Below are 72,089 nucleotides of genomic sequence, written 5' to 3' on the forward strand. Positions count from 1 at the left end.
GCATGTGTTGCGGGCTATAAACTTCAGGCTCTTACTGAAATCACCTCGATATACAAATTGAAGCTAGAACTTTGAGAAATGCACAATTCAATTATACGATCTAGATTTTAGGTACAACTTATGTTTATACATCTAATGTACATGCACTGTATTAATAACTTTTTATTAGTTGTGAAAATGAGAACAAGTAATCATCATATGATGAAAATATTTGAATCTTGAGCAATCCTAAAAATCCCCAATAAAGAATGTGAGAATAAACAGTGGCGGGGCTATGCAGCTGTCACCCCCTAGCCTTAGGATAAATAAGAAGAAAGTAATTTTATTTGCCCCCTCCCCCCCTCCCCCGCGCGCGCCTAACATACATACTTGGCATTTTGCCCCCCTAACTTCCATGTCTAGACGATTGTAGTTAGAGAAGGGGCAACAAATGATGTTTAACAATGATTTTTTTAACTTCAGTCAATGGAAAATTTTAACTCCAACAAGATTTAATCTAAGTGTTGGCATCGCGTGCACTACAATGCATGCTATTTATATCACCATGTCTACTTTTTTACTTTCCTTTCATATTTACAATAATCATAGATTTCTTGAAGGTGAAGGAACGGAGGGATAGGCAATGTCTTAACATATTGTTTCTTAACATATCATTTTCTAAATACAATACAATCCACATGTCCTTTAGAAAAATATGATTTAGCTTATCATGCTAATACAATTTGACAACCGATGTGCTACAGACGTCCAAAAAATCATATACCTTCTTCGCATTTAGGTCCTAAGGACCTCTCTGAATTACAATGTTACGAGCTCTGTTCAAGAATCCATCTAATTAACCAATTAACTTGCCATTTAATCCCTATTTGTAGGATTATCGAGTAACCTATAAACTGATCCCTATGCCTAGCCAATTGAGAAGCTACCAGTTAATGTTTCCTCAACATTGGCTACGAGAGATTGATTCAACCTCCATAAGTTTGTTGAAAATGGACAACACATCATTATTTTTATTATGAACAGAGTTAGCTAATTCATCTCTATATGAACTCAAGATTCAACTTTTATACACTTCTAGAACCACGAGAATTTTCCTATGGATTCTACCCTTCTAGCATCTAGGCGTTGCTTTTTTATGGTAATACGTGTCTCATTTGTAAAATAAAGATCAAGTTATAAGGCACGTAAACAACGACCTTATAGGATTGAAAAGATAGGATAATCCTACGCGAAATACCAACGCATGTCCCTCTCTTTCGACACCAGCGAAGCGGCCACCATAGGAAAAGGAGACAGATCACCTCTTCACCCGAGCTCGACGCGGCTTCATCGTTGATCTGCAGCTTTACTGACCTCCAAAGTAATTTTCCAAAAGCAAAATCTTTATTGTTGAAAGAATCAAACCAGGACAACATGTCCCAAAATATGCCATCGAACTCCAAATCTGACACCCCCACATGACAACGACGTTGGAGGAGGAAACCAGAACTGTCAGCCTTCAACCACAAACCCATCACAAGATGCACCATCTTCGAGCTGTCACGTGCATAGACAACCTCCTGCACGTACTCCTGGACGACAAAATCTCCCTGCTCCATCATGATGTCGGAAACAATGCCACAACAACGAAGACAGAGGTGAAGGAGAGACACACCTCAAGGAGTCACCGTCACCGCCTCGTCGATACCATCCATAAACCCTAACACCGCCGATCTGAAGGATCGACACACACGATGTCATCAACTCCGAGACACCGCCATGAAGGGCACGTCGATGTTGGAGTGGAGTTGAGGCGGATTTATTCATCCGGGCGCCGTTCCTACCACCCCAACGACGCACCACGACCTGTAAATCCAAATCCTAACTACACATCAAAGAAACGGGGTCCCCTCCCTCCTGCCACTAGAGCAACAGCCGAAGGGAGAGAGGACGTGTGCCCTAGACGTTTGAGATCGGTGAAAGAATATCGCCTGGCCGTGTTGACGGCTAGGTTAGGAAAAGCATGGAGTACAAAAAGGAGAGCGTCTAGACGTTGCTCCTTGAAGGTATTCATGTATGTAATAATACAATGTGGATTGTTCTTAAATTGTGTTAATATTGTCATTATCATTGTTCTTACTCCCTCCATCACGATTTAGAAGACGCGGTTGGTTTACATGCATTTTCAGAATAGAAAAGAATTAATGTGTGTGACATTTACTGCTTGATTAATTATGAGTACAAGTAGGCTGTATGCATAGTGGAAACACTAGATGTGCATGCAGGATGAAAAGGCTTACAAGGACTCCTCGTTTTAGTGGTTATGTGAGTTATTATGCATTATCTTCTCAAATAATTAGATGTCGTGTAATTATTGTGTGACCACTTGTAAAAAAATTATAACCAATTAAGATTCACTTTGATCTCACAGATCATTCATGCACGCCTTCTAAAATGTGACGAAGGAAATAAGCTTCCTCAACATACAAATTTAGTAATTTGTGCCCCGCCAATGACGCCATGTTATGTTAAGAACAATATATGAAATGTAAGCTATCGTTGTAGCGGCCAAGTTTGTGAAATATGGTTATGTCGATATCTTTCGGCAAGAGATAGCTTTAGACCAGCCGTATTTATTCATCAAAGGCTTAAATTCCCTTTTCAAAAAATTAAATAAATCAAAAAAGCTCACATAGGAGTTCCCACATCAAAAAAAAAAAAAAAAAAGGGGCTCACATAGGAGTGCGGCGGCGTTGCGCTAGGCTGCTAGCAGTATATGTACCACCAAGTACAACACCTCTCGCCTGTTCGGCCCAAATCCACTTCTCTCTCACACGCATACAACACACACACAAATCTCAAGCAAACCTCCACAATTCCGAGCCGAGAACCCGCGGCTGGGCTGGGGAAGAGAGAGTCTTTGGGAGGAGAAGAGGGCGCGATTTGGGGAGCGAGGGCGGATCGATGTCGGTGACGGGGACATCCGTGGCGGCGGCGGCGACCATGCTGGCCGCGGCGGCCGCCATCTTTATCACCTTCGTCGTCTGCTTCTACCTCTTCCTCTGCGCCAAGCGCTACCGGGGCGCCGCGCCCGCAATCGGCGGCGGCGGGGCGGACGGCGGGGGCCGGGGCCCGCGGTTCGTCTTCGGGGGCCCCTGCCACGGGACGGGCCTGGACGAGACGGCCATCGTGGCCCTGCCGCGGAGGGTGGTCGCCCAGGGGGACCCCGCGGCCGACTGCGCCGTCTGCATCACGGAGCTCGCCGCCGGGGAGGCCGCGCGCCTGCTGCCGCGGTGCGGCCACTCGTTCCACGTCGAGTGCGTCGACATGTGGCTCCGGTCGCACTCCACCTGCCCGCTCTGCCGGTGCGCGGTCGCCGACGAGGCGCCCACCGTGCAGCCCCCCGAGGCCGATCCGGAGTCGCCCATCTTCCCCACCAACGTGCTCTTCTTCGGCTCCCAGGACGCCGTGGCAACCGGCGGCCCGCCGCGGCAGCCGGTGCCGCCGCAGGCGCCTCAGCCCTCCCACGGCCCGATCGCCGGCGTCGCGGCCGTGGTCGAGGCGGCCAGAGTAGCGGCCCTCCGGCGGCTGCTCGGCTGCGGCGGCGCGACGCCCCAGCCACCACCACCACCACCACCACAAGCAGACCGCGACCTAGAGATGGGCCCCGCGGCAGCCGGCGGCGAGAGCAGCACGCCGCGGCCGGCGAAGCCACAGCCAGGTTCTTGATCGACGCCTCCGTCCGCCGCTCCTGCTCCCCTCCGCATCTCCTTGAGCCATTTTGAGGCACCAAAAAAGGAAGCAAATTGTACATATTTCCTACAGTGTATGATAGTACCACGATTGAGGAACTGTATAATCCTGATCCTGTGAACAAGATCTATGGACGCATCTCGGCGATTTGAAGCCGCCAAAATCCATGAGATCTGTGCTGTGCGGCACTGAGACTGAGACGAAGAAGCACTGTTAGTTTTGCAGATAATACATACACTTCATGTTTTTACCATTACTGCTACTGGTAGCGCTTTGTGATGATGGATGGCTGTCCATGTCGAGTAGTACTCGAGTGTACTGTGGAGGCACATGCGCTCATATGGGACACGTAGGCAGATGTTGACTAGAGAAGCAACTGGATCATGACGACAAGACAACAATAACAAATATCCGGGTGCACCGTATTTTCTTGTTTTTTTGCTTGAGCTGGAGTGCACTGTACGTTGTCTCAGTTCGAAGCTACTGGCCAAGCAATACCGATTCATTTGAAAATTGAACTGACCTATTTCTTTTTATCCTCAAATCAAATTACAAGAAAACGAGGACATGTAGAGAACACTTGCCTGATTTTTCCCTTTGCAATCAGTAATCTTTCCAGCTCTTCCTCTGCTCCCTTGCTCCTCCTTTCCTCGCCAGGTCTCGAGCTCCGACATTGTTTATCCGGAGTGGGACTGGAGGAGCATATACATTTTATTTTTTAAAATAAATCAGATGAAATTCATGCAAACACGGACGGATTTCATGCAAACACGACGGATTTCATTACATTTCAAACATCTAAAACAAAACAAAAAAATACCCGCTGCCCCTAAACCTATCCCATGACGGCGACGGGCAGCGTTCAAGCCCGTGTCGTCCTTCATTCGCCGTTTTCATAAACACCGGTGATAACACCGATAAAGTAAAGGTACGGTCTCCGGTGAGAAAGAATAGACACCATCGCCTTTCCTGGCCTACTCAGCCTCGGAGGAGCCCGTGACCTGTCTGTGGTCAATGGACGCGAGGTCCACGATGAAAATGGTGTCGTCGGCACTGTCTTCGTCCCACCGAGCCGGCTGATAGTTCGTCGGTGGCGCGTACCCACCGAGCCGGCTGATAGTTCGTCGACGGTGCAGCTGGCGTTGTTCTCCTTCGCGATCGCCTGCAGCTGCGCCTCCGCGGCAGCCGCTTCGTCACGAACGGCGGCTTGAGAACGGATCGCATCGTAGATGGCACGCTGCTCCACGACGAAGTTGGGGTTCATCGCGGCCATGACCACCATAGCATCCTCGCTCGCACGCTCGGCATAGATCTTGCCCTCCGCCATCCGGTGCTGCTCGAGGAGCAACAAGTTGTATCGTTGTTCCTCATGCGCCTGTTGGAACACCGACAAAGGCGTTGGCACAAACTGCACCTCTATCATGGCTGCGTTGAAGTGCGATTGCGGTGCACATGAGGCGTGGGATCTCGTGTGTAGTCGTCGGAGCACCATCCCCATCGTGATGTTGTCCTCGTCGTCGGAGCGTCGTCTCCATCGTGGTGTTGTCCTCGTCGTCGGAGACCTCGGGTGAGCTTGACGTCAAGCCGGCCTCGATCCGCCTGGCACGACGACTCTTCCAGTCGGTGGCAAGGGCGGTCACCCCGTGCTTCATCTTCGGCGACATGCTACCCCATAATGCTTTCCCGCTGGCGGTCATGGCGGATGTGGAGGAAAGGAGGAGGATGTGAAGCGGATGTGTTGTGCTATGGAGATAGCCAGGTGTGTCCGCCCTTAAATAGCGAATTTCGGTGAGGCCATGTGTCAATACGAGATGCCGAAGTGGGTTTCTCGCCCAGCGAGCTTGCTTAATGGCAGTATACGGACGAACGGGGTATTGAACGGGCATGGTAGATATATTTCCTGTCCCATCCAGTCACACGTCTCCGGCATTGAACACGCATGGACACTGGAGACACGTCGCAGGTGGTGCCCTTGGTCGGCGAGCCGCTTCAATGTCGGCGCCAATGAGAAGTCGTGTCCGCTCTTCAATGAGGAGTGGCCGCTCTACAACGGCATGAATGCGGGTATGTGGCACCGGGCAGGAAGCGCGCGCGAAAGGGGGGGTGGTGGGCTAGGGCGCTCAGAAGATCCAGACTCCCGCGAACTCCCCGCAAACCTCCCTCACATTTGTCTCCGATTTTTGATGGGCTAGGACGGTCAGAATCAGACGTTATATGACCGCGTTGGATGTCTTCCGTGATCCGCAAAGCACGGTCCAAACGGTTGTGGAAGGTTTGAAGTAGGTGTTGGAGCCGAGACTCACTTTCTCTTCTGCTTCGTTAACAGCTCGATCGTGTCGCCCTCGTCTCTACCCCGGAGCTTCCCACTACACTGCCTTCTCCCTGACGGGATCAACCAATCCTAAAGCTATCTTCGGTTTTCCGAGAAACAACAAATCCCTAAAAAAAAGTGGATTTCTGTTCATAAGAGCATGGTTAATAGTATAACCAGTTGCTGACTATAAGACATTGTCATGTCACCTATAATTCATTTTATAGCTAACATGTATAATAGTTGGTTAGAAGAGTGTAATATTTTTTTATTATATGGTCCACTTTTAATTCTTACAAAGTGCTTAGGAGCACGTGTTAGAGCTGACTCTTAACTAAGAGCACGCTTACCTTCTCTTTCCTCTTCTCTTTTCTCGAGCTAAACAAAAATATACTACTTTATTCCTTATAGCCAGCTGACTCGATTCTATTATACTTGATCTAATGCGAGATTTCTTTCCCATCCTCGTCTGAAATCGAATTGGTTTCTGTGATGAGCGTACTTTCGGCAACCAAAAGACACCAAATTTTATAGCAGGGGAAAGACTAGACTTTCCAACAAAAAGAAGCAGAAGAGATGATTCCAACATATTCAAGGTTAGTGCTCTGGTCATCTCATCAAGAAAACAAAACAGAAAGGGTTAGTAGTGCTTTGGTGGGCAACGACCGGATACGATCATGGCAGCAGGTAGTGTACCATGATGATTAACCAACGTATGAACACAAAGGAAAGAGGGTGGGTGGCCAAACAGCGGACCCAGGGCCAGGGGGAGGGGAGGGGCCGCCGGTCCGGTCCGGTTTCCCGCGCCACGGATAGGCACGGGCGTGCGTGTCAACCTCATCGCCATGATCGCAACGCTACAAAGACATCATCGTCCAACATGATAGACAGTGGCGCTAATAAAATGCCGTGGCCACCGGCACCACCATCCATCCGTTGACAGTCTCTCCTCTTCTCTCTGGATAATTGGATTACTGTTTCCCTGCTGCCTGGCCGCGTCGTCCCGTCCGGCGGCGAAATGATTCCCCGTTTTGTTTAATTATTAATCTGATTTCTATTTCTTTCTTTTTCTCTCTCTCTCTCGTCTTCAATCCTCTACAGGATTCTGACAGCCTGTGCGAGGTGTGTTGGTTTTCTAGTGGCGACCGAGCTGCTATCTTATCTTGGGTGTGTTAAGTCAGGCATGTCTCTTTCTTTGTTCGTCCGATATTATCCACATAATGGCACTCCTCTTAATCAAATGGTATTTTGACGTGCTGTCTTCTCTTGGTTGTTTTATTGAAAAGAATGGTATCCTTTGTATTTTCCTTTCTTAACCGGCGAGCTTAGTCAAGTGTGTCTCTTTCTTTTGTTCATAGGAGAAAATATCCACAGATTATCACCCTCTTAATTAATCAAAAGATACTCTGGGTTCGTTTTTATTAGATAAGACAAAAGATTTGCTGATTTCTTCAATTATAAATAAGATAATTACTCGATTAATCAATGAAATACCGGATGAAAACCGTTACGAATGCTCACAAATGCCTTCATGAATGATGACCATATAAGATACCAATGGCTGACATGGCTCCCAACATAGAGCACACAAAATTTACCGAGAAGAGGACTTGTTGAGATTGACTACAGCAGTCATCGTCATTGCCCCTCTTTGAGCCAACAACTTCGACTTCATTACTGACAATCACCAACGAAGCCCTTGCCGCAATAACCGCACTAAGCCAATGACCATCCATGCTAAACAGTCAGCCAAGCCACACCAAATGCCATGTAAGCTCCGAGTTTGACAAAAATCATTACAAAAGAGAGAAACATGGCATGCACCAGCCATGAGCCCCACGGAGAGCACCAACTGTCGACCATTGTCACAGCCTAGGGTCCTCCGAGGTAACTCCGGCTGCACGACAACATGGTGAGGTGGAAGAAACCTCTTGGACATGTCGGAAAGAACAGACTATCGAAGCTCTATCGCAACTCTGCTCAGCTCAAGACCGTTATCATCGTTGCCAACAATAATACCAATCCTACGGGTCTAGGCCAGCCACCCAAAGCAGGCCTCACCTTTCGCAACTTATCCAAGGTGATGCCTTCAAGAAGAAAGTGATGTCGGAGCGTTGTCATGGCCGACTCCACTAGGAGAGGTGGATTCGCTTTGAGCCTGTATTGGCAGATATAAACTCATAGCGACACCCCCAATAAGGAAAGCGGCACCTACCGCTGTCGTCGTCGTTGGCTCCGACCTAAAAGCTGGAGCCAGGCATTTTTATCCCGAGCCATGGATCTCCTCCACCACCTAGAAATATGTTAGAAGAACCCACCATCCCTGACTTAGGGAACCCTCCTAAGCATAGTCGTAACCGCCAAGCATATCGTGCGAAATCGACAAGCATATCCACCAAAGCTCCTACTGGCTCGCCAGATCCAGCCACGCCGTCATACATCACAAAACGTTGGCTACCTAGCCGTCATCTACTCATTAACCCCGACACTGACCGGCCGTGCAGTGAGCCCTTGTGATACATGCTAGTTTGTAGATGGTTTGGGTTTTTCCTGAAGAGGAAGGGATTGATGTAGTAAAGTAGCAACAAGTATTTTTATCAGTGAGAACTAAGATTTAGGAGAAGCATGCAATCAATCGTCGAGAGTTACTGCACAAACAAGAGCAAATACTTGCACCCAATGCGGGCAAGAGGGTTGTCAATCCCCTTGTACTCGTTAATTAAAAGGATTACATGTGGTAGTGGTAGATAGATAAAATGCAAAGTAAATAAAAGTTAAATAAAATGCATAAGTAAATGTATTTTTGGTAAGCATGTGGAATAGACCCCGGGGCAATAGTTTTCACTAGATGCATCTTTGTCAAGAACATAGCATGAGGTGGGTAAACAAATTAATATTCGGCAATTGGTAGAAACGCGCCTAGTTATGATGTTATTCATGGTATGATCATGTATATAGGCATCACATCTTTGACAAGTAGACCGAAATGATTCTGCATCTACTACTATTATTCTACTTCGAGAGCGCTTCTATGCTTGCCTCTCTAGGTATTAAGTTCAAATAAACAGAGTAATGCATTAAGCAAGATGACATGATGTAGGCAAAGTATGACAAGCAATATATTCAGAACCTGTCGTTTTATCCTTAGTAGCAACAATACAAATACGTGCTTCACTACCCCTTTTGTCACTAGGTGAGGACATTGAAGATTGAACCTACTACTATGCACCACTACCTTTGATGATCTACTCATCTACTTGGCCAAAGAAGACTCATAGATCGAAAAGCATACATAGCCATAACAACCATACTCCCTCCGTCCCAAAATAAGTGACTCAACTTTGTATTTAAATTTAGTATAAAGTTGAGTCACTTAATTCAATACGGAAAGAGTACATAGTAAGTCATAATAGAATTCATAGAAGACTCAATTACTTTCAATGAATAATCTAATCATAAGTTCATCGAATCTCAACAAACTGGTAGCAAGATAATTTGTAACGAGTAACTAGGGACAAAAGTAAATAAAGTGCAACAAGATAGCCCAATCCTTTTGAGTGCAAAGGAGAGGCGTGAACAAGTACTTATATTGATGCAAACGTTCTTCAGGACACACGGAAATTTCATCTAGTCACTTTCACCATGTTCTTTTGATTCCGCATTCATTACTTTGATGATTTGATATGTGAGTGGAACGGTGCTTGGGTGCTGTTCTTACTTGAACAAGCCTCCCACTTATGATTACCCCCTCTCGCAAGCATCCGCAAGTACGGAAAGAGATTTAAGACAAAGACTAACCATAGAAATAAACGTTTGGATCCAAATCAACCCCTTATGGAATAACTCATAAACTGAGGTTTAAGCTTTTGTCACTCTAGCAACCCATCATCTAATTACTACTCCACAATGAGTTCCCTTAGGCCCATAAATGGTGAAGTGTCATGCAGTCAACGTTCACATGACACCTCTAAGAGAATCACAACATACATATCATCAAAATATCAAACGAATACCAAATTCACATGATTACTTATGACAAGACTTCTCCCATGTCCTCAAGAACAAAAGTAACTACTCACTCATCATCATGTTGTTCAAGATCAGAGGGGTATTGAATAACATAAAGGATCTGCACATTTAGTATCTCAAGAGGCAAACCAACTAGCATCAACTACGATAAGTAATCAACACTACAAGCCAATCACATGTACCAATCCGAAGTTCTGACACAAAGATTGAATACAAGAGATAAACAAGGGTTTGAGATGAGATGGTTCTGTTGATGGTGATGATGAAGATTGGTCCTCCCGCGATTAGAGGGTTGTTGGTGATGACGAAGGCTTCGATCCCCCCCCCCCCGGAAGGAAAGTGTCCCGACGGAATCTGTCCGCCGGAGAGCAAAAGTGTGCCTGCTCTAGTTCTGCCTTATGGCGGCGGCGCCTCGTCCCGAAAGTCTCCCCATAAAAGTTTTAGCGTAAAATGACTTATATACCAGAAGGAGGAGGCCAGACGTGGGCCAGGGGCTCCACACAACATCAGGGCACGCCCTAGTGGGGGGGGGCTGGTGCTGTGTGGGCAGCTGGCTTGCCTCCACCAGTGGATATTTATCCCAATATTTTTTGGTATATTCCAAAATAATTCTCCGTGAAATTTCAGCCCATTTGGAGATGTGCTAAATAGGTATCTCTATTGTAGCTTTTTCAAGCCCTGAAATCGAGTTGTCGGCATTCTCCCTTCTTGTGTAAATCTTGCATATTAAGAGAGAAAAGGCATTAGAAATACTCAATGAAGTGTTATATAAATAAAAAACTTTACAAATAGCAGGGATAAAACATGATGCAAAGTGGACATATCACAAACACACTGCAAAGGAGGATCACATCGGATTGATCTCTGATGAGAACATGGTATTGAAGATCATAGAGAAAGAGAGAGAGCCATCTAACTATTAACTATGGGACCTGTATGCCTATGGAGAACTACTCATGCATCATCATGGATGCAAAAAAGCTTGATGTAGATGGCAACCGCGATCGATTCCCCCTCCTATAGAATACCGCCGGAGGCCTCCAAATGGGATCGTGACGGTAAAAGGTTTTCGAGGCTATCCCTGTTGGTTTTGGAATATTTGAGAATATATAGGGGTGGAATTAGGTCAGACGTAGTTGTGAGGGAGTTACGAGCTCAGGTGATGTGCCTAACCCCTCGGGCGCGCCCTATGAGCTCGTGGCTCTCTCGTAAGGTTGTTGGCCTCTTCCCAAGTCTTCTAAGGTCCCTTCACGTCCAAAAAAACACCGTAAAGTCGTATTGTGTTTGGAATTCATTTGGTATTGATTTTCTAAGAAGTAAAAAAACAAGCAAAAAACAGAAATTGGCGTTTAAAGCAAAAAATACAAATTTGCGTTGGGCATTAATAGGTTAGTTCTCAAAAATGATATAGACCGACCTTTAAAGTATATAAGATTGATACAAAAGTAGCATGGAACAAGCAAGAATTATAGATACGTTGGAGACGAATCAATATGCCACCCACATGTATGGCTCCGTTACACCCGTGCGAGTCGAAGAGTGCACACCGAGCGCCATCGAGGGGATGATCGGGGTGAAACCAAGTCCGACCACCATGCCACCGCCATGTCTGAAACGGTTGCCTGCGTCGTAGAGAATCCTAGGGTCGTCGCCCCCAAAAGTCGAGCATTGCCCGCGTCGTCAAAGGAGTAGATAACACCGCTGCCATCGTCTGTCGTGCGGGCTTCGCCCGATAACGAAGGAGGTGGAGGAGGAAAGGGGTAACAACAATGAATTTTTGGGCTTTGTTCGTATCAACTTGGAGGCAACGTGGGGGTGTAGAGATATTTTTCTAGTCACCTTGCCTATGTTTTTTTGTAGCAAACAAAAGCTTTCTGCATCAATGTATTAGAAGAGGTAGTAGAAAAGTCGAAAGTCCCCTTCTACACACGAGCTCAAATGACCTCGGGATGAACGATAACTTGAAAAACCATTTAAACAATGTTAAAAAACATCTAAATTTTATTACGACAAACTTTGATAAATGCTCTAAGAGCTTGCAAAATTTCATGATGAAATCACATTTGTGGAAGTTATGGCAAAAAGAAATGAATGCTCCAAAATGCTTTCGAAAGTAAAAAACTTTTACGGTACCTTTCTTTTGTCACAACCTCAAAAAATGTGATTTCATGACAAAAAATTGCAAGATCAAAGTTTTCCATAAAAAATCATTTAAAAAATGTTTTCTTAGGTGCAAAAGTATCACGTCTAAGAAAAGCGAATAATACAAGGGGGTCGGTGATACTTGGGAACTGCGTTGGGATTTTTCCTAAAAAGGAGGGGATGATGCAGTACAGTAAAGGTAAAGATTTTACTTAGTAAGAACCAAAGTTATCGAATCAATAGGAGGACCACACAATTTCATGTCTTCAACGCCTGTACACAAAAGAGCACGCACTTGCACCCAATGCACGCAAGAGGGTTATCAATCCTCTTGAACTTGTTACTTGCAAGCGATAAGTAGTGAAAGATAGATAATAAAAATATATTAAATATAAAAAGAACTACAAATAATAGAAGGCATCGAGGTATTTTTTATATTTTAGTATTATATTTGTGAGCAGACCCGGGGCCATAGTTTTCGCTAGAGGCTTCTGTTGAGCAATGTGGATAATCATGCAATATTTATTCACGGCAATGATCATGTATATAGGCATCACGTCCATAAGAAAGTAGACTGACTCGTAATTGCATCTATTACTATTACTCCACCATCGACCGTTATCCAGCATGCATCTAGAGTATTAAGTAAAAATAGAGTAATGCTTGAAGGATGATGACATGATGTAGAGAAAGTAAATCCAATTAATATGAATGAACCTCATCGTTTTACCCTTAGTGGCAACAATACAATATATGTCATGTCCGCTTCTTTCACTGGGATTAAGCACCGCAAGATTGAACCCACTACAACACACCTTTCTCACTAAAGATAAATCAATATAGTTGGCCAAACCAAACCGATACACCGCAAGATTAACCCACTACGACGCACCTCTCTGAGTGAAGGTAAATCATTCTAGTTGGTCAAACCAAACCGATTGATTGGAGAGATTTACGAAGCTATAACAATCATGCACATAAGAACTTAGGAAAGATTCAAATATTTAATCGTGAATAATCTGAACATAAACTCATAATTCATCGGATCCCAACAAACACACCGCAAAAGTGACTACATAAGATAGATCACTCCGGGAATCACGGTGATCTTGGCAACAAAAAAAATAGAGAGAGTTAGCCATCTAGGTACTATCTGCGGACCCGTAGGTTTGTGGTGAACTACTCACATATCACCATGTGAGCAACAAGGTTGATGTAGAGGTCCTCCATGATCGATCCCCCTCTGGCAGGACACCGGAAAAGGGCTTCACATGGGCACATGACGGAACAGAGACTTGCGGCGGCAGAAAAAGTGTTTCGGGAAGCTCTCTAGGATTTCTGGGATATATGAGAATTTATAGTGAAGAGAACGAGGCCTGGAGAGCCAGGAAGTGACTCCAAGCAATGAGGGCAGGACCATCCCCCTGGACGCGCCCTCATGGCTTGGGGGCACCCCGTGTGCCCTCCGGTGTCCCTTCAAAGATTCTAGGTCTTTATTTTGTCCAGGGAAAATCACCGAAACATTTCGAGGTATTTGGACTTTGTTTTGTATAGTATTCCTGAAAAGCGAAAAACATGCAGAAAACAACAACTGACACTTGGCACTCGGTTAATAGGTTAGTGCTCAAAAATAATATAATGAGTAAGTAAATGCCTAAAAAGCATCCTAGAATGATAATATAATAGCATGGAACAATCAAAAAATTATAGATATATTGGAGACGTATCAACCGATGCTACGAAGTGGCTCAGAAACAGCCTCGAGTTCGTGGCCAGGGAACAATGATTGCTGGTTCTAAAGAACAATGCATGGCATGGCTATGACCAACAAAGTGTTGGAGCTCGTTAGCTTAGTTGCGATACACAAATTCAATTATGTCATTTCTAGTCGGTTCCCTCTCCGATGTTAGAGAAGTAAAAAAGTTGACTTTATTCCTCTAACGCGCACCTAACTGAACCCCAATCATCGATAGTGGAGGAAAAATTATCCTTCGGACTATATCCCTAGGCTATATTTACTCCACTGCTCGAGGGTGGACTAAAAAAAATCTTCATTCCTATCTTCACTCTTCTGCCTCTCCTCCTCCCGCTCCTCGTCGTTCCCCGCCACCCCTCTCCTCTCAATAGCCGGACGTTGTGGCCGGAGGCCCCCGCCGTTGATCCGTAGTGCGGATCCACGCCGCCACGCGAGCCGCGCGTCCTCAAGCGACTACTTCTCAAGCCGCCGCCACCATGATGATGTCGCCTCTCTGACTCGCCTCTCTGCCTTCCCCGAACTCCTCGCACCACATCAATGGTAGAGGAAGTATCTCGACATCCGACAGCGAGGGTGGGGACATGGATGGCGTAGATCACTTATCGAGAGACCAACGGACGCCATTGGCTCGGCTCCTTCACACGCCCGAACTCGCCACCCTCGAGTATGACCGGTGGGAGTTCTAGCTGGACGGCTCCGCGACTTGCCTCAACTTCCCCTGAGGGACATCACTCGTCGAGTTCCAGCCGTCGTCCATGTTGGAATTATGCCCTAGAGGCAATAATAAATGTATGGTTATTATTATAATTCCTGTATCAAGATAATAGTTTATTATCCATGCTATAATTGTATTGAATGAAGACTCATTTACATGTGTGGATACATAGACAAAACACCGTCCCTAGCATGCCTCTAGTTGGCTAGCCAGTTGATCGATGATAGTCAGTGTCTTCTGATTATAAACAAGGTGTTGTTGCTTGATAACTGGATCACGTCATTGGGAGAATCACGTGATGGACTAGACCCAAACTAATAGACGTAGCATGTTGATCGTGTCATTTTGTTGCTACTGTTTTCTGCGTGTCAAGTATTTATTCCTATGACCATGAGATCATATAACTCACTGACACCGGAGGAATGCTTTGTGTGTATCAAACGTCGCAACGTAACTGGGTGACTATAAAGATGCTCTACAGGTATCTCCGAAGGTGTTAGTTGAGTTAGTATGGATCAAGACTGGGATTTGTCACTCCGTGTGACGGAGAGGTATCTCGGGGCCCACTCGGTAATACAACATCACACATAAGCCTTGCAAGCAATGTGACTTAGTGTAAGTTGCGGGATCTTGTATTACGGAACGATTAAAGAGACTTGCCGGTAAATGAGATTGAAATAGGTATGCGGATACTGACGATCGAATCTCGGGCAAGTAACATACCGAAGGACAAAGGGAATGACATACGGGATTATACGAATCCTTGGCACTGAGGTTCAAACGATAAGATCTTCGTAGAATATGTAGGATCCAATATGGGCATCCAGGTCCCGCTATTGGATATTGACCGAGGAGTCTCTCGGGTCATGTCTACATAGTTCTCGAACCCGCACGGTCTGCACACTTAAGGTTCGACATTGTTTTATGCGTATTTGAGTTATATGGTTGGTTATCGAATGTTGTTCGGAGTCCCGGATGAGATCACGGACGTCACGAGGGTTTCCGGAATGGTCCAGAAACGAAGATTGATATATAGGATGACCTCATTTGATTACCGGAAGGTTTTCGGAGTTACCGGGAATGTACCGGGAATGACGAATGGGTTCCGGGAGTTCACCGGGGGGGGGGGGCAACCCACCCCGGGGAAGCCCATAGGCTTTGGGGAGACACACCAGCCCTTAGTGGGCTGGTGGGACAGCCCCAAGGGGGCCTATGCGCCAAGAATAAAGAATCAAAGGAAAAGAAAGAAAAAAGAGGGAGGAAGTGGAAAGGGAGGGGGACTCCTCCCACCAAACCAAGTCAAACTCGGTTTGGGGGGGGAGTCCTCCCCCCCTTGGCTCGGCCGACCCCTTGAGGGTCCCTTGGACCCCAAGGCAAGGTCCCCCTCCCTCCTCCTATATATATGGAGCAATTAGGGCTGATTTGAGACGACTTTCTCACAGCTGCCCGACCACATACCTCCATAGTTTTTCCTCTAGATCGCGTTTCTGCGGAGCTCGGGCGGAGCCCTGCTGAGACAAGATCATCACCAACCTCCGGAGCGCCGTCACGCTGCCGGAGAACTCTTCTACCTCTCCGTCTCTCTTGCTGGATCAAGAAGGCCGAGATCATCGTCGAGCTGTACGTGTGCTGAACGCGGAGGTGCCGTCCGTTCGGTACTAGATCGTGGGACTGGTCGCGGGATTGTTCGCGGGGCGGATCGAGGGACGTGAGGACGTTCCACTACATCAACCGCGTTCTCTAACGCTTCTGCTGTACGATCTACAAGGGTACGTAGATCACTCACCCCCTCTCGTAGATGGACATCACCATGATAGGTCTTCGTGCGCATAGGAAATTTTTTGTTTCCCATGCGACGTTCCCCAACAGTCCATGGGAACGGTGAGTGTGTCAATGGCCAGGGAGAACCGGACGCGATGAAGCACCTCACAGGGGAAGCCGCCAATGAGGAGTACATGGTGGACCTCCGCCACCAGTACCCCGAGTTCGTGAAGATAGGTCGAAAGCGGTTTGTTGAAGCCATGGTGAAAACGCGCAGAGGGCGGGGGCAGGGGGCTTGCCATCCTCTTCGACGACGAGGAGCACGACAACGGCGATGAGGAGATCGACATTGAAGAATGGCGTCGCATCTACCCCGATTGCGGCGACGACGACACATGGTCGGACCTCATGATCAGTGGGATGATTCAGGCCAATTGGATAGCACTCTATAAGATTTATTAGAACCTATGTTTAGGTTTAGGTTGAGTTTAAGATGAAGTTTTAATTTAAGTCGAATCTATGTTGGACATTATGCTAATCTATGTTGAGTATATGTAGATTACTCAGTAAAATCAAATATTTGTTGAACTTTATGTCAAATTTCAGTTGTTTCAATCAAAGTTATGTTCAATTTGATGCAAATTTGGTTTTACTCCATTATTATAGGGGATTAGCTAGGTTCGGCCAAAATTAAGCAGAGTAAAAATACTGCATTAAAATTTTACTCCATGGGATCCTCCGTTATATATAGGTGATCGGTTAGCAATGCCCTTATATGGCAAATGTTCACAATAAACAACTTCTTCATTTTACAACCTCTGTTTGTAAATATATAAATCTCTAGAAGGGTATATATTTAGGAACGAAGGGAGTAGAACTTTGAAGACAACTTCGACCAAGAAGTAAGCATTGAAATAAACTCAAACAACATGCACTATGAGAATGATGAATATAAAGTCTTCTCTAAAACCTCTAAAGAAAAACACACTCAACATTGTCAACCGACAACAGCAACAACAACCACAAGAGACAAGATTTCAGCAAAAAGTTAACATAATTTTTGCCCCCTTCTGTATTTTGCAAACTTCTCTCAAACTGTTGAACCAAATAACATCAAATTTGACAAACAAGTAGATACACATGTTGTAGAGATATCCTCAAAAAATTGCTCAATCAGACATTTTTTGCCAACCAGTTATGTTAATCTCCCGAAACTACTCACTGTTGAAACTCAGCTGTCCAAACTGAAAACATATTCTCAAATATGATGCTCCACTTGACCCAGTCTTTATTCTTTAAACCAGCTAACCGGATCGAAAACTCAAAATAAGGTACGAGCTCATCAAGTTTGAGTCCAATCCAAACATGTTTGATCCTTCAATCGCGAGTTGAACACTGTTAGTCCGATGCAGCAAATCTGCACAGAACCTTCTCTTGTCCTTTTTTGAAACCTTGTCTTTAAGGCCGATTCATGAAAATAATAAGAAGAGAACTAACAGTTAATTAATGGAAATTCAAAGAAAACCATTACAACACGCCTTCAACAAGGCACCATCAACACACGCCGACCCCGGAGCTATGCACCAGGTGAGCTATCGGCTCCGTTACCCGAGCAACCCATTGCCGACACCCTACAATCAAAATTGGAACCATTGCTCAAGCATCCATGCCTATATCAAGGCCACAGACCAGGCAAGCTGCCTGCTCTACCGCCCGAGTAACCAGAGCCGATGCCCTACAACCATCTTTGGAGTCACCGCTCCGACGTGCAAACGGGAGCCCCACACGCTGACCCCCAAGGCCATGCACCACACAAGTCACCAGCTTCGTCACCTATAGCGGCCGTTTTTTCGAAAAAAGAATTTCCAAAAAACAGGCATTTGTGTCCACCAGTCCCAGGATTACTGTTAGCTGGTGGACACTTGCTTGACACAGAAATCCCAAGAAAAATACATAATTTGGGTTACAACCATGAAGGTCCACTCGGTTGAACAAAAGTCATAGGTTGACGGCGGAAGCGACTCGAGGAATCTCCAGTGCCCATTGGACTCTGTTCCCACAAGAACAGCTGAGCTGGATAAATTCCTGTCTCACAAGGCTGCTATCCTTGACTCCTAGATTCCGGGGCTGACGACATCATGTTCCTCTTCGAATGCAATCTGGCCAAGACAATAGCCAAGGACAAGTGAGTGAGTACTTGAAATGTACTCGCAAACATCAAGAAAACAGATAAGTTAAAGTAGGTGAGATGCATGCATAAATTATTAAATAACTCTGTCATGCCATAAGAATTATTCAGTGATGCATCTATGCAGATGAATCATTTTCCAATGGTGTATAAACAAGCAAGGAAAGGTAACAATCAATTATAAGCTTGTCGATCGGGCGTCTGAGGCGACATCTCGGAAGGACAAGTAACACAAGCCATAGTCGGACGTCTTAGCGACACCGCATAAAGGGACTTGTTAATGGAATATTACTAAACATGCCACAGTTGGGCATGTAGAGCGACACCATAAAAAGGGCTTATATGAAGATAACAAGAATAAGCAATGGCATGCATGCTACAGTCGTGCGTCTCGGAGACACCACATAAAGGGCTGATATGAAAGTAATAACAGTTGCCATAGTCAGCTGTCTAAGTGACACCACAGAAAGGGCATGATAAAATAAATACTCGCCACAATCGGGCGTCTCAGCGATGCCACAGAAAGGGCTTACATAATAACAACACCGAGTATTCACGAGGTAGAACCGTTCCAGGGATACTCTAACAAATCCATATGCCAAAAATGATTAGTCCACATGAGAAATTCATAATAATAATAATAATAATGGTTATCATCGTGGTTCATAGATATCATCCTGTTTCAATTTAATTCCTCTGAAGACCGACACTCAGACTGACCCTTGACCTGTCAACCAGTCGTCCGTGACCGCAGACACGTCTACTCAGATAGTTTTGACTCTGCAGAAGGTGTACTCTTTACCCACAACCCATGGGTTTCAATAGTCACGGGCTAATCCCATGTACAGTATTTTAGAAGTAACAGCCAGAACCGACACACACCCATTTTTACCCCCGCGTGGTCCGGAATCACCCGGACTATGCTGCCAGGGAAAAACCATAAGACAGAGAGACCAACATCCTCGAATAGCATGGGATCACATTTCAGATGAGGTAGGGAAAAAGAATTAATCCATTTGGAATTTTATTTAAAAAGATATGGCCAGTCAAAGCTTGGTCAAAGATGGATTTTAAAACAAATCAGAAAAAGAAAAGAAACAGCTCGTGGATGAATACGCTTTCCAAAATTGAAAACACATTCAAGGAAAGGCGCTTACTCGCAGGGAAGGTGCATCAGCAGGCCAGCGCCACGAGGAGCGACGGTTGTCTCACCGACAGGTGGGGCCACGTGTCGGGTTCGTCCCTCTCCTATCGCGCACGCTTGGGCAGAGACATCGACGAGTCCAGCGAGGCCCGCCGGTGCTAGGGACATCTCTCGCGGCGCTCATCACACCGACGCGTTCAATGGAAGGAGCCGCACCTCATGGGAGCGTAGAGGGTCGCCGGTGAGCTCTGCATTGAGCATGGCTGTGGCAATGGCGGGTGACGGCTTGGGTGGGAAGGAGGCTTCGCAGACAGAGGCTCCTAGGTGAAAACGACAGAGGGGATGCGCACTAGGGGTCACAGTGAGGCCAGCAGGGGCCAGGGTGGGACGGTTAGGGTTTGGGGCTGCTGGAATTTTGCTCACGGCTGGCGGCGACGCTACGGCCAGAGGCGAGCGAGGCGAGGGGCTCTGGCCAAATTGAGGCAAGGGGGAGAGAGTTGCGGGCTCACCGAGGCTACTGGGTTGCTCAAGGAGCTTGGGGGTTCCTTTTTTATAGCCGGCCCGAGGTGGTTCCCGCGGCGCCTGGGGATAAGAACCTCGTCGACAAGCGCTGGAACGATGCAGGGCGGCAGGAGCGGGCTGGCAGAGCTTGGAAGCATGAGGATGAGGGGTCCAAGGGCAGCTGGCACGTGGGGAGAGCTTTGGCGGCTCTGGCCACGGCAGGGGCAGATGCGGCCGACGGCTATCCACCAAGGGGCTTGCTACGGGGTGCCAGAGCGCGACCAGTGCCTCTACGGCTCGGGAGGGGACGGGGGCTAATGCCTACTACGCAACCTTCTCCTTGTAGACGTTGTTGTAGGACAGTAGCAATTTTCCCTCAAGTGGGTGACCTAAGGTTTATCAATCCGCGGGAGGCGTAGGATGAAGATGGTCTCTCTCAAGCAACCCTGCAACCAAATAACAAAGAGTCTCTTGTGTCCCCAACACACCTAATACAATGGAGTTGTATAGGTGCACTAGTTCGGCGAAGAGATGGTGATACAAGTGCAATATGGATGGTAGATATAGGTTTTTATAATCTGAAATTACAAAAACAGCAAGGTAACTAGTAACAAAAGTGAGCACGAACGGAATTGCAATGCGTGGAAACAAGGCCTAGGGTTCATACTTTCACTAGTGAAGTTCTCTCAACAATGATAACATAATTGGATCATATAACTAGCCCTCAACATGCAACAAAGATTCACTCCAAAGTCACTAATAGCGGAGAACAAACGAAGAGATTATTGTCGGGTACGAAACCACCACAAAGTAATTCCTTCTGATCGATCTATTCAAGAGTCCGTAGTAAAATAACACGAAGCTATTCTTTCCATTCGATCCATCATAGAGTTCGTACTAGAATAACACCTTAAGATACATATCAACCAAGACCCTAATGTCACTTAGATACTCCATTGTCACCTCAAGTATCCATGGGTATGATTATATGATATGCATCACATAATCTCAGAATCATCTATTCAACCAACACATAGAACTTCAAAGAGTGCCCCAAAGTTTCTACCAGAGAATCAAAACGTGTGCCAACCCCTGTGCATAGGTTCCCAATGTCAGGAACCCGCAAGTTTATCACCAAAACATACATCGAGTACTCACATGAATCCACGTGTGCCAACCCATATGCATAGGTTCCCAATTGTCACAAACCCGCAAGTTGATCACAACAGATAGACACGTGCAAGACATACATCAAGTGTTTTCAAAGACTCAATCCGATAAGATAACTCCAAAGGGGAAACTCAATTCATTACAAGAGGGAGAGGGGGGAGAACATCATAAGATCCAACTATAGTAGCAAAGCCCATGGTACATCGAGATCAAGACATCTCAAGAACACGAGAGAGAGAGATCAAACACATAGCTACTGGTACATACCCTCAGCCCCGAGGGAGAACTACTCCCTCCTCGTCATGGAGATCGCCGGGATGATGAAGATGGCCACCGGAGATGGATTCCCCCTCCGGCAGGGTGCCGGAACGGGCTCCAGATTGGTTTTTGGTGGCTACAGAGGCTTGCGGCGGTGGAACTCCCGATCTAGGTTTCTTTTTGGGAGTTTATGAATTTATAGGAATTTATGACGGTGGAATTGCGTCAGTTGGGCCTACGAGGAGGTCACAAGCCCGCACGGTGCGATCTGGGGGGTAGGCCGCACCCCATGGGCTTGTGACTCCCTCGTGGCACTTCTGGCCTTCTTCCAAAGCTTCGGGGGTCTCTTTTGGTCCAAAAAAATCATCGTAAAGTTTCATTCCATTTGGACTCCGTCTGAAAATGGGCCAAAAACAAAAAACAGAAACTGGCACTTGGCACTGAGTTAATAGGTTAGTCCCAAAAAAGATATAAAATAGCATATTCATGCATATAAAACATCCAAAGTTGACAAGATAATAGCATGGAACCATAAAAAATTATAGATACGTTGGAGACGTATCAGGGGCGCATCCCTACGGGCGAGGAACGGCCAGGCTATGTCGGTAGGTGGGAGACGGCGGCTCTACGCACTGGCATCAAATGGCGCGCACTATGGCCACGCTCACGAGACGTTCGACAAAATGTATGGCATTACTACAGGGCTCAAGCAGCTATGAGACTACACAGGGAAAGGCAATATGTCAAGTTAAAGCTGCTAGACAAGGTTTTAGGGTCAGGAGAGCAACTCAACAATGCAAAGTGAGAGCCATGCCAAAACTGGACATGCTTCACACGTGTTTGTTGTAATGGCAGAGGCATCTAAAATATTCTTTTGGCATCAAAACTTTCCAGAGTGATGTCTCTTTACACACTAAGAAAAATGGCGGGGTTAGATTTGAAAGAGAGAACAATTGTTTGAGAAAAACATTTCTGGTCATAAAGTTGAGGCTGTTAATTCATGTATCTAAATTCACCCAATGGGGCTAGAATCTTGGACTTAAGGGTTTGGTAGGGTGAACTACCAGCACTAAAAATCCCAAGGGCATTAGGGCAATTAAAAATAGGATTGTAGTTCAAAACATCAAAGTGGACCAGAATAGAAAATGGGTTGTTTTGCTAAATCTTTCCAAAACACATAGTTGGGTTTTTATATAAAAGTGTGTCTCATGCATCCCTTGACATCTCCAAATTTTCGTGGAATTTTTAAATGAATTTATAAAAGGGTTGCAGTGCAAAAGAGGTCCTTAAAGGAATTAAAATGCCATTTTTGAACGAGTGAAACTTGGAAAAATATTTATATAAAGGTCTTCATTGAATTTTTCAAAATAAAAGAAATGTTTTGATGCAAGCACTCAAGTCCCATCATAATTTTTGAAAACTTCTATTTGTAGGAGAACATTTATATTTTAGAGAAAAGAAGGGGTTCTGAAATCAACAAAAAAAATGCAAAAATTAAAAATTAAACAAACATAGCCAAATTTTAAATAAGGAATTAAAACGATCTTAATCAATGACTCTAGCACACAATGATCTCCAAAATGCTACTTAAAAGGAATTTTTTTTGGAAAGAGGCTTTGAAAAGAGCCATGAAGCAGTTTAATTTTTCAAAAAAATTATTGTAGACAATATTTTAATTTATAAAAATGTGATTAAATTTTTGGAACTCCGCCTATGTTGTCTCAGCATAGCCGGTCCCAAGCCTGGGTAAAGGAGGAGGGTTGTGATAGGTGTGGCAAGCCAACGTGAAAAACCTAGCCACTCTTATGGAGATGAAACCTAAAGGAAACTCGTTGGGGCGTAACCCTCTTAGCGACGCGCCACATCGGAACCCGGGTGTGGTGTCAAATGGGCAAGGGTCGGGCCGTCACCCCCTTGGTGGCGCGCCGTATCTTGATCTGGATACGGCGATAAGTGATCAAGGGTCGGGTCGCCGCATCCTTAGTGGCGCGCTGCACCGACGCCCCGGTGTAGTGAAAAATGAGCAAGGGTCTTCGCATTTGAGTCGACGAGTGTGGAGGGTAAGGAAGTTAGCCGAGCCTAGGAGGATACACTTAGGTAGCTGGAACATAGGGTCCCTGACGGGTAAGTTACGGGAGCTAGTTGATACGACGGTGAGGAGGCGTGTTGATGTCCTATGTGTCCAAGAGACCAAATGGAAGGGACAAAAGGCAAAGGAGGTGGAGGATACCGGCTTCAAGTTGTGGTACACGGGGACAACTTCAAACAAGAATGGAGTAGGCATCTTGGTCAACAAGAGCCTTAGGGATGGAGTTGTGGACGTTAAGAGGCAAGGGGACCGGATGATCCTTGTCAAGCTGGTAGTTGGGGACTTAGTCCTCAATGTTATCAGCGCGTATGCCCCGCAAGTAGGCCACAATGAGAGCACCAAGAGGGAGTTCTAGGAAGGCCTGGAGGACTTGGTTAGGAGGGTACCTATTGGTGAGAAGCTCTTCATAGGAGGGGACCTCAATGGCCATGTGGGTACATCTAACATAGGTTTTGAAAGGGTGCATGGGGGCTTTGGCTATGGCATCAGGAACCAAGAAGGAGAAGATGTCTTGAGCTTCTCTCTAGCCTACGACATGGTTGTATCTAACACCCTCTTTAGGAAGAGAGAATCCCATCTAGTGACGTTCAGTAGTGGTCTACACTCTAGCCAGATTGATTTTGTCCTCTCTAGAAGAGAAGACAGACGCGCTTGCATTGATTGTAAAGCGATACCTGGAGAGAGTGTTGTCCCTCAACATAAGCTTGTGGTTGCTGACTTCCCCTTTAGGATTCGTGTCCAACGGGATAAGCGCGCCAAAGTCGCTAGAACGAAGTGGTGGAAGCTCAAGGGGGAGGCATCCCAGGCTTTCAGGGAGAGGATCATTAAGGAGGGCCCTTGGGAGGAAGGAGGCGATGCAAACTTGATGTGGACGAGTATGGCGACCTTGTTGCGGAAGGTCGCTGTAGAGGAGTTTGGGGTGGCCAAGGGAAGTAGAAGGGAAGCTAAGGACACCTGGTGGTGGAACGATGAGGTTTAGAAGGTTATTAGGGAGAAGAAGGACTGTTTCAGATGCCTATATCTGGACAGGAGTGCAGCTAACATGGAGAAGTATAAGGTGGCGAAGAAGGCTGCAAAGCGGGCGGTGAGTGAAGCGAGAGGTCGGGCGTATGAGGACCTCTACCAACGTTTAAACACTAAGGAAGGCGAAAGGGACATCTATAAGATGGCCAAGATTAGGGAGAGGAAGACGAGGGATGTCCGCGAAGTCAAATGCATCAAATACGGAGATGATCAGCTTCTTGTGAAGGATGAGGCGATCAAGCGTAGATGACGGGAGTACTTTGACAACCTTTACAATGGAGAGGTTGACAACTCTACCATTGAGCTAGACGACTCCTTTGATGATACCAGCATGTGCTTTGTGCGACGTATCCAGGAGTGTAAGGTTAAGGAGGCGTTAAAAAGGATGAAAGTAGGCAAGGCGATGGGTCCTGATGGTATCCCCATCGAGGTGTGGAGAGGCTTGGAGACATAGCGATAGTATGGCTAACTAAGCTTTTCAACCTCATTTTTCGGTCAAACAAGATGCCCGAAGAATGGAGGCGGAGTATTTTAGTACCAATCTTTAAGAACAAGGGGGATGTTTAAAGTTGTACTAATTACCGCGGAATCAAGCTGATGAGCCATACTATGAAGCTATGGGAGAGAGTCATTGAACACCGCTTAAGAAGGTTGACAAGCGTGACCAAAAACCTATTTGGTTTCATGCCTGGGAGGTCTACCATGGAAGCCATCTTCTTGGTACGACAGCTGATGGAGAGATACATGGAGCAAAAGAAGGACCTTCATATGGTGTTCATTGATTTGGAGAAGGCCTATGATAAGATACCTCGGAATGTCATGTGGTGGGCCTTGGAGAAACACAAAGTCCCAATAAAGTACATTACCCTCATCAAGGATATGTATGATAATGTTGTGACAAGTGTTCGAACAAGTGATGGCGACACCGATGACTTTCCGATTAGAATAGGGCTACACCAAGGGTCAGCTTTGAGCCCTTATCTTTTTGATTTGGTGATGGATGAGGTCACAAGGGATAGACAAGGAGATATCCCATGGTGTATGCTCTTTGCGGATGATGTGGTGCTAGTCGATGATAGCCGAACGGGGGTTAATAGAAAGTTAGAGTTATGGAGGCGGACTCTAGAATCGAAAGGTTTTAGGCTTAGTAGAACTAAAACTGAATACATGAGGTGCAGTTTTAGTGCTACTAGGCACGAGGATGGAGAGGTTAGCCTTGGTGGGCAGGTGGTACCGGAGAGAGACACGTTTCGATATTTGAGGTCCATGTTGCAGAAGGATGGCGATATCGATGAAGACGTGGGCCACCCAATCAAGGCTGGGTGGATGAAGTGGCGCCAAGCTTCTGACGTACTCTGTGACAAGAGAGTGCCACAAAAGCTAAAAGGCAGGTTTTATAGGACAGCTATCCGACCTGCGATGTTGTATGGCGCGGAGTGTTGGCCAACCAAGAGACGACATATCCAACAGTTAGGTGTAGCGGAGATGCGCATGTTGAGATGGATATGTGGCCACACAAGGAAGGATCGGGTACGGAATGACGATATACGAGAGAGACTTGGGGTAGCACCGATTGAAGAGAAGCTGGTCCAGCATCGTCTCAGATGGTTTGGACATATTCAACGGAGGCCACCGGAAGCGCCAGTGCATAGCGGACGGATAAAGCGTGCTGAGAATGTTAAGAGGGGTCGTGGTAGACCAAACTTGACATGAGAGGAGTCCGTTAAGAGAGACCTGAAGGTTTGGAATATCGACAAAGACTTAGCCATGGACAGGGGTGCGTGGAAGTTAGCTATCCACGTTCCAGAGCCATGACTTGGCTTCGAGATCTTATGGGTTTCAACTCTAGCCTATCCCAACTTGTTTGGGACTGAAAGGCTTGGTTGTTGTTGTTGTTGTTGTTGTTGTTGTTTGATTAAATTTTTGGGATGTGACATCACTCGAGCAATTGAAGCCGACACCCAACAAGCACAGCCGGAGCCGCCGCTCCGACATTCACGCCAACCCCAAGGCCATTTGCCAACGACACCGTCACCCACGTGATCAATACCGACACACCTCCAGGACGACGAGCTCCGGAGCCGCCGCTCTGGCTTCCTGGAAACCCACAAAATGTCAAAACCATCTGAGACGATGTTGTGTATTCTTTTATGGTGTACTCTCTCTCACTCACAAAATGTCAACCAACCGCGGTAAATATAGTGGAGCGCGGTAGCTCGATGCTGCTCAGAAGGGAAATAAGTTCGGCACTCCATCCTGGCAACCCAACTCAACATGACAACATCCTACATTCCTACTCAAAGGAAACACCATCTTGGGGATCGCATGTTGGACTGGGAAGCAACGAAGCGGCAGAACAAAGACAGGGAGACGTAGCCAAATGATTACTTTTCCAGAGCCTTTTATAACCTCTCCCAAAAAAATTCAATATACACCATCCTCCATCCATCCCTACTCGAACGAGAACAGGCCATCATGTCCGGAGCATGGACACGACGAAATCTAGGCTCGTTTCCCCTCACCGGCAAGGCAATGGCCGGCCCGACGGAGCTCGTCACCAGAGCTGAGCCCTCTCCCTGATCATGTTGGAAATGGGGTGCCAGCCCGTGAGCCACGGCTTCTTGGCCGCCGGCGACGCGAAGTTGAGCTCGAACATCTCCTTGCTGACGTTGCCGCCCTCGCAGAAGCCCACCAGCCGGGCCACGATGTCGGCGCTCTCCTCGACGTGCGCCAGGTCGTCGGGGTCCGTCCACAGCTTGCTCACCAGCTGCAGCTTCCGCTGCTTCGCCTCCAGGGGCACCCGCCACTTGATGAACAGCCGCTCCCGCTCCTCCTCCGTCATCTTGGACCCCATCCGCCTCGCCAGAAACTCCCGCTCGGTCCTCAGCGCCTTGATGCTGCAATCGTGCAAGATGAACGATATCTGCCTCAGATGATTTCTTTTATATTCAATAACGACTGACGAAACATTTTTTTTAAACAAGGATGTGCACTTCTTTTTTTTAAACATTCAGTAACGACTACCTACAGCTAAAATAAAGACTGATGGCTACCTACAGATAAAAAAGGACTGATGGTTAATTAGGACACAAGTATGAACATGACGAAATATGTGCATAATCGTAGAAAAGGTTGTGGACTTGAGGTTGTTGAATGATGGTTAACTAGCACAGAAGTATGAACATGACGAAATCTGTTCATAATCATACAAGAGGTTGTGGTCATTGAATGATGGTTAACTAGCAAAGAAATGTGAACATGACGAAATATGTGCACAGTCATAGACAAGGTCGTGGATGTTGCACCATGGCTAACTGAATTGACTAAAGCTCATCAGGGTAGAGTTTCAACAGCATCTCTCTTTTCTAGTACTCTATTCAACACTACTTTCTTGCTTCTGGAGTTAACCAACATAATCTGTAATAAAACAGAAAAAAGATGACAGGCAGCATATTTACCTTGAGGCTCGAGAAACTGCAAGCTCGTCACCAGGTGCAGCAGGGCTTGCATCACCGACTTCAGCCAAATGCTGCTGCAACCACAACAGTCTTCGGACTTCAACTTCGATGTATATCTGATCTGCCGTGTCCCCCCTGAATAGCCGGTAGAACTGAGTCCTGTGTATGATGGATACATAACAGATATCCCAAAGTTGGATAATGTGCTGCATCTGCTCCTTAAACAATCTCTCCCATGACTCAGGACCGTCTTGTAGACATCCGGCACTTTCTTGTGGATCTTCTTCCATGTCATTTGGTTTGGCTTCATTAGATTCCAACTCCAAGACCTGCAAGAACATTTCAAGGGAACTATTTTAGCAGGAAAAACAAAATAATTTCAGTATGACCAAAAAGTGAATTTGTGTGCAGGCCAGGACCTGGCAGACAAGCAGCTGCTTTTGGTACTGAAGTTTCGCCACCCGCTCCTTCAGCTCTGTCACATAATCCCTGATGTTCCTTACATTTTCTTCAGCAGCATTTTGGAACATCCTCTGCATCTTTTTCATGTTCACTGAGCCGGATCCCCTGTTGCGAGGCGCTTCATCACGCAACGATATATCTCCAGTGTCTTCACTCTTGGCGGGAGTAGCTTTTCCTAAATCCTCATGAGACGCGGTATGACTGTCTGGAGCTCTGTTCTCAACTTCTGGCTCCAAAGTTCTGGTAGAAGAGTCAGGAGAGCAAGGTGCTCGTGCTAGATTAGGTCTGTTCAGGTTGCTCACGCCCAGTGGAAGAAGCATCCTCCTCTTCTTTTTTGACGCATTGGACTTTGTGGACGACTCATTACACTGCGTGCCAGCATTTGGAAGTGACATGACCAATTTGTCAATAGACCTCTGTACATTTTCTAGTTTCGCCTCAAGTTTAGCAATGTCACTGTCTTGCATATGCAGCCTAGTAATTTCATCTTTCAGGTCAGACCCATTTCCTTCATCTGTAATCATCTCAACGTCTCTGTTTTCAGATCTAACAGATTGCATCTCCTTGATTTCTGCCTGAAGTTTTGCAATAGTTTCCGCTGCATCTTGGTTGCCATGTTTGTGGCATTCAACCTCCTTGTGCAATACTTCAATAGCTCGGTTCGCTTCAACCTCAAGTTGCTGTTGCAGCTGCTCGAGCTTGCGAATCTCATGCTTTAGCATAAATGGAGCAGTGGATGATTGCCTGATTGAATTCCTTATCTTGATCATTCTACTAGGCTGTAGTGACCCAGAAAATGTGAGGCACTTTCGGGCCGTTTGTGGCGAGTCAAACGAATTCCACCCCTAAACGAAATGATGGATTTGGAAAAGATTAGTTAACAGCAAATAAGTTACGTTCTTGATGGGAAAAGGCAAAATCTTACTAGCTTGTCACCCATCTTCTTTCGTAGTTCTTCAAGTTGCGAACGTGCATTATCTCGTTCTTTCCTGAGTTCTTCCATTTCTATTTCCATCTGCAAGGTTCACTCTATTATACTAGACCAGTTGCAAAAGGTAAAAGCAAGCATTTCACCCTTGGTCAGAGACCTTACCTGTCTAATTTTACTGTCCTTCTCCATTATGAGGATCTCAGAAGGGGAGGCATGGTCGCTGGTCCTTTGTCCTGCTTGTAACCTAGCAACTTCCATTTGAAGCTGCTTCACAAGCTGCTTGTCAGATATAACCTGTATGGACAATGAAATGGTAAGTTGGATTCAGTAACCAAGGTTGTGACAAAGAACCTCATAGTCACACCTCTTACCATATTAACTTTTGCAGTATTTGTGACCTCCTTGGCACAGGTTGCAAAGAATAAAGTATTTCTAGATTGTTCTACGTATGTCAGGGCTGGGCTCATGGTACAGATGATGGCTGTTCTTGCATTCCCACCCAAAGAAAGTTGCAAAATACGTGTTAGCTTCGAATCCCGATATGGTATGTGTCCACTTCTTTTCTCAGAGCTGCAATTCAAATTTATATTTAAGAATCCTCAAATAAATAATAATTGGTATGTTTGAAGTTTCAACAAGGATGGAATTTCTTTTCCACAGATTTTGCTGTTAAAAATTAAGAAACATGTGCAGATGCTGGCTGTAATATCTTACTGACATAATCTTAATGCTAACTGCTAGTCCACATAACCTTTCAGTAATTATAAGCAGTGCTGAAGCAAAGGGGTGCACAGTTTCTGAAACTCAGGTATAACCAACTTTGCAATGTACAGAGTACTAATTATTTGCATTAATGATAGTTTATGCAATTTTTTAGCATCCTTTAGATATTTGACAGGTTCATTAGAAAAAAACATGGAGGAGCAAACTGAACTTAATGCAGTAACCATATTATTTTAGTGGTTATCTAAGTATTTACCATGGTTCATGCTGCTAACCTGTGAGGTATTCTTATGTAGAATATGTCTACACTAATATAAATTATTAAATGTACAATGAGAACCAAAAATTGTAGGTAACATAAATGAATTGAATTGAATAAAATAACGATCTAGTAATAGTTTAATATGACGAGTTTATCACCCTGCAATATGAAAAAACTATTGTTTATTAATCATCACATGCCAAGTGCCACTAGTGTTCCAAAAAAACTCATCCTTGGGTTTGAACTTTCAGTCATTTAGCCAACAGAACCAAGAATCTATTACTATGAGATGTTAACAAAAGAGAATTTGTTCATATACACAAAATGACTCGCTCAAGATTGTTGGGATTAGAATAACTAGAGGTGCATAATAACATCGTTCACTTCATAAAGTGCCTTAGTAAAAAATATGTTCATCTGATGCATTTCATTTACACTTCAGTTGAGCACTTCTGTATGAAATTCATTAGTAGCGAAGTCACCACACTAACTTGAGAGATTGTTACATATCTAACAAATAGCTAGAGTTAAGACTAAAGAAACAGTGCATCTAAGTAATTTGGGAACTAGTTTCCAAATGAATGCAGAGAAAGAGCTATTAAAGCTATCTGGACCAAATTTCCTATGTAGAAGTGCATTCACAAAAAAAAAAGAGACCTTAGCTTCCGGATGACTTTAGTCAAAGTCAACAAACTGCGATTTATATGGGATCCTTCTTTCAATCTTGCACCAATTGCTTGTGTTTGTGCAGCCCGTTCGCTTCCAGCAAGGTCAACGAAATTCTATAAAGAAAGCAAAAATAAAATAAAAAATTCATTAAGATCATGGACAATGAAAATCATCATCCCACATGCCAAAACTAAAAGTATTATGCTTACTAGACTGGCAACAAAAGATTTAACACAGCCTGACACCTCACGGAGCCTACTCTCCACTGTCTGCATAGAGATATATACACAAAAGAAAGGTTACTTCTTTGCTCAATACATTTTTCTTTGAAAGGTTGAATGTAAACAGGAAATATTTTTCTTATATACCAGCTTAATGATTTGGTGGGAACGTGAGCTAGCATCATTGAGTGCAGTCTCCCCAACTTGTCTTTGTCCTGCAGTTATTTGGTGGATCAGTAACAAAATATCACATAATTAACAGTACATATTTCTTCACAAATAATAATAACCTTCACAAATGCTGATTAGATGCCTCAGATGTTCTTTGTCCTTGGCAACTTGCTCATCCAACTTATCCACAATGGGTCCTTTCTGTGAAACCAAAATATGTTTTTAGAAGATCATTACATCATGAAGGGAAATTTCTTAAGGGCAGTGTATCGATCGAGCCAACAAACCTCAGGATCATCTAACAGCCGAAGGGAACCAGAGCCAGGTTTTAGAAGATCCTTCACATCCTCATTGTATATTTCCATAGCAGATATCTTGATAGTAAATTCCCTCTCGGGGGTCTAAGCAATAGACAAAATCCAGAAATGGTTATGTCTTAGCAGTCTTTAATAATTGCACAGAGTTGTTGTTTGAGAAGATGCACAAAACTCACATTTTCTATGTGCCTGTATATATCACTAACAGCACTCTCTGTCACACCTCTCATGGTAAATGTCTTGCCACTGCTAGTCTGACCATAGGCAAAAATAGTGGCTGCAAAACAAAGATAAGAAAAAGGTCATTTACAGATGATTATTCCACTAGCACCAGTCTTGAAAGTAAGCACTAATATACCATTAATGCCTGTCAATGCAGACATTGCAACATCCTTAGCTCCATCTTCATAAACTAAGTCTGTTTGACAACTCTGCCCAAACACCTTATCTGCATGGGATACATAGGCATTGATTAGTCAAATAGAAGATCAGTGCTTCCATGACAACAGAACCGATTGATCTGATCACGGGGCATTGTACCAAAAGTGTAAGAGGTGGGTGCAGCCCGGTCCTGTGGGGGACCCTTGTATAGAATTGTCTGGCTATCAGCACATTCCCACACGACCTGGTCCTTCATGGCCAGCTCCTTCTTACTCAATGGTCGCACCCTAACTGTGACAAATATTTTCTCCTCCTTGGACTTGGAGCTACCTCCAGGGGTAAGGGTCGGTGCACGCTCAATCTTTGACATAGGGGTGCTTGGTGGCCTTGATGCAGCCATGTCTTTTAGTTCTTGTTGGAGTATAAAGTCCTGCGGTACGAACTGCAGACAGAAGGCTGGGACAAGCACCAAGAAGTCAGCCTTAATTCTTGCGGAATGGCACAGTGGCAATTGCCAAGTTCAGTTTTCTAAAGAACAATACAGATATAAAATGAAGTAAGAGCTCATCATCAGCCATTAAAGACACTAATACTGACAATGCAAGAAACAATTTCAAAGAATGCAGGATATGTTGCAACTACGATCTCCACAGTTAGGTGCCACCTGTTGCTGACCGGTCCAATAAACAGTCATTAAGTTCCAATAACAGAAATAAATAAGCGTATCAGATTTTACTTCACCATTTATGGCTAACATTACACGGCTGTCAGGCCAGCAACGGTCCCCAATTTCGAATCATCAACCTCTGCATTTCCTGTAGCTGATTAAATGACCTAGAACAATACAAGCACAAATCCGGATGCTAACTAATTTCCTTATGATATGTGCTAAGCTGCATTCGCGCGGGTCAGGAAGCACAAATCCGGATGCTAACTAATTTCCTTATAGATATGTGCTAAGCTGCATTCGCGCGGGTCAGGCTCAGATGCCACAGTTTCCTATTCCGAACTACCGTAAGCGCACGCCCCAGAAATAAAAGGAATCATCGGCGCCAAACTCTCGTAAGCCAAAAGCATCTCAAACGCTAGTAACTGGATAACCCGAAAGCCCAACGCAACCGCTTACCGAAACCGGTCTGGCGAGCCGCCAATTCCTCCCGGAAAAAAACACTGCTATCAGTAGTCCCGCGCCGCGCAGGCAGCAAGCAAATCCGAAACAACCTGGAGGCAAGCAAGGAAGGGGCTGGTTAGTTAGAGTAAATAAACGAAACGACCAAAGCGAAACTCCGCGAGCAACCCAGGCGGGGGTTAGGGTTCGTCACCAGCAACTGAAATCGGCCCAATCTCGGAGGGATCTCTACCCCCGCGCCGGTCGCTGCCCAGCGAGTGAAGCGGGGGGAGGAAACCGCCGGCCACGGGCGGAAGCGGATCGGGAGGTGCGCTCGGGGGGGGGGGGGGAGACCGGAGAGGGCGCCCTCGCTCGCTGGATGAATTTGGGAGGGGGGGAGGGGAAGGAAGAGGAGGAAGGGGAGGAGAACAAGTGCGAACGGAGCGGGTGGGGATAGGGAGGTGGACGAGGCCGCAACGGCTACTTCGGATTTGGAAAGGCGTTACCGGAAGCCCCCCCGCAACTCGTTGCGACGTGGGCCACGGTCGGCCCGCAAGGCGCCTGGACCTACATGTCGGCGAGTGGAGTTTTATGGTAGGTTTTGGTTTCAGGTGCTTCGGACGGGGAGCTGTCTATGGCCGCTACTCGGGGTCGCCGCCGCTAGGCTACACGGGCGTGCGCTCGGGAATCGCGACGGCTGAATTTGAATTCCAATTTGAGCTTCAATTTGCATTATTAGACTACCCACGATAGATAAAAGTAACAGTAGGTAGTGCTCCCTCTGTAAACTAATATAGGAATGTTTAGATAATCTCTCATAATAATAAAGCACAGACTGCTTCTGGCGTCCGTCGCGGCATTTTTTCAAAAACATCCCTGTAGTTTCCTCTAATTAACCCGCGGTACGTTTTTGAGTGAGACCGAAGCATTTTTTTTCACATTTTACACAAAACCCCCTTACTTTCGTGCTAAATAACCCGCGGTCCAAATTATATTCATAAAGAATCGTTTTTTAAACTTTTTACGTACACCCCTCACATATGCGTTAATAATCACGAAGTCCATTCAGAATAAATATGTATTTTCAAATAACAATATCTTTTAAACCGTAAATTCAATTTAAACATGTTATATATCAAACTTGATTAGAAAAATGTGTAGAGTTTGAATATGTTGTTATTTTACATATTAAATATTTTAAAAAATACTATTAGATACAATGCTAATCAATATTTGTCTTTATTTCGTACCGACTATTTGTATTGTAACATGTTAACTTAAGCATCAATATTTGGAAATGTTATAATCTTTGGACATGATATACTTGCACTAGTTTCTTTCTTTGTACATATTTTATAATCTAAGACCTTACGTACGCGCTTTTTTTTGACAGTATTCATGTCGTTTTTACTAATGGACTACACTTTTTTATTTTTTATACTTCTCCCGTTGCAACGCACGGGCATTTGTGCTAGTAATAATAAAGCGCGCAACGCTTCTGTCGTCCGTCTTCGGTCATTTTGCAGAAAAGCCCTCGCAGTTACAGTTAATTAACCCGCAGTCCAACTGTAAGTCAGAACGAACCGTTTTCTGTCGTTTTGCAGAAAAGTCCTCACAGTTTTAGATAATCAACCCGCGGTCCATCTTTTAGTCAGAGCCGAACCGTTTTTTTGCATTTTACAGAAAACTCCCTGATGTTTCAGGTAATCAACCCGTCGTCCCTAATTAAGTGAGTCAAAACTTTTTTGTTTTAACAAAAAACCCTGACTTGTCAGTTAATCAATCCATATTTTATCTAAAACTAAATTATCCATATCTTTTAAACCATAACTCTGATTTTAACATGTTATATATGAAATTTGATTGAAAAATGTGTAGAATCTAAATAGGATATTATTTTTAGCTGTTGAGTACTTCTTAAATATTATTTTTGGTGCAAACTTAATCTGTAGTGCACGATCTTTTTTCTCTCTCTTTCCGACGACCATACGAATTGCAATAAATATCCATTAAATTAAGACCAAATTGAAAGGAAAGAAAACATCGTTAACCACACATGCACACCATTGAAAAATCTCGTGGGGAGAAACAACATATTTCTCATCTTATTCCGAGTGATTGTACATTCAAATGCGTTTTCGTTGTGTGAGCACTGAGGCCATCGTCGAGAACACAAATGTGATGCCATGTGAAAATATATTACGTTCAAAGTGTGTGTTATTTTCTCTTCCGTTGCAACGCACGGGCTTTTTTGCTAGTTAAAATAATGATCTAAACGCTCTTATATCAATTTACAAAGAGTACTACTAAAGTGGCAGCTAATTAATAAGAATAAGAACAAGTTGAATAACATAGCTAGTTACTCGTATTATAATAAGTAACATCATGCGTATTGGCTTACAGGTCCAATAACCCCGGACGGAGGGAGTATGAAGGTAGAAACGTAGAACATTTAAAACCGCAACTTGCAAATCCGGTCCCTCAAATGCGCACGTACGTGTCCGGACGCGTTCGCGGACACTGACCGGACGCGCCTCCTATTTCCCTCTCTACATCTGCGTATCTCGTATCCATCGCTCTATATCCATACTACTCATGCAACGTTGAGCTACTCTATGTGATTTAACATCGAACAACAAAATTGGAAGCACACAAACACAAGATCGACTTCAAACGAACATCAAACATCAGCCAAAAGATCATCTCAAGTTCATCGGACATAGTTTTTTTTATGTTATTACAACTAAAAACTATATAAACAATGCGTAGAGGGGGTAGATCATCACTTCCTCGTCGACCCTTTGCCCTTTGGGTCACTGGTGCAGCTGTAGCCATTCGCGGCTAGCAAAGGGTCGGAGAACGAGGTGTCGTTATCGCTGTTGTCAGGGTCAAAGTACGAGAGGACGATGAGGCCATTCATCCGACGGACGGCCCCCGTCCTGCTCCTGCTTCATCTTCGCGAGCCACGCCTTCTCCTCTGCTAGCTCCTTCGCCTCGCACTCCGACTGCTCAATAGCAAGTCGGAGCGTCTTTGCGTTCTTCCATCAGAGGCACCGAGCGTCAGCCTCCGCCGTCGTGAGGGACCGGCGATACACCCATGCAAGGAGGCGTCCGTCCTCGTCGTGCTCCGTCGACATCCCGCAACGGCGGCGCGTGGACTGCTCCGCTTCCCTCTCCCTTGACCACTGCCTCTCACGGCGGGCGCCGTGTGCCTCCTATTTAAGAGTGCGCGTGGGGGGCCAATGGCATGGGCACTAGGACCCAACGCTGCCCGTGTGGAGGAGCGGCCGGCGGGGGAAGGACAGCGGCAGGGGTAGGTGCAAACTTCACAGTCCTGGGGAGCTGCGCGCGGGGCGAGAGGGTCCAGCTCTGGCGTCATAGATCCGCCGATGAGGGAGTTACGACTGAGATCCATATCGGAAGCTTCTCACGGTCTCCACCTTGGACCACTCCAAGGCGATGTAGAGGGTGATGTGATTTGCGTTGGGTTTTCCGTGAAGAGGAATAGATTGTCGCAGCATGATGTGGGTAAGTATTTCCCTCACTTATGAAACCAAGGTTTACCAAATCAATAGGAATATCAACCACAACCGTCTACAACGGTTGCATACAGAAGAACAAACAACTTGCACCCAACGCGGGCAAGAGGGTTGTCAATCCTCTTGTCTTGTTATTTGCAAGCAAGTGAGGTGTGTGGATAATTGTAGATAGCAAGATAAAATAGAAACAAGTAAATGATAAGCAAGGTATTAAAGGTTTTATCAATATGTTGTGAATAGCCCCGAGGGCCATAGCTTTCCCTAATGGCATCTCTCATGAAAAATAGCATATGGCGGGTAAACAAATTACTATTGGGCAATTGAGAGAAAAGCGGATAGTTATGCGATATTCATGGCAACGACCATGTGTATATAGGCATCACATCCATAAACAAATAGGCCAACTCTTGCTTGCACCTATTACTATTACTCCACTCATCGACCGCTATCTAACATGCATCTAGACTACTAAGTAAAACAGAGTAATGCATGGAGAACAATGACATGATGAAGACAAAGTAAACTCAAGCAATACGAATAAACCCCATCGTTTTATCCTTCGTAGTAGCAACACAAAGACACATCTTGTCCCCTTCTGTGACTAAGATATAGACATTCGCCGGGTTGAACCTACCACAACGCACCTCTCTCGCTAAAGAAATATTGATCTAGTTGGCCAAACTATTTCAATAGATCAGAGAGAATTACGAAGCTGTCATAATCATGCACATAAGAATCATATAAGTATTTAGAGGAGACTCAAATATTTATCATGAATAATCTGAACATAAACCCACAATTCATCGAATCCCAACAAATGCACTATACAAAAGGAATTACATCATATGGATCAAAGCGAAGATGTGATGATCACTGTATTAAAGATCAAAGAGAGAGAGAGAGATTGACATCTAGGTAATGTGCATGGACCCGTAGGTCTGTGGTGAACTATTCACACATCATCATGAGGGCACCAAGGTTGATGAAGAGCCCCCCCTATGATTGATCCCCCCTCAGGCAGGGTGCCGAAACGGAGTTCTAGATGGCCTCCCATCGGAACGGAGACTTGCAGCGACGTAAAAAGTATTTCGGGACTCCCTGTGATGTATTTAGGGTAGATGAGAATTTATAACCACAAAACAGACTCGGGAGGGCCACGGGGGAGGCACAAGCCATCAGGGCGCCCCACAGGTCGCGTCATGTTGCTTGTGGGCCCCTTGTGTGGCTTCCAGCCTTCTTCTAATACTCATGCTTCTTCTTTTGGTCCAGAAAGAATCACTAATAAGTTTCAGGGCAATTGTAGTTCGTTTGGTATGGAAAACCTGAAAAGTGAAAAACATGCAGAAAACATCAACTAGCACTCGACACTTAGTCAATAGGTTAGTGCTAAAAAATAATATAAATTGGTAAATAAATACCCCAAAAGTATTCTAGAATGATAATATATCATCATAGAACAATCAAAAACTATAGATATGTTGGAGAAGTATCAAGCATCCCCAAGCTTAATTCCTGCTCGTCCTCGAGTAGGTAAATGATAAAGCGGATTTTTTATGTGAAATGCTATCCATGATGTAACCTTATGCATGTATGCTCATTGAGAAACTATGAATTAACAAATATTAACACATCAATACTTATAGGTATAACCACCAAATCATTGATCTTTCAAAGTATATGATCCTCAAAGATTGTTTTAACCCTATCCATATTTATTATATTAGCAAGGCATGGATCCATATTCACCACATTAATACAAATGTCAAGCACCACGATGTCCAATTCACGCAATTGGATCGTACTTTTTCAATATGAAACAACTTTTTATTCTTCACGCAATACATGAGCGTGAACCATTGGACATAGCATAAAGGTGGAATATAATATTGTGGTAGGTTTCAAAGGGATAAAAATGGAGAAGATAATATCACATCAACTAGGCGTACCAGCGGCCTATGGAGATGCCCGTTGATAGATATCGATGCAAGGAGTAGGGATTGACATGCAAATGATGCACAAGAGCTATAAGTGTATGAAAGCCCCACTGAAGCTAAGTGAGGTGTGCATCCAACTCTTGCTTGTTCATGAGGACCTCGGGCATTTGAGGAAGCCCGTCATCAGAATATACAAGCCAAGTTTATGAAAAAGTGATTCCCACTAGCATATAAATGATATAACATGAGACTCTCTATATGAAGAACAAGGTGCCACTTTGAGGCACAAGTGTGGTAAAGGATAGTAGCAAAGTCCCTTCTCTCTTTTTCTCTCATTCATTTTTTTTTAGTTTTTTAATTTTTTTATTTATGGTGGGCTCATTTGGCCTCCCTCATTTTTATTTCCTCACTCGGACAATGCTCCAATAATGATGATTGTCACACTTTTATTTACTTAGAACTCAATATGAAAAATGATAGGACGATATGACTATGTATGAATGACTGTGGCAGTGTACCAGGATGTGCGAAGATCTAGCGTGACATGAATCAAAAAATATGATGAACGGTTGATACGTTCTGCATGTTCCATAATCTTTTGGGTGACATTGTTATATGTTTTGCTACACTTTTATATCTTTTTACACATATTTGGACTAACCTACTAACTCAGTGCACCCTATGCCAATTTCTGTTTGTAGATGTCTTTTTTCCACGGGCTTTTACCCAATTTTACAGAGCCCCAAAAATCCCGAGAAAACTATATAAAAATCAGCGCACGAGAAGCTTCACGAAACACGAAAGGGGGCCAGAGGGGAGCCAGGGGTCGCCCATGCAACCTATGGGCGCGGCCCATCCCTAGGCTGTGCCAGGAGGCCGCCTGGGTGGGGCCCACGCCCTCTAGTGCCCTCCTTTTGCCTATATTTACCCCTCGTCGAGGAAAACCCTATACGGGATCCAGAATCGCAAATTTCTCCATCGTTCCGCCGCTGTAGCGCTTCCGAGATCGGGAGCATCAGGAGACCTCATCCCGGCACCCTGCTAGAGGGAGGATTGACCCCCGGGAGCTTCTCCACCGCCATGGACGCTTCCCGGACGTGCCGTGAGTAGTCCTCCTTGGACCATGAGTCCATGACCAGTAGCTATGTGATGTCTCCTCTCCAATCTTGTGCTTCCATGATTAGCCCTTGTGAGCTGCCCTACATGATCAAGGCACCTATGTAATTTTCATGCTATTGCTATGCTCGGTTTGTTGGGATCCGATGGATTATGAGATTATGTTCAGATTGTTATGAGCTATATATTTGATTATTCTTTTATATTATGTTCTTTAGTGATTCATTCACGTTCTCTGTTGCTTTGTATTGCTTTGTCCGAGTAGTAGATTGCAACTCCAAGAGGGAGCGTTATGCATGATTGTGAGTTCATGCCCCCTGATGTCTAGCTTGAGTGACAGAAAGATGAGACTAGGGGATGTGCTGTTGCCACCAGGGATAAAACAACGGCGCTTGTGACCACGGTTGCAAGGATTGTTTACCTTACGCATAGTTCGTTAATGCAGTTGTCCGTTGCTTTGAGTTTACACTTTGGGTGGGGCTCGCAACTTAATACCATCGAGATGTTCTGGATAGATATCTCAAGGTGGATGATTAGTAAGTATATGCTGATGAATAAACGATCTACTTGTCTTGGCATTCTGCCCATTACTATTGATCCTCTAACTTTCAAGTAGCATAATTAGCATTGCGGTGCGTTCATAATTTTGTCAATTGCCCAGCTGTAATTTGTTTACCCAAGCATAGTTGTTTATCGTCTTTTGGGAGAGAGATATCACTAGTGAATAGCATGTGACTCCGGTCCATATCACCACCATTGCTTACACCTCCATCATTTACTGCTTTCATTTATTTTTCCGTTGCAATCACTATCACTATTCCCGCTTGTGTTTTGGTCCTTTGCAAACTACAAGGCCGGAGAGATTGACAACCTCTGTGTACTTGTTGGGAGCAAAGTTATTTGTGTGTGTGTAGGTCCACGTCTTCTGCTAGCGCCAGGGTGGGAGACACCTACTTGTTGATCCTAGGAGTCCTCCTGGTTCGATAAACCTTATAGTCTCCGTGTAAGGGAAAACTTGTTGCTGACTACATCTCAACCTTGCACTTGGGGTAACCAACGAGGAGCGAGAAGTATATACATTATCTCATCATCAATGGCGGCTTTGCCACAAATACTATGTCAGCTCTATATGATCATGCAAAGCATTATGATGATGAACGAACTAGTCATGTGAAGTGACAATGGCATTTGCATGGCAATATATCTTGAAATGGCTATGGAAATGCCATGATAGGTAGGTATGGTGGCTGTTTTAAGAAGTATATAAAAAGGTTTATGTGCAACAGAGCATGTCATGTCACGGGGTTTGGATGCACTGGCAAAAGTTGCACCAATCCTCAAGGTGAGAACGTGCGATGCACGATACCGAAGAGGCTAGCAAATATGAGGAGGTGAGATTGCGTATGTCCATCGTGTCACATTAATCATGAAGAACTCATGTACTTATTGCAAAATTTTATTAGTTTTATCAAAAATCAAAGTACTACTCACAAGGTGATACGTTTGTGTCGTATCTATAACTTTTTATTGTCAACTTTCACATATTTTTGGCAACATTTTATATGATTTATTGGACTAACATATTGATCCAGTGCCAAGTGTCAGTTCATGTTTGTTGCATGTTTTTTGTTTTCCATACTATCCATATCAAATAAAGTCCAAACACGATAAAAAATTATGGAGATTTATTTAGGAATATATGTGAATTTTGGGAGTTGGAATCAACGTCAACGAAGGCCCCACGACCTCCACTAGATACCACGACGCGTCCCATACCCCCTCATCCGCACTGGTGGTTAGTTTCCATACTGTAAGTAGGTTGGGACTCTTCTTCGGGCGCAAGAAAGATAATTTATGGAAAAAATCATGTAAAGGTTTTAGCCCGATCGAATTTAAGAAACGGTGAAGGGCCAAAAAACATGAATGCAAAACAGAAGAGAACAGAGAGGGAGATCCAATCTCGGAGAGGCTCCTCCCCCCCGCCACCATGGAGGCCATGGACGAGAGGGGAAACTCTCCTCCCATCTAGGGGGAGGCCAAGGAATAATAAGAAAGAGGGGTTCTCTCTCCTCCTCTCTCTCCCGGTGGCGCTCGAGTGCCGCCGGGGCAAGGAGTGGGAAGGCAATGTACATCAACAATCTTGCCTCTGTCAACACCAACTTTCTCCCCCTCTATGCAGCGGTGTAACACCTCTTTTCCCACTGTAACTCTCTACTTAAAAATGATGCTCAACACTACATACTATTTCCCAATGATGTGTGGCTATCCTATGATGTTTGAGTAGATCCGTTTTCTCCTATGGGCTAATTGGTGAAATTGCTATGATTGGTTTAATTTGCTTGTGGATATGTTGTTGTCCTTTGGTGCCCATCATATGAGCGCGTGTGTGTATCACACAATAGGGTTAGTTGTATATTGACAGGACTATGCATTGGAGGGCAAGACTGACAAAATACTTATTCCTAACATAGAAATTGATGCATATGGGATTGAAGGGGGGCCAATATATATCTTAATGCTATGGTTGGGTTTTGCCTCAATGAACGTTAATACTTGCACATACTTGCTAATATTTACAATCATAAGTGCATAGAATTCCAAGTAAGGGATGACGTGCTAGCATTGGCCTCTCCCACATAAAAACTTACTATCGATCTAGTAACGAGTCAATTGCCTAGGGACAAATCCTTGTATTGTGTTACAAAAAACTTTCTACTACACTAATATATTTATTATCTTGCAATTTATTTCTCGTTTTATTCTCGCAAAGTACTTCTAATTTTTTTCTTGTTTTAGGTAAAGCAAATGTTAAGTGTGCATAGAGTTGTATCGGTGGTCGATAGAACTTGAGAGAATATTTGTTCTACCTTTAACTCCTCGTTGGATTCGACACTCTTATTTATCAAAAAGGGCTACAAATGATCCCGTGTGCTTGTGGGTTATCAAGACATTTTAATGGCACCGTTGCCGGGGAGCAATAGCGTGGGGTGAATATTCTCGTGTGTGCGTGTTTGCTTTATCACTATGTAGTTTTTATTTTGTTCTTGTTTTCTATCTTTAGTTATGGGTAGGAAACGCAAAATGCCAAACAAAATAGTTGTACCTACCGAACCAATGGTTGAAGAACCACCCAAAATCTATCATACTACTGAAGCTTTTTTACTTGGATCATCTTTGATCCCTATGTGCTCGTGCCGAAACCCCAACTAGTTTAGTTGAGGGAAAATCATTAGATGAGCATGCTTATTATGTGCGACACCGCTTATCTCAAACAGGGAAAGTTTTATGGCATCATATTAATACTTTTCATTGCTATGCTTGGAATTATGTGAAATATATGATTTAACTTGTTGTTATGAAGACCCTAAGAAACACCTTCCCTACCAATGTGAGTTTAGTGATAATGGAATCTTATTTTCTTATGATAAAGGTGTTTATAGTTATTATTATGTTGAACCAATTGAAGAATTTGTTGCTTTAAAGGGTGCTTATGAAAAAATTTTATTTGATTGAAAAGTACGATGCAACTCTTTACAAATCTGAAATTTTTGCCATACTTAAATATTGCTATGAAAACTATGCTTCTAATGCTTATGTTGAACTATATATTGAGGACTCCTGTGTTGTCAAAGAAGGGACTAATATTTTGCAGGAGTCTATGGAAGAAGAAATTGATGAAACTGTGAGCTCATGGGATGAAAAAGATGACGAGGAGAGTGAAGAACAAAAGGAGAAAGAGCGGATTAGCTACCCGGGCCCACCTTCTAATGAGAGTAACTCTTCAACTCATACATTGTTTAATTTCCCTTCGTGCTTATCGAAGGATGAATGCCATAATAACTCCCACGATCTCGATGATTCTTTTGAAATACCCCTTTTGATGAAATTGATGCTTGCTATGCTTGTGGCCAAGATGCCAATATGAATTATGCTTGTGAATATGAACTTGCTATAGTTCCTTATGTTAAGAATGAAGTTGTTGCTATTGCACCCACACATGATAGTCCTATTATCTTTTTGAATTCTCCCACTACACTATTTCAGAGAAATTTGCTCTTATTTAGGATTATATTGATGGGTTGAGTTTTACCATTACACATGATGATTTTGATGGATATAATATGCATGTGCTTGCTGCTCCTACATGCAATTATTATGAGAGAGGAACTACATGTCCACCTCTTTATGTTTACAACGCGATAAAATTGCAAGAAACTGCTTATGCTATGTATTGGCATTTACTTGATGTGCATGAATTGTTCTTTTATGACATGTTGATGCAAAGGAAGAGAGTTGGACTTCGTCATTGCATGATATATGTTGCTTTGTGCTCACTACTAAATTACAAATCATTGTTAATTAATATTGGCTTTGATATAGCTTGGGATCCAGGTGGATCCATTACTTGAGCACTTTATGCCTAGCTTAATGACTTTAAAGAAAGCGTTGTCAGGGAGACAACCCAAAAGTTTTAGAGAGTCATTTATTTCTGTTGAGTTCTTTTAAAAAGTTTTAAAACAAAAAATTATAGAGGGGAACCTAAAATTTTTCAAAAAGGAAAGTGAAAGTGAGAAAGACGAACACCGTTGAAGTGGGGGACGTCCTTGAACTTTGTTCATGCCCATGGAAACTTTGTAAATATCGATTATAGAAAATTTTCAACAAAAATAATTATATGCTTGTACAAATCCGTTGTATTAAAAAAATAACATGCCAAGATTTTCCTTTAGGATGATTAGATTGCTTGTTGGTATGTGCGATGCAAAAATAGAAACTTTGGCTGTAGTGCGTGAATTTATATTTTTTTACTGGAATGTCAAATGTTTCTGAAATTGTTACACAGTAATTCTATGCAATTTTTTTATTTTGTCCTAATTTTGCAGAATTTTTAAATTTACAGAAGTATGATCAATATTCAAATTACTAGAGAGTGTCCTTTTTTGACAAATTTTGTTTTTGATGCATTGTTTTGCTCGTTTTGATGAAACTATTGATTGTATCGATGGTATAAGCTATGGATAAGTTATATTATAGGAGCTATAATGCGAAAACAAAATATGAATGGGTTTGCAATAGTATGGAAGGTAGTAATTTGCATTATTATACTAATGAATCTCACGAGTTTTTTTGTTAAGTTTTGTGTTGATGAAGTGTTTGAAGATCGAGGAGGTATCGATATGAGGAGAAGGAGGAGAGGTAAGAGCTAAAGCTTGGGGATGCCCAAGGCACCCCAAGTAAATATCCAAGGATACTCAAGTGTCTAAGCTTGGGGATGCCCCGAAAGGCATCCCATCTTTCTTCAACAAGTATCGATATGTTTTCATCTTCGTTTCGTTCACGTTATATGTGTAAATCTTGGAGCGTATTTTGTGTTTAGTTTTCACTTTTATTTTGTGCACCATGATGGTATGAGATAATCCATGGTTGGTTTATAGAATGCTGATTGCACTTCACTTATATCTTTTGAGTATGTCTTTATAGAATGCTTCATGTGCTTCACATATATCATTTGAAGTTTGCAGTCGTGCTTCTCTACATATATAAAACCTTTATTTGTAGAATACTCTTTTTCTTCACTTATATTTATTAGAGCGTGGTATTTTGTGTAAAGAGTTAAACTCACGTGCTTCACGTATACCTATTTAGAGAGTCAAAAGGAATTGGCCATTTACATGGTTAGTCATAAAACCCTACATAAAACTTGTAGACCAGTAAGTATAATATGTTTGATTCCCTGCAATAGTTTTGCGACATTATGATAATAATATATGGATGAAGTAGTTCATGATTGTGTATTAGTAAGAATATTGATATTAAGGTTTGTGATTCCCGAAGCCTGCACGTATAGTCTCTAATTTTGCGAAGAAGATGGAGCATAATTTATCCTTGATTGAAATCCTTTGTGTTGTTATAATCGGAGTCGCACGATGGTTAACTCCTCCCAACCTTCTACCTCGGGACATGCGGGTAGTGCTTTTCTTCGAGAGAGATAATAAAATCTTGCAATAAGTATGTGAGTTCTTTATGACTAATGTGAATCCATGGATATACGTGTTGGAAATATTCCCTAGAGGCAATAATAAATTAGTTATTATTATTTTCTTTGTTCGTGATAATAGTTTATTATCCATGCTATAATTGTATTGATTGGAAACACAAATACATGTGTGGATACATAGACAAAACACTGTCCCTAGTAAGCCTCTAGTTGACTAGCTCGTTGATCAAAGATGGTCAAGGTTTCCTAACCATAGACAAGTGTTGTCACTTGATAACGGGATCACATCATTAGGAGAATCATATGATGGACAAGACCCAAACTATGAACGTAGCATACTAACCGTGTTGTTTTATTGCTATAGTTTTCTGTGTGTCAAGTATTTGTTCCTATGACCATGAGATCATATAACTCACTGGCACCGGAGGAATACCTTGTGTGCATCAAACATCACAACGTAAGTGGGTGACTATAAAGGTGTTCTACAGGTATCTCCGAAGATGTCCGTTGAGTTAGTATGGATCAAGACTGGGATTTGTCACTCTGTGTGACGGAGAGGTATCTCGGGGCCCACTCGGTAATACAACATCACACACAAGCCTTGCAAGCAATGTGACTTAGTGTAAATCACGGGATCTTGTATTATGGAACGAGAAAAGAGACTTGCTGGTAATGATATTGAAATAGGTATGCGGATACCGACGATCGAATCTCGGGCAAGTAACATACCGAAGGACAAAGGGAATGACGTACGGGATTATATGAATCCTTGACACTAAGGTTCAACCGATAAGTTATTCGGAGAATATGTAGGATCCAATATGGGCATCCAGGTCCCGCTATTGGATATTGACCGAGGAGTACCTCAGGGCATGTCTGCATAGTTCTCGAACCCGCAGGATCTGCACACTTAAGGTTCGACGATGTTTTAGTATAGTTGAGTTATATGTGTGGTTACTGAATGTTGTTCGGAGTCCCGGATGAGATCATGGATGTCACGAGGGTTTCCGGAATGGTCCGGAGACGAAGATTGATATATAGGATGACCTCATTTGGTTATCGGAAAGTTTTCGGGCATTATCGGGAATGTACCGGGAGTGACGAATGGGTTCCGGATGTTCACCGGGAGGGGCCAGCCCACCCGGGGAAGCCCATAGGCCTTAGGGGTGCCGCACCAGCCTTTGGTGGGCTGGTGGGACAGCCTAAAAGGGCCCTATGCGCTGGATATAGAAAATCAAAGAGAAAAGGAAAAAAAAGGTGGGAAGGAAGGGAAGGACTCCACCTTCCAATCCTAGTTGGACTAGGATTGGAGGTGGACTCCTCCACCTCCTTGGCCGGCGGACCCTTGGGGTCTTGGACCCCAAGGCAAGCCTCCCCCCTCCTATATATAGTGGAGTTCTAGGGCTGATTTGAGACAACTTTTTCCATGGCAGCCCGACCACAAACATCACGGTTTTCCTCTAGATCGTATTTCTGCGGAGCTCGGGCGGAGCCCTGCACGAGTAGATCCTTCACCACCACCGGAGCACCGTCACGCTGCCGGAGAACTCATCTACTTCTCCGTCTTGCTTGCTGGATCAAGAAGGCCGAGATCATCGTCGAGCTGTACGTGTGCTGAACGCGGAGGTATCGTCCGTTCGGCACTAGATCGGAGCGGATCGTGGGACGGATTGCGGGACGGTTCGCGGGATGGATCGAGGGACGTGAAGACATTCCACTACATCAACCGCATTTCTTAACACTTCCTTCTATGCGATCTACAAGGGTACGTAGATCCAAATCTCCTCTTGTAGATGGACATCACCATGATAGGTCTTCGTGCGCGTAGGAATTTTTTTGTTTCCCATGCGACGTTCCCCAACAGTGGCATCATGAGCCAGGTTCATGCGTAGATGTAATCTGGAGTAGAACACAAAGGGTTTTGTGGGCGGTGATGTTTGATTTGCTGCCCTCCTTAGTCTTTTCTCAATTCGGCGGTATTGTTGGATTGAAGCGGCCCGGACCGACATTATTCGTACGCTTACGGAAGACTGGTTTCATCGCTTGAGATGCAACCTCATTGCATAAAGATGACTGGCGGGTGTCTGTTTCTTCAACTTTAGTTGAATTGGTTTTGATCGAGGCGGTCCTTGGAGAGGTTAAATAGCAATTTGCACATCCCCGTTGTGGTTTTTGCATAAGTAAGATGCGATCTACTAGATACCCACTGCAACCACGTAAAACATGCAACAACAATTAGAGGACGTCTAACTTGTTTTTGCAGGGTATGCTTGTGATATGATATGGCCAATGACGTGATGTGATATATTGGATGTATGAGATGATCATGTTGTAATAGTTAATATCGACTTGCACGTCGATGGTACGGCAACCGGCAGGAGCCATAGGGTTGTCTTTAAACTAACGTTTGTGCTTGCAGATGCGTTTACTATATTGCTAGGACGTAGCTTTAGTAGTAATAGCATGAGTAGCACGACGCCCCCGATGGTGACATGTTGATGGAGATCATGGTGTGGCGCCGGTGACAAGAAGATCGTGCTGGTGCTTTGGTGATGGAGATCAAGAAGCACATGATGATGGCCATATCATGTCACTTATGAATTGCATGTGATGTCAATCCTTTTATGCACCTTATTTTGCTTAGAACGACGGTAGCATTATGAGGTGATCTCTCACTAAAATTCAAGACGATATTGTGTTCTCCCCGACTGTGCACCGTTGCGATAGTTCGTCGTTTCGAGACACCACATGATGATCGGGTGTGATAGACTCAAGTTCACATACAACGGGTGCAAAATAGTTGCACACGCGGAACACTCGGGTTAAACTTGACGAGCCTAGCATGTGCAGACATGGCCTCGGAACACAAGAGACCGAAAGGTTGAGCGTGAATCATATAGTTGATATGATTAGCATAGAGATGCTTACCACTGAAACTATTCTCGACTCACGTGATGATCGGACATGAGATAGTGGATTTGGATCATGTACCACTCAGATGACTAGAGAGATGTACTTTTTGAGTGGGAGTTCTTAAGTAATATGATTAACTGAACTAATTATCAGTAACATAGTCTAATGGTCTTTGCGAATTACGATGTAGCTTGCGCTATAGCTCTACTGTTTTTATATGTTCCTAGAGAAAATTTAGTTGAAAGTTGATAGTAGCAACTTTGTGGACTGAGTCCGTAAAACTGAGGATTGTCCTCATTGCTGCACAGAAGGCTTATGTCCTTAAATGCACTGCTCAGTGTGCTGCACCTCGAGCGTCGTCTGTGGATGTTGCGAACATCTGACATACACGTTTTTGATGACTACGTGATAGTTCAGTGCATAATACTTAATAGCTTAGAAGCAAGGCGCCGAAGACGTTTTGAAATGTCGCAGAACATATGAGATGTTCTAAGAGATGAAACTGAGATTTCATGCTCGTGCCCTTGTTGAGAGGTATGAGACCTCCGACAAGATTCTTTGTCTACAAAGTAAAAGAGAAAAGCTCAAATCATTGAGCATGTTCTCAGATTGTCTGAGTACAACAATCGCTTGAATCAAGTGGGCGTTAATCTTCCAGATGAGATAGTGATGGTTCTCCAAAGTCACTATCACTAAGCTACTAGAGCTTCGTGATGAACTATAAACAAATCAAGGATAGATATGATGATCCTTGGGTGTTTCGCAATATTTGACACTATGAAAGTAGAAATCAAGAAGGAGCATCAATTGTTGATGGTTAGTAAAACCACTAGTTTCGAGAAGGGCAAGGGCTAGAAGGGATACTTCATGAAACGGCAAACCAGTTGCTGCTCTAATGAAGAAACCCAAAATTGAACCCAAACCCGAGACTAAGTGCTTCTGTTATGAGGGGAACGGTCACTGAGGCGGAGCTACCCTAGATACTTGGTAGATAAGAAGGCTGGCAAAGTCGAGAGAAGTATATTTGATATACATGATATTGATGTGTGCTTTACTCATACTCCTAGTAGCACGAGGGTATTGGATACCGTTTCGGTTGCTAAGTGATTAGTAACTCGAAATGAAAGCTACGGTATAAACGGAGACTAGCTAAAGGCGAGGTGATGATATGTGTTGGAAGTGTTTCCAAGGTTGATGTGATGAAACATCGCACGCTCCCTCTATCATCGGGATTGGTGCTAAAACCTACATAATTGTTGTTTTGTGTTTGCGTTGAGCATGAACATGATTGGATCGTGTTTATTGCAATACGATTATTCATTTAAAGGGAATAATAGTTATTCTATTTGCTTGAATAATTACCCTCAATAGGTTTATTGAATTTTGATCGTAGTGTTACACATGTTCATAATATTGGTGCCAAAAGATACAAAGTAATAATGATAGTACCACTTAGTTGTGGCACTACCATTTGAGTCATGTTGGTGTAAAATGCATGAAGAAGCTCCATGCTGATGGATCTTTGTACTCACTCATTTTTGAAACGTTTGAGACATGCAAACCATATTTGTTGGTATAAATGCATGAAGAAGCTCCCTAGAGATGGATCATTTGGACTCACTTGATTTTGAATCACTTGAGACATGCAAATCATGCCACATGAAACAAGAGAGTAACTTGTTGGGAGTAACACATTTTTGATGTGTGCAGTCCAATGAGTGCTAAGGCACGCAGTGGATATCGTTATGTTCTTACTTCATTGACGATTTGAGTAGATACGGGAGTATTTACTTGATGAATCACAAGTTTGAAATATTGAAAAAGTTCAATGCTATTTCAGAGTGAAGATCGTCGTGACAAGAGGATAAACTGTCTACGATATGATCATAGAGATGAATATATGAGTTGCGAGTTTTGGTACACAGTTAAAGACAATGTGGAAATTGTTTCGCGATTCATGCCACCTTGAACACCATAGTGTGATGGTGTGTCCGAACGTCATAGCTACGCCATATTTTGATATGGTGCATACTATGATGTCTCTTATCGAATTACCACTATCGTTTATGGGTTATGCAGTAGAGACAATCGCATTAACTTCAAATAGCGCACCGCACATTTCCGTTGAGATGACACGGTATAGACTCTGGTTTAGAGAAACCTAAGCTGTCATTTCTTGAAAGTTTGGGGTTGCGATGCTTATGTGAAAAGGTTTCAGTCTGATAAGCTCGAACCCAAAGCGGATAAAATGCATCTTCATAGGATATCCAAAACAGTTGGGTACATCTCCTATCTCAGATCCGGAAGCAAAATGTTTGTTTCTAGAAACATATCCTTTCTCGAGGAAAGGTTTCTCTCGAAAGAATTGAGTGAGAGAGTGGTGGAACTTGATGAGGTTATTGAACCGTCACTTCAACCAGTATGTAGTAGGGCGCAGGAAGTTGTTCCTGTGGCGCCTACACCAATTGAAGTGGAAGCTGATGATAGTGATCATGAGAGCTTCAGATCAAGCTACTACAAACCTTGTAGGTCGACAAAGGTCACGTACTACTATAGAGTGGTACGGTAACCCTGTCTTGGAGGTCATGTTGTTGAGCAACAATGAACCTACGAGTTATGGAGAAGCAATGGTGGGCCCGGATTCCGACAAATGGCTGGAGGCCATGAAATCCGAGAGAGGATCCATGTATAAAACAAAGTGTAGACTTTGGAAGAACTACTTGATGGTAGTAAGACTATTAAGTAAAGATGGATCTTTAAAAGGAAGACAACCGATGATGGTGATAAGTCACTATTAAGAAAAGCTCGACTTGTCGCAAAGATGTTTTCGACAAAATCAAAGAGTTGACTATGATGTGACTCTCTCACTCGTAGTGAAGCTAAAAGTCTGTTGGAATTATGTTAGTAGTTGTTGCATCATTTGTGAAATATTGCACATAGGAAGTCAAAACATTGTTTCCTCGACGGTTTCCTTGAGGAAAGATTGTATGTGATACAATCAGAAGGTTTTGTCGATCCTAAGGATACTAACAAGTATGCAAGCACTAGCGATCCTTTTATGGACTGGTGCAAGCATCTCGGAGTTGGAATATATGCTTTGATGAGATGATCAAAGCTCTTGGGTTTGTACAAGGTTTATGAGAAACTTGTATTTCCAAAGAAGTGAGTGGGAGCACTATAGAATTTCTAACAAGTATATGTGGTTGACATATTGTTGATCGGAAGTAATGTAGAATTTCTGTAAAGCATAAAGGTTGTTTGAAAGGGGGTTTTCAAAGAAAGACCTAGATAGAGCTACTTGAACATTGAGCATCCAGATCTATGGAGATAGATCAAAATGTTGAAACAGAACTTTCAAATGAAATGCATGCCTTGACAAGTTTTTGAAGGAGTTCGAAATAGATCAGCAAAGAAAGAGTTCTTGGCTGTGTTGTAAGGTGTGAATATGAGTAAGACTCAAAAGCCCGACCACGGCAGAAGAAAGAGAAAGGACGAAGGTCGTCCCCTATGCCTTAACCATAGACTCTACAGTATGCCATGCTGTGTACCGCACCTGATGTGTGTCTAGCCACAAGTCTGTTAAGAGGTACAAAGAGTGATCCAGGATTGAATCACTGAACAACGGTCAAAGTTATCCTTAGTAACTAATGGACTAAGGAATTTTTCTCGATTATGGAGGTGGTTAAAGAGTTCATCGTAAAGGGTTACGTCGATGCAAGCTTTGACACTAATCCGAATGACTATGAGTAGTAAAACGGATTCATATAGTAGAGTAGATATTTGGAGTATTTCCGAATAGCACGTAGTAGCAGCATCTATAAGATGACATAAATATTTGTAAAGAACACACAAATCTGAAAGTTTTAGAACCGTTGACTAAAACCTCTCTCGCGAGCAAGACATGATCAGACCCTAGAACTATATGGGCGTTGGATTCGTTGAAATCACATGGTGATGTGAACTAGATTATTGACTCTAGTGCAAGTGGGAGACTGTTGGAAATATGCTCTAGAGGCAATAATAAATTAGTTATTATTATTTTCTTTATTCGTGATAATCATTTATTATCCATGCTATAATTGTATTGATTGGAAACACAAATACATGTGTGGATACATAGACAAAACACTGTCCCTAGTAAGCCTCTAGTTGACTAGCTCGTGATCAAAGATGGTCAAGGTTTCCTAACCATAGACAAGTGTTGTCACTTGATAACGGGATCACATCATTAGGAGAATCATATGATGGACAAGACCCAAACTATGAACGTAGCATACTGATCGTGTCGTTTTATTGCTATAGTTTTCTGTGTGTCAAGTATTTGTTCCGATGACCATGAGATCATATAACTCACTGGCACCGGAGGAATACCTTGTGTGCATCAAACGTCACAACGTAACTGGGTGACTATAAAGGTGTTCTACAGGTATCTCCAAAGGTGTCCGTTGAGTTAGTATGGATCAAGACTGGGATTTGTCACTCCGTGTGACGCAGAGGTATCTCGGGGCCCACTCGGTAATACAACATCACACACAAGCCTTGCAAGCAATGTGACTTAGTGTAAATCACGGGATCTTGTATTACAGAACGAGAAAAGAGACATGCCGGTAACGAGATTGAAAAAGGTATGCGGATACCGACGATCGAATCTCATTCAAGTAACATACCGAAGGACAAAGGGAATGACATACGGGATTATATGAATCCTTGACACTAAGGTTCAACCGATAAGTTATTCGGAGAATACGTAGGATCCAATATGGGCATCCAGGTCCCACTATTGGATATTGACCGAGGAGTACCTCGGGGCATGTCTGCATAGTTCTCGAACCCGCAGGGTCTGCACACTTAAGGTTCGGCAATGTTTTAGTATAGTTGAGTTATATGTGTGGTTACCGAATGTTGTTCGTAGTCCCGGATGAGATCGCAGACGTCACGAGGGTTTCCGGAATGGTCCGGAGATGAAGATTGATATATAGGATGACCTCATTTGGTTACCGGAAAGTTTTCGGGCATTACCGGGAATGTACTGGGAGTGACGAATGGGTTCCGGATGTTCACCGGGAGGAGCCAGCCCACCAGGGGAAGCCCATAGGCCTTAGGGGTGCCGCACCAGCCCTTGGTGGGCTGGTGGGACAGCCCAAAAGGGCCCTATGCGCAGGAGATAGAAAATCAAAGAGAAAAGGAAAAAAAGGTGGGAAGGAAGGGAAGGACTCCACCTTCCAATCCTAGTTGGACTAGGATTGGAGGTGGACTCCTCCACCTCCTTGGCCGGCGGACCCTTGGGGTCTTGGACCCCAAGGCAAGCCTCCCCTCCGCCTCGTATATATAGTGGAGTTCTAGGGCTGATTTGAGACAACTTTTATCATGACAGCCCGGCCACAAACACCACGGTTTTTTCTCTAGATCGTATTTCTACGGAGCTCGGGTGGAGCCCTGCAGGAGTAGATCCTTCACCACCACCGGAGAGCCATCACGCTGCCGGAGAACTCATCTACTTCTCCATCTTGCTTGCTGGATCAAGAAGGCCGAGATCATCATCGAGTTGTACGTGTTTTGAACGCGTAGGTGCCGTTCGTTCGACACTAGATCGGAGCGGATCGTGGGACGGATCGCGGGACGGTTCGTGGGACGGTTCGCGTGGCGGATCGAGGGATGTGAGGACGTTCCACTACATCAGCCGCGTTTCTTAACGCTTCATGTTGTGTGATCTATAAGGGTACGTAGATCCAAATTTCCTCTCATAGATGGACATCACCATGATAGGTCTTCATGCGCGTAGGAATTTTTTTGTTTCCCATGCGACGTTCCCCAACAATACGCACTCTCACCTCCACATATTTTCTAGCCTCTTCGGTACCGTGCATTGGCCATTCTCACCTCGAGAGTCGGTGCAAACTTTGCAGGTGCATCCAAACCCCGTGATATGATATGCTCCATCATACATAAGCCTTATTATATCTTCCTCAAAACAGGCACCATACCTACCTATTATTGCATTTCCATAGCCATTCCGAGATATATTGCCATGCAATTTCCACCGCTTCTATCTTGATGACCTGAGCATTCAATGTCATATTTATTTTCATGATCATAAGATAGCTAGCATGATATTTCCATGGCTTGTTCATTTTTTTATGTCCGTGCTATGCTAGATCATTGCACATCCTAGTACACTGCTAGAGGCATTCATATAGAGTCATACTTTTTTCTAGGTATCGAGTTGTAATATTGAGTTGTAAGTAAATAGAAGTGTGATGTTCATCATTAGAGCATTGTTCTCGTGAGGAAAGGATGACACAGACTATGATTCCCCCACAAGTTCGGATGAGACTCCGGACAAAAAGAAAATAGAAAAAAAGAGAAAGAAAGAAAAAAGAGAAAAAATGACAGAAAAGAGAGAAGGGCATGTTAATTCCACACTTGTGCTTCAAAGTAGCACCATGTCCTTCATATAGAGAGTCTCTTGTTTTGTCACTTCCATATGCTAGTGGGAATGTTTCATTATATAATTTGGCTTGTATATTCTCATGATGGGCTTCCGCAAATGTTTGAGGTCTTCATGAGCATGCAAGTTGGATGCACATCCGTTTAGTTTCACTCGAACTTTCATACACTTATAGCTCTAGTGTATCCGTTGCATGACAATCGCTACTCCTTGCATTGATATCTATTGATGGGCATATCCATACCCTGTTGATACACCGAGTTGATGCGGGACTTTCTTCTTCACTTTTACCCCTTTGAAACCTACCACCATATTCTATTCCACCTTTATGCTATATCCATGGTTCACGCTCATGTATTGAGTGAGTAATAAAAAGCAGAAACACGTTCAAAAGTACGATCCAATTGCTCGATTTGACACCGGGGTGTTCATGATTTATACCTTATGCTAGGAAGACCAAGCATGACAAGCTATATGATTTTGTAGGGATAGCATTCTTCCATCATTGTTATTTTGCAAGGACATGATTGTTTGCTAGTAAACCTGAGTATGGATGTCTTTTTGTCAAATGATAGACTATTGCCTTGAATCACTTGTATCTTAATATGCATGCCATGATTAGATATATGATCAAGATTTTTCTAGGTAGCATTCCACATCATTTTTTATCATTTACATGCTCGAGGACGAGCATGAATTAAGCTTGGGGATGATGATACGTCTCCGTTGTATCTATAATTTTTTATTGTTCCATGCCAATATTATACAACTTTCACATATTTTTGGCAACATTTTATTTGATTTATTGGACTAACATATTGATCCAGTGCCAAGTGTCAGTTCTTTTTTGTTGCATGTTTTTTGTTTCGCAGAATATCCATATCAAATGAAGTCCAAACGCGATAAATATTTACTGAGAACTATTTTGGAATATATGTGATTTTTGGGAGTTGAAATCAACGTCAACGGAGGCCCACGGCCTCCACTAGATACCAGGGTGCAGCCCATACCCGCTCGCGCATGGTGGTGGTTAGTGGACAACCTGTAAGTCGGTTTGGGCTTTTTTCTGGGTGCAAGGAAGGTAATTATGGAGAAAAAACTTGTGTAAAAATTTCAGCCCGATCGGAGTTACGGATCTCCGGCTATTTAAGAAACGGTGACGGGCGAGTAAACATGAACATGAAACAGAAGAGAACAGAGAGCGAGATCCAATCTCGGAGGCACTCCTGACCTCCGCCGCCATGGAGGCCATGGACGAGAGGTGGAACTCTTCTCCCATCTAGAGAGGAGGACAAGGAAGAAGAAGGAGGGGCTCTCTCCCCCTCTCTTCCGGTGGCGCGAGAATGTCGTCGGGGCAAGGAGCGTGACGATGATCTACATCAACAATCTTGCCGCCGTCAACACCAACTCTCTCCCCCTCTATGCAACGTTGTAACACCCCTTTTCCTGTTGTAACTCTCTACTTAAACATGGTGCTCAACACCACATACTATTTCCCAATGATATGTGGCTATCCTATGATGTTTGGGTAGATCTGTTTTGTCCTATGGGCTAATTGGTGAAATTGCTATGATTGGTTTAATTTGCTTGTGGATATGTTGGTGTCCTTTGGTGCCCATCATATGAGCGTGCATGTGGATCACACTATAGGGTTAGTTGTATGTTGATAGGACTATGCATTGGAGGGCAAGAGTGACAGAATACTTCTAGCTAACATAGAAATTGATGCATACGAGATTGAAGGGGGGCCAAAATATATATTAATGCTATGGTTGGGTTTTGCCTCAATGAACATTAGTAGTTGCGGATGCTTGCTAATAGTTCCAATCATAAGTGCTTAGAATTCCAAGTAAGGTATGACATGCTAGTAGTGGCCTCTCCCACATAAAAACTTGTTATCGGTTTAGTAACATAGTCAATTGCCTAGGGACAAATCTTTCTCTTGTGTTACAAAAAGCTTGCTACTACACTACTATATTTATTATCTTGCATTTTATTTCTAGTTTTATTATCGCAAAGTGCTTCTAGTTTTATTCTTGTTTTAGGTAAAGCAAACATTAAGTGTGCGTAGAGTTGTATCGGTGGTCAATAGAACTTAAGGGGGTACTTGTTCTACCTTTAGATCCTCATTGGGTTCGACACTCTTATTTATCAAAAATGGCTACAAATGATCCCCTATACTTGTGGGTTATCACATGCCCTGAGGGAGAGGTTTGTAGGAATTAACCATCGCGCGACTCCGACTGAAAACAACACTAGGATTTCAACGATGAATATAAATGCTCACACATCATCACCATGCCCTTTTAATCTTTTAGATGAATAAGAAGTTTAACAACTCTTAATATTGACACCTATCTGAATTAATAATAATGCACTCACACCTTTTTCATATCACCACATCAATATCAGTAACCCAAAATTTCTCTATATGTGCTACATGATGATTTTAATTATCGCTCATTGAATACCCATTATTATTTATCTAGTCTTATGATCCATTCAATTTATCGTCACCATTTGTCCATCTCACAAACAAATATAAGTGATGAACGAGAGGATAACATTTCTATAAAATCTATACGCCACCTTGCTCAAAAACATATATGTGACGTACTAGAGCAACTGCTAAGCTCAAAAGATATAAGTGAAGCACATAGAGTATTCTAACAAATTGTGATAATGTGGTATCTCTCTCAAATAGGTGTGAACAACAAACAATGATTGCAGCAAACTGAAAGTAAAAGCAAACGACGCTCCAAGCAAAACTCATATCTTGTGATGAACAAAAATATAGCTCCAAGTAACATATAGATGGATTGATACGAAAAGAGGGAATGCCTTCCGGGGCATCCCCAATCTTAGACGCTTGAGTCTTCCTAGAATATTAACTTGAAAACTTCAATCACATAAAATTCAACAAAACTTTGTGAAATCCGTCAGTATAAGCAACATATCAAATACTTTCAGGTGTTATTATAAGTTGATTCTTATTTTATTTTAGCATATGTTACTTTGTCCTAACACCTCCATGGCTTGTACCCCCGATACCATCGATATCATCATCAAAACAAGCAAACTACGCAAACGAAAACATAATCTAACTGAAAGCGAACAGTCCGTAGTAACCTGTAATGAACCTATACTTCTGAAAGGACGTGGATGTCGCCTAGAGGGGGGGGGTGAATAGGCGCTTTAAAATAATTACGGTTTAGGCTTGAACAAATGCGGAATAAAACTAACGTTTAATTTGTCAAGCACAAAACCTACAACTACTAGGCTCACCTATGTGCACCAACAACTTATGCTAAGCAAGATAAACAACTAAGTGATAGCAAGATATATGACAATAAACAATATGGCTATTACAAAGTAAAGTGCATAAGTAAAGGGTTCGGGTAAGAGATAACCGAGGCATGCGGAGACGATGATGTATCCCGAAGTTCACACCCTTGCGGATGCTAATCTCCGTTGGAGCGGTGTGGAGGCACAATGCTCCCCAAGATGCCACTAAGGCCACCGTAATCTCCTCACGCTCTCGCACAATGCAAGATGTCGTGATTCCACTAAGGGACCCTTGAGGGCGGTCACCGAACTCGTACAAATGGAAAACCTTGGGGGCGGTCACCGATGCCCGTACAAATTGCTCGGGGCAATCTCCACAACCTAATTGGAGACCCCGCTTGCCCGGAGCTTTACACCACAATGATTGAGCTCCCACACACCACCAAGCTTCTAGGACACCAAAGCATCCACGAAGAACAATATCTTGGGTACTAAGTACTAAAGGTAATAAGCTTCTCAAACTTCACTTCCACGTATCACCGTGGAGAACTCAAACGATGCCAGTAATGTAATGGCAAGGGCACACGGAGTGCCCAAGTCCTTCTCTCCCAAATCCCACCAACGCAACTAATGCTAGGGAGGAAAATGAGAGGAAGAACGAAGAAGAACACGAAGAACTCCAAGATCTAGACCCAAGGGGTTCCCCTCACTTAGAGGAGAAAGTGATTGGTGGAAATGTGGATCTAGATCTCCTCTCTCTTTTCCCTCAAGAACTAGCAAGAATCATTGGAGGGATTGAGAGTTAGCAAGCTCGAAGAAGGTCAACAATGGGGGAAGAACACGAGCTGAAGAGATAAGGTTCAATGGGGAAGAAGACCCCCTTTTATAGGTGGGGAAAACCCAACCGTTAAGCCTCACAGCCCGCAGAGAGCGGTACTACCGCTCGGTAGGTTCACCAACCATGCTGAGGCCAAAAAGTATGCAAAAAACGGTCCGACGGAGCGGTACTACCGCTCCTGGAGCGGTACTACCGTTAGGGAGCGGTAGTAAAAAATAACTACCGCTCCGGGGGCGGTACTACCTCTCCGGGAGCGGTACTACCGCTGGCACGAGGAGCGGTACTACCGCTGGATACTGAAACTGCTGTAACTTTCGCATACGGATTCCGAATTCAACGAAACCAAGTTTGTTGGAAAGCTAACGACATGGGCTAACACAATATTGATAGAAATATCAATAAGAAGCAAGTGAGAAAAGTACCATAAGAAAATGGTGAGAACGCTTACTCGAATAAGACCGGTAAAAACTCCCAACATCGAAAACATCATAGAAGATGCATATGGACTCCGTTTTCGATGAACTCGAGCTTGTCATGAAGATGAACATAAGCTCTTAAAATCACAAAGAGAAACACCAAACAAGAAACCAAGAAGTATGATGCAAGGATGCAAATGATTTGAGCTCTCAACGAACGATACGATCAAGCTACTCACTTGAGAGCCCCCCGTGACAGTACGACAATCTATCCTAAAACAGAAAACCTATCAAGGGCAAACCTATACCTTGCACCTCGTTCTATTGAGCTAGATGACGATGATCTTGGCTTCCTCAAGATGGACCACCTTTCTTGACTGCGTTGGCCTGATGAAGACTAGTTGATTGCTCCCTCATACACACTATGGGTGAGCCGCTCTTCAGCATATCTTCACAAGTCTATTGCCACCACAATGGACGGCAAGCATCAAGCATGATATATTCGTGCTGATCCACTTGAACTTGCACACCACAATCTTGATGACGATCACCACTTGACGTCATCCTTCATGGGTTGTATGAGATCTTCCTTTTGACGCAAGCCCATGGAAGCACACCTAACCCCCACATACAACTCTCACAAAGACCATGGGTTAGTACACAAACACGTAATGCACAATGCTTACCATAACATGGGATCACTTGATCCCTCTCGGTACATCTTGTACGCTTTGTGTGTTGATCATCTTGATTTACTCTTTGTCTGAGATCTTGATCAACCTTGTGTCTCTACGACCATTCTTTGGATAATACCTTGAATACCATCTTGGTCATCATATAAACTCCTTGAACCCAACAGATGGACTTCAAGAAGTGCCTATGGACAAATCCTATAAATATAACTTAAGGCAACCATTAGTCCATAGGAATTGTCATCAATTACCAAAACCACATATGGAGATATATGCTCTAACAATCTCCCCCATTTTGGTAATTGATGACAACCACTTCAAGAGAGTTTATATAAGGAAATAAGCATAACCAAGCGCACACATACAGAGCAATAATGCATGCGTGCAAGATGTAAATGCTTATGCAATAAAAGCAAAACCCTCTAAACATATCCAAAGTAAACTCTCTAAACTTCTCCCCCATTGGCATTGATTGCCAAAATGGACGAAAAGTTTAGAAAGCCAATATAGTAGGTGGTCCTCCAAAAAGTGTGTACTTCTCAACAAATGAGTGCACAGAAATACACAAATACAATGATAAGTAGTTGGAGGAAAACAAACTATATTGAGGACCCAAAGATTGCAAATAAAAGGATCGTATGCCACAAAGACATACAAAAATAGAGGCAAGCAATGAAAATATACGAGATGGAACAAACAACCATATGGTCCTTCGAACCACATGAATAAAAGATATTATGATAAAGGCAACAGAGTGTTTTATCAAAACTAGAGAAGCTCCCCATAATTTGTGCACTAATAAGAGATTTTTGTATTTGATATAAGTGCACAAAATAGGATCGTTGCTCCCCCAAAATTAATAAAAACACACAACGAGTGCAAGAAGATAAATGAGACAATAAGCATATCACTTGCACAAAACAAATGGTTGAGCAACATGTAAAAGAAGAAACTTAGGAATAGGCTCAACCAAAATAATGTGTGTGAGTCATGGCAAAGCACTTGAGAAGACTAAGATAAGGATGAGCATTACTCATCTACATAGTCTTGATGAAATGAGACACAAAGTGCAAGACATATCATTCCCACACACACATACTAGAAAATGGGTTCACAAGCTTACTAATAAACAAAATAAGAACCAACGCTTGTGACAACCCATGGTGAAGATAGGAAATAAGAACCTTGTCAAGAGGAGGGATACCAATCGAAATGGCAAAACCCTCATCAAGACAAGCATGAGGAAAAATAATCTTCATGGCCAAAGAGTGCATCAAGATGTAGGAAAATAAGATACGCACTCAAGACAAATCCTTTCACGAAGCCACCAAAAACTGAAAAAGGAAATGCAACAGTGGACGTGAAAGAAAAGAGGATATCAATTAGAGATGTAACTTCTCTCATGTGTAAAAGATTCTAAGTAGAAGACAATCATGATGATATATATCCACAAAGAAGGATGTACACACGAAATGGTTACAAGAAGGAAAAAACAAGATATCTAAAAGGAAGTCATAAATATATCAATAAGATCTTTGCTTGGAAGCATAGCACATGGCCTAATATTTTCTTATTGTACAATATGAACTTCCAACATACAAACATCAAAGACATCCCAACTAGCAAGAAGACATCATCGTTCAGATGCTTTGAGAAAGGAAACAAGTACTACAAGAACGAATCAAGAGATTCATGCCATGATGCAACCTGGAAAAGAAAAGATAGATTTGGGCCTTTGCAAGAAATCAATGCATGAAGTAGATACTTGTTACCGAGAGAACATTGGATTGATGTAGTAGATAGTTGTTCGTTGATCATCCTAACTTGGCTCCAATAACCACATGGTCTCAACACCTTCCTTATAGGTGAGCCGAGCATCCAACGCATCTCCAATTGTTCCTGGAACATCAAAACAAACAAAATGGTGCCCAAGCTCATTGGGACCAAAGAGTTAGAAAACCAACAATACATAGGAAAAACTCCACATACATATGTGCACATATATATGAATTTGAATTTCATGCACACTTTAGCCAATTTATGACAAGGTGGAGTTTCCCTTATATTTTGGGTCAGAGAAAGAAAGCAAGAAGAAGAAGCTATATATAGTAAATATGCATGCTCAAGGCTTTCAAGAATCAACTCAACACAAAGTTGATAATAAGCCAAAAGACAAGGTATCAAGTGATAATAAGATACCAAACGAAAAACTATCACTTGAAGGATATCAATTAAAAGATACCTCAAGGAATGAGATATCCATTTACACATGCCAAATAAAAGGAAACAAGATACCAATTGAAGAAAAACAAACACGAGGTATCTAGTTTCCAAAAGAGAGCCAGGTTCCAACAAACCAAACCCTCGACAAATTTTCATGATGGTACAAAGCATCATAAAGAGCAAGACTTGCCTCCCATCAACACACACTTGATGGGGATCAAAATATTTTATGATGGGCGAATAAAGAGAGTGTTCTAAAGAAAATAGGATAGCTCCCCCAAGGGATGTGCATTATATAGAATTTGCATTTAAATACAAAATGCAAAAGATGGGATCATCACTTTCTATATATCTATAAAAACACTAGACATGTTTAAAATAGATCTACAAGAGGCAAGGAAGACAAACGAAACACAAAATCCAATGTAAAGACGATTAGCAATTCCTACCACATGATGGGAATACCAATTGTCAAGGACAAGAAGTATTTTGGAAATGATACTCATTGGTAGATCGCAAATATATCCAAGATCATCTTTACCCAAAAAAGCAAGCAAATGACACTTGTAGAGCTAACATGCCACCTAGGAACAAGATAATTTACAATATAAACACTAAGTGGCAATACCTCAAATGTACACATTCTCTAGGCTTGTAATATGAACATAGCATACTACTCCCCCATAATGTGATAACCCAACAATATTAACAAGTGGCAAATTAAAACCAACAAGAGATAATTAATGGACCATGTAGAATTTGAATTTCTCATGAGTAAGCCATACCACATAGAAACTATATAATCTTGAAATATCAATCCTAAGTGGTATTCCCCATGTATACACATTTATAGGATTGGGAGGTGTGCAAAGCACATCACTCCCCCACAATGGGATATTCCATTAATCTCTCACAAGAGCCAACAAAGATACAAATAAGATGCAAAAAGGCTCAATACAAGACTCACATGTACATGATATGCAAACCAACATACACATACTCGATTATTCAACATAAGCAAGTTGGAAGCACAACATGTACAAACACATGCAAGGTACAAAACCACAACATGCAAAGGGGCAAGCAACTAACAATGTAAACATTTTAAGTACAAGTTACCGTAAGGAGGCACATTGGATATAAGATAGAAACTCGATAATCCAAATGACTTGGCTTGAGAAAATATGAATGATGAAGACCCCTTAATTCTTCATTATGTATCCAAGTCTCTAATGTCCTCCACAAACACCTATTGATCAAGTTTGAGCTTGTTGGTCCCCAACCACGTTGGGTCCTAAGAGGTTAGTCACGATAGGCTTTGCAACCCAAATGGTACTTTTCTTGACACCACTTTGAGTACCAACAAACTTGGAAAACACATTGCCAACCTTATCCTTCCCAAGTGAATAGATATCATCAATAATGATTGGGTTGGATAAATTACCTCTCGTGCAAGAAGAAGCGAAGTGACCCTTCTCACGACATAAGTAGCAACATCTACCCTTTAATTTCCTCCCTATTGATTTCTCAACATGAGGAGTGTTGGCTTGGGTCTTCTTGGGAAGGGGCCTTTCTTCAACTTGTAGTTGAGTATGTGAGTGCACTTGTGGACTCTTCCCTTGTTGATTGTGACTTTGGGGCTTCTTCTTTAGTGGACAAGATCTAACATGGTGCCCTTCAATTTTGCACTTGAAGCAAATAATCTTGGCCGAATTCTTGACTTGTTCTTGGCCCTTCTTCTTGAAGCTTTTGGACTTATTCTTCTTGTTGGAGTTGAATCCAAGTCCATATTTGTCATTTGGGGATTTTTTCCCACACAAGGCATTGTTGAGTGTGGACATTCCTTCATGACTCTTTTCCAAGTCTTTCTTCAAAGAAGTGACTTGGGCCTTGAGCTCTTTGATTTCCTCTACATGGTTAGTATCAACACAAGTACTAGAGGAAGTATAAGCTTCATTGTTAGAGCAACAAGGCAAGGAAAGTAATTCATCACAAGAGGTAGCAACATTATGAGTAGAATAATTACGAGGACTAGCACATGGCAATATAGCATTTTGACTAGAAGTAGTGCCATTGTCCAAATGAGGTTCACTTGATGTTACCTTGGTAGTAATAGCCTCATGAGTTAATTTTAGCGCATTATGGGATGCTAGAAGATCATCATGAGAGCTTGTGAGCATTACATGACTTTCTTCCAATTTCCCATAATTGCTAGATAGCAACTCAAGTTGAGCCCTTAGCTCAACATTTTCCTTTGAAATGGATGCTTCACAAGAAGTAGAGTTAGTAGCACAAGCATCATCATTAGCAATAAGAGGAGAAGGCACCTTGGCAAGCTCTTTAGCATATGAAGCTTCAAGTTGAGCATGAGACTAGGTGAGTTCGATGAGCGAACTCTTAATATATCTTGAGCCATTTTCGAGGTGCCCATAGTCCTCAAGGAGTTTAGCATGTGCAACTCCAAGCTTACCATTTTTAGTTCTAAAATCATTAGCCACCTCGAGAGCTTTATCATGGGATCCCTTTAATCTAGATAATTCTAGAGCAAAGGTTTCCTCAAGAGATTCCTTGGTGGTTTGTTCATTTTCAAAAGCTTGAGATAGCTATGCGATCTCATTAGCGTAATCATGCTCATGACCTTCCATTGTCTCAATAGTGGCCTCATGCTCCTCAAGATGAGCTTCCAACTCCTCAATATATTTCTTGCCCTGAGTGGCAATAGACATGATTTCCAAGAAGTTGGAACAAGCAAGTTTATTCTTATAAAGAGATTTAAAAATGATTTCACCCTTAATTTTTAAGGATGCAATATTATCACTCTCTTCATCATTATCCTCATCCCCATTATCATCAACATCATCATCATGAGATATATTGGGATTCAAAGTAGGAGATACCTTTAAAGCCTTAGCCATAAGGCAAAAGTGAGTCACAATAGATGATGATGTAGGATCACTTGAAGCATCATTCAAGGCCACATCTTGTTCCATGGAGTGATGAATTTCCTCTACATTGTTAGCACAACAACTCGAGGAAACATATACAATTTTATCATGGCAAGAAGATATAGGAAGCATATCATCATGAGATTTAGTCAAGCAGTTTTTACATGATATGCAAGGACTATAAACACAAGCATGTAAAACATTTAAGAGTGCTCGAAGTGTTAATGCCCAAAGATGAAGCATTGCAATAATATAGTGATGAAGGATCATCAATAATAAACCCACTATCATCGTTGCAATGATCACCACTACTCGCCATATCATTACCTTGTGGCAATCCACATGTAGGTGAAGTAGATGAAGTTGAGAAGACCACACGACCGGAGGTGGAGGGAGAACAATCATTCCCACAAATCTTGGACATACCATATTTATCTTGAAGCTTTGTCCACAACTCATGAGCATCCCGGAATGGCATGAGTTGAAATATAACTACATTGCTCAAAGCATCAAAAAACACATTAGAAGCTTGAGCATTGAGATAAGAGTTTTTCTCATCCTATGAAGATATATTTTGAGAATCCTTTGAAGGAGAAAATCCCATATCTACAATTCGCTTTAAATTTGGGTCCAAGACCAGGAAGTGATTAAGCATGCGAATTACCCAAACATCAAAATTTGTGCCATCGAAACTAAGAGTGTCAGTGAATCCTAAACCCCTAGTCGACATCCTTACTCTCTAGGTGGTTAAACCTAATAAAGAGAGACCTAGCTCTGATACCAATTGAAAGGACGTGGATGTCGCCTAGAGGGGGGTGAATAGGCGCTTTCAAATAATTACGGTTTAGGCTTGAACAAATGCGGAATAAAACTAACGTTTAATTTGTCAAGCACAAAACGTACAACTACTAGGCTCACCTATGTGCACAAACAACTTATGCTAAGCAAGATAAACAACTAAGTGATAGCAAGATATATGACAATAAACAATATGGCTATCACAAAGTAAACTGCATAAGTAAAGGGTTTGGGTAAGAGATAACCGAGGCACGCGGAGACGATGATGTATCCCGAAGTTCACACCCTTGCGGATGCTAATCTCTGTTGGAGCGGTGTGGAGGCACAATGCTCCCCAAGATGCCACTAAGGCCACCGTAATCTCCTGACGCTCTTGCACAATGCAAGATGTCGTGATTCCACGAAGGGACCCTTGAGGGCGGTCACTGAACTCGTACAAATGGAAAACCTTGGGGGCGGTCACCGATACCCATACAAATTGCTCGGGGAAATCTCCATAACCTAATTGGAGACCCCGCTTGCCCGGAGCTTTACACCACAATAATTGAGCTCCAACACACCACCAAGCTTCTAGGACGCCAAAGCATCCACGAAGAACAAATCTAGGGTACTAAGTACCAAAGGTAATAAGCTTCTCAAACTTCACTTCCACGTATCACCGTGGAGAACTCAAACGATGCAACTAATGCAATTGCAAGGGCACACGGAGTGCCCAAGTCCTTCTCTCCCAAATCCCACCAAAGCAACTAATGCCAGGGAGGAAAATGAGAGGAAGAACGAAGAAGAACACGAAGAACTCCAAGATCTAGACCCAAGGGGTTCCCCTCACTTAGAGGAGAAAGTGATTGGTGGAAATGTGGATCTAGATCTCCTCTCTCTTTTCCCTCAAGAACTAGCAAGAATCATTGGAGGGATTGAGAGTTAGCAAGCTCGAAGAAGGTCAACAATGGAGGAAGAACACGAGCTGAAGAGATAAGGTTCAATGGGGAAGAAGACCCCCTTTTATAGGTGGGGAAAAACCCAACCGTTAAGCCTCACAGCCCGCACAGAGCGGTACTACCGCTCATGGAGCGGTACTACCGCTCGGTAGGTTCACCAACCATGCTGAGGCCAAAAAGTATGCAAAAAACGGTCCGACGGAGCGGTACTACCGCTCCTGGAGCGGTACTACCGTTAGGGAGCGGTAGTAAAAAATAACTACCGCTCCGGGGGCGGTACTACCTCTCCGGGAGCGGTACTACCGCTGGCACGAGGAGCGGTACTACCGCTGGATACTGAAACTGCTGTAACTTTCGCATACGGATTCCGAATTCAACGAAACCAAGTTTGTTGGAAAGCAAACGACATGGGCTAACACAATATTGATAGAAATATCAATAAGAAGCAAGTGATAAAAGTACCATAAGAAAATGGTGAGAACGCTTACTCGAATAAGACCGGTAAAAACTCCCAACATCGAAAACATCATAGAAGATGCATATGGACTCCGTTTTCGATGAACTCGAGCTTGTCATGAAGATGAACATAAGCTCTTAAAATCACAAAGAGAAACACCAAACAAGAAACCAAGAAGTATGATGCAAGGATGCAAATGATTTGAGCTCTCAACGAACGATACGATCAAGCTACTCACTTGAGAGCCCCCCGTGACAGTACGACAATCTATCCTAAAACAGAAAACCTATCAAGGGCAAACCTATACCTTGCACCTCGTTCTATTGAGCTAGATGACGATGATCTTGGCTTCCTCAAGATGGACCACCTTTCTTGACTGCGTTGGCCTGATGAAGACTAGTTGATTGCTCCCTCATACACACTATGGGTGAGCCGCTCTTCAGCATATCTTCACAAGTCCATTGCCACCACAATGGACGGCAAGCATCAAGCATGATATATTCGTGCTGATCCACTTGAACTTGCACACCACAATCTTGATGACGATCACCACTTGACGTCATCCTTCATGGGTTGTATGAGATCTTCCTTTTGACGCAAGCCCATGGAAGCACACCTAACCCCCACATACAACTCTCACAAAGACCATGGGTTAGTACACAAACACGTAATGCACAATGCTTACCATAACATGGGATCACTTGATCCCTCTCGGTACATCTTGTACGCTTTGTGTGTTGATCATCTTGATTTACTCTTTGTCTGAGATCTTGATCAACCTTGTGTCTCTACGACCATTCTTTGGATAATACCTTGAATACCATCTTGGTCATCATATAAACTCCTTGAACCCAACAGATGGACTTCAAGAAGTGCCTATGGACAAATCCTATAAATATAACTTAAGGCAACCATTAGTCCATAGGAATTGTCATCAATTACCAAAACCACATATGGAGATATATGCTCTAACAACTTCTGTAACTCCAAAAATTCTACAAACTTAGGAAGGTCTGAGGAATTTGTATAAAAAATACCGTGTAAAATGTTCAGCTTAAAAATACGTTCCCGTAAAATCAGAGAAATTTTGCATTCGATGTGAAAGTTTTTGTTTTTGCACATTATCAATCTACTCATCATGCAAATCATCCCAAAGGATTTACTTGGCACAAACACTAATTAAAACATAAAACCACAATGACTACAGAGGCAATAATAATGTTATCATAAAATAACAGAAATTAAAAAGCAAAAATAGAGATAACTATTGGGTTGCCTCCCAACAAGCGCTATTGTTTTACGCCCCTAGCTAGGCACATTGCATAGTTTCAAGTGTTGTCATCTTTGACAGTCCACCCGTAAGTGGCTCTCATGATTGATTAAGAGGATCTTCTAATTCTCTTCCTAGGGAAGTGTTCCATTCATTTATTTAATGGAAATTGGAACCTCATATTTCGCTCTTTCACATCAATGATTGCACCTATAGTTCATAGGAAGGGTCTTCCAAGTATAATTGGACAAGTAGGGTTGCAATCAATATCAAACACAATGACATCTACATGCACATAATTTTTATTTTGAATTATCATCACACAATTTATTCTACCCAAGGGTTTCTTAATGGTAGAATCCGCAAGATGCAAGTTTAGGGAACACACTTCAATATTAGTGAGACCAAGCACATCACATATAGTTTTAGGTATAGTTGAAACACTAGCATGAAAGTCACGCAAAGCATTGCATTCATATTTATTTATCTTAATTTTTATAGTAGGTTCCCACTCATCATGCAACTTTAGTAATAGAAACTTCAAGCTCAAGTTTCTCATCATAAGCTTTCACCATAGGTTCCACTATATGTCGCGTAAAAGCTCTGTTTTGTTCATAAACATTGGGTAAGCTAATAATGGATTGCACAAAGGACATAAATTCTACTAAAGAGCAAGTATCATAATTAAATTCCTTGTAATCCAAAATAATGGACACACTACTAGTTAAAGTTTTGACCTCTCCAAACAATTTTTTTTAGTTTTAGCATTAAAATCATCACCATCCAAGCAAACTCGACGCTCCTTTACTAGAGTTGACTCATCTCTAGTCCCTTTATAATTAACATTAAGATAAGTAAATAAATATTCAATAGGATAATTACCAATCATTTTAAGATCTTCATAATGATTTTGGTAAAGACCGGGTGGAAGAGTTTTTCCTAGGAATTCCCGCTTAGCTTTCAACTTAGCGGTCCTATCCTTACTTTCATTAATAGAAACTTGGATGGATTTAATAGTCTCATTAAAATCATGCTTAGGAGGCAAAGCTTTTTTAAGAGTTTCTACATCAAGAGCAATCCTATCCATGTTTTTAACCAAAATATCAACAACATGCAATTTTTCTTCTACCATAGTATTGAAAACCTTTTGAGAATTAATGAATTCCTTTATTGTGTTCTCAAGATCACAGGGCATAATATTGGAATTTTTAGAAGAATTTCCATGAGAATTACCATAAGAATTTCCATAACCATTAGGATTATTACCCGAATATGGCCTAGCATTGAAATTACCCCTATAAGCATTGTTGTTGAAATTATTTCGCGAGACAAAGTTCACCATCATTATTTTGTTCAGACAAGGGCATATCATTAGTAACAACATGCATATTTTTATTAGCAACCAAATTCATAAGAGCATCCACTTTTTCACTCAAGGTAGCGATTTCGTCAACATAATTTACCTTCTTACCAGTTGGAGCTCTTTTGGTATGCCATTGAGAATAGTTGGTCATGATGTTGTCCAAAAGTATGGTGGCTTCTCCTATGGTCACCTACATGAAGGTACCACCTACGGCAGGATCTAGAAGATTTCTAGAGACAAAGTTTAGTCCAACATAGAAATTTTGGGTAATCATCAACAAGTTTAAGCCATGTGTTGGGCAATTTCTTATCATCAATTTCATCCTATCACAAGATTGTACAACATGTTCATGATCTAGCTATTTAAAATTCATTATTTGATTTCTAAGGGAGATGATCTTGGAAGGAGGAAAATTAATACTTGGCAATAAAAGCATCCTTACACTTATCCCATGTTCCAATACTATTACGTGACAAAGATGAAAAACAAGCTTTAGATTTCTCTCTTAGTGAAAAAGGAAACAACTTTAATTTCATAATATCGTTATACATATCCTTTTTCTTTTGCATATCACAAAGTTTAACAAAGGTATTGAGATGTGAAGCGGGATCCTCATTAGGACATCCCAAAAATTGCTCTTTCGCGACAAGATTCAGTAATGCAACATTAATATCAAAAACATTCGCACTAGTGGCGGGTGGTATAGGAGTACGAATAAAATCATTGTTATTAGTATTTGAGAAGTCACACAACTTAGTAGTATCTTGAGACATGGTGACCGAGCAAGCAAAGTAACAAGCAAGACAAGCAAATTAAAGAGCGAAGATGCAATCTAGTGACGAGCAAAACAAGCAAAGGTAAATATTTTTGTATTTTTATTTTTTTATGAGACAAACTAAATATACCAGCAAATAAAAAGAAGAACAAGTGAATGAAATTTTGTGTGAAGTTACTTGGTAGTTGGTGATGATATTCCTTGGCAATGGCGCTAGAAATTCTTCGTGATAATTGTAATCTACGTTGAGATTTCCGTGAAGAGGAACGGGTTATCGCAACACAATGTGGATAAGTATCCCTTGGTTATGAAACCAAGGTTTATCGAACTAATAGGAATATCAATCACAACCGTCTTCAGCGTCTGTACACAAAAGAACAAACAACTTGCACCCAACCCGGGCAAGAGGGTTGTCAATCCTCTTGTCTTGTTATTTGCAAGCAAGTGAGGTGTGTAGATAATTGTAGATAGCAAGATAAAATAAAAACAAGTAAATGGCAACAAGGTATTGAAGGTTTTATCAATATTTTGTGAGTAGACCCGGTGGCCATAGCTTTCCCTAATGGCATCTCTCATGAAAAATAGCGTACGGTGGGTAAACATATTACTGTTGGGAAAT

The 72,089-nt window shown here is 42.9% G+C and overlaps 2 protein-coding genes across 2 annotated transcripts; one reads left to right on the forward strand and one right to left on the reverse strand.

The window, feature by feature from the left end:
• Positions 1-2,570: 2,570 nt before the first annotated feature.
• LOC123398407 (E3 ubiquitin-protein ligase EL5-like) lies at positions 2,571-3,988 on the forward strand. Its single transcript, XM_045092880.1, has one exon. It carries the CDS (start codon positions 2,944-2,946, stop codon positions 3,706-3,708), a length of 765 nt encoding a protein of 254 aa, XP_044948815.1. The 5' UTR covers positions 2,571-2,943; the 3' UTR covers positions 3,709-3,988.
• A 23,204-nt stretch (positions 3,989-27,192) lies between these two features.
• Positions 27,193-33,909, reverse strand: LOC123452318 (kinesin-like protein KIN-7A). The gene is made up of 16 exons (XM_045128961.1): positions 33,737-33,909; positions 33,541-33,635; positions 32,574-32,870; positions 32,392-32,481; positions 32,210-32,310; positions 32,004-32,117; positions 31,836-31,917; positions 31,693-31,760; positions 31,534-31,593; positions 31,313-31,437; positions 30,042-30,240; positions 29,833-29,964; positions 29,665-29,754; positions 28,697-29,584; positions 28,278-28,606; positions 27,193-27,716 (listed from the first exon to the last, which is right to left on the reverse strand). The coding sequence occupies exons 3-16, from the start codon at positions 32,812-32,814 to the stop codon at positions 27,374-27,376; spliced, it is 2,862 nt and encodes a 953-aa protein (XP_044984896.1). The 5' UTR covers positions 32,815-32,870; positions 33,541-33,635; positions 33,737-33,909; the 3' UTR covers positions 27,193-27,373.
• Positions 33,910-72,089: the final 38,180 nt, after the last annotated feature.

The sequence above is a fragment of the Hordeum vulgare genome, chromosome 5H (assembly GCF_904849725.1).
Source record: "Hordeum vulgare subsp. vulgare chromosome 5H, MorexV3_pseudomolecules_assembly, whole genome shotgun sequence".
NCBI lineage: Eukaryota > Viridiplantae > Streptophyta > Magnoliopsida > Poales > Poaceae > Hordeum > Hordeum vulgare.

What these genes read in the sequence shown, in the direction of transcription:
- LOC123452318 (XM_045128961.1), bottom strand. Translation starts at nt 32,814, where the DNA reads ATGGCTGCATCAAGGCCACCAAGCACCCCTATGTCAAAGATTGAGCGT. An exon ending in TGCATTGACAGGCATTAATG is followed by an intron (nt 32,311 to 32,391) that starts GTATATTAGTGC and finishes TTTGTTTTGCAG; the next exon opens with CCACTATTTTTGCCTATGGT. An exon ending in AAAGTCATCCGGAAGCTAAG is followed by an intron (nt 30,241 to 31,312) that starts GTCTCTTTTTTT and finishes TTTGAATTGCAG; the next exon opens with CTCTGAGAAAAGAAGTGGAC.
- LOC123398407 (XM_045092880.1), top strand. Translation starts at nt 2,944, where the DNA reads ATGTCGGTGACGGGGACATCCGTGGCGGCGGCGGCGACCATGCTGGCC.